General features: G+C 38.4%; 1 protein-coding gene and 1 pseudogene across 1 annotated transcript; both read left to right on the forward strand.

Annotated features, from left to right (window-relative positions):
• Positions 1-5,415: 5,415 nt before the first annotated feature.
• Positions 5,416-13,300, forward strand: LOC129657399 (eukaryotic translation initiation factor 4 gamma 2-like). Its single transcript, XM_055587567.1, is given in 6 exon segments — positions 5,416-5,446; positions 9,694-9,908; positions 9,910-10,022; positions 10,024-10,906; positions 10,908-11,028; positions 11,031-13,300. Coding segments are annotated over 6 exon segments (2,856 nt in total). The 3' UTR covers positions 12,524-13,300.
• A 28,839-nt stretch (positions 13,301-42,139) lies between these two features.
• On the forward strand, positions 42,140-42,453 carry LOC129657182 (pterin-4-alpha-carbinolamine dehydratase-like; annotated as a pseudogene).
• Positions 42,454-72,089: the final 29,636 nt, after the last annotated feature.

Consider the following 72,089-nt stretch of genomic DNA (forward strand, 5'->3'; position numbering starts at 1 on the left):
CATAAAGAAAATATACAAAATGCAATCTCTGGTTAGCTTTCTGAGGCACTTAGGAAAATGGTATTTAAAATAAGTTCTGATTAGTTATAGTAGGACAAACATTTTGAAACTACCTCTTTTAGAGTATGAGGGAAATTATGTAGAATTCTTCAGTGACACTTAGGAAAGCAATAAAATATTTAGCAATCCACTTGTGTTGGGGTACCTACAGCATTCATATAATTTGCATCTCTTGCTGATAGTGGTCTATTCAGTTTAGGTATCTAGTTTAAGGATCAGAAGACAATTAACATTTAATTACAAGCTCACATGGCTTACCTGATATTGCTTCTATGCTATTAACTGCTTGTTTCAACTAAATGCTTTACATCATACTGCTAAATCAGAACAAATGTTGCTAAACAAGTAAAGTATGGCACAAGGGTGCTTTTAAAAAATTTGCAATATTTTTTCTTAACCTATGTAATTCTTTTCAGGGTTATAGAGGGAGCAATTTTTCTTAAAATGTAACAGTTCTATAAATGATATAAATATTTTTTGGACTGAGTCATTTTTAATAAACATAAAGAGAACTTTTATTAAGATATACTAAAACCATCTACCATATAGAGAAACTTATATCCAACACATTTAACTTTTTATTCTCATTTTTACATGCCAAGATCCACTTCAAAATTTTATTTTATAACTTTTCTTGCTTGTTCTAATATGTTTACAAACACTCTGAGGAATGAAAGAGGATATCAATATGTTTAAAATATACCAAAACTTCCCTAGCTTTGTCCCAAATGTTCAATCATCTGTATTTAAGTATTGTATGTTCATTAATGCCATTTCTTCCATTTTCCTGTGCAAGATTTATTGCAATAACCTAAGTCCCAGCTTGCTTTCATTGAATTTTTAATTTCAAAAGGAAGCAAGACACAGCTAATATGAAAATGGAAATGCCATCATATTAAGTTATTAATCTCTTAAAAAAGATGTATTCAAATTCTGTTCCTACTTATCTCTCAAGGTGACAGAAAAAGAGCTCATGCCGGTCTGTCCTGTATGTGAGAACTTTCCCACTGAGCACCATCATTATTGGGATGGGGCTTCCCAGGTGACTCAGTGGGGAAAGAATCCACCTGCAATGTAGGAGATTCAGGAGACATGGGTTCGTTCCCTAGGTTGGGAAGATCCCCTGGAGTAGGGCATGGCAACCCACTCCAACATTCTTGCCTACAGAATCCCATGGACAGTGGAGCCTGGTGGGTTGCAATGAGTCTGACATGACCAAAGAGACAGCATGCACACACATTATTGGGTTGATAATATCTTGAAAATCCAAGAAGTAAAAGATACCCTTTGAGTATGTGAATTTTTGTTATGAGATAAATTAGAGATAATTTTGGCTTAGCTAAAGAGATCTGGCCATAAGAGTGTTTCAGTTTGGTATACTGATAATTTTTCCCCTAGGTACTATAAAAATTTGAAGCAGCAAAAAGAAGCAGCTGCATTTCTGATCAATTCTTAGTAATTAATGTTTTACTGAAAAGTAAGTGGCCTGTTTTGATGCAACAACCTTAAACCCAAATGGAATTTACATCTGCTTCTTATCAAAATGAGAAAATGAGAATCATATAGATCTGAGCCATTCATTTATTTACTTAAAAATTATTGCGTATCTGCTATGTACTTGGCCTTGTTCTTGGTGATAAGCTATAAGTTAGAGAATGTTATAACTTTGCTTTGTAGTAGAGTAACCATTGTTACCTTTTCACTTTGCACCAGCCGGTACAGCTACTGAACACAAGGCTACTCTACCAAATGAAGTAGATTAATACTAGGTATTGGAGAATTTAGTAAAATGCCTACCAAATTCCATGGCTGTGAGTCCATTGCTACATTTCTGGTATAAGTTGGTTTTGTTGTCTGATGAGATATCATGGCAAATGGATGAGGTTTTCTGTAAGTCCACAGATGGTGTTGCTGGCAGAAGGATTGTGGATGGAGATTGCCTATTGACATCCCAGAATCTATGACCATCTCAGTAAAGCCAATTCTCTGTCCTTCCTGTATTAGAAAAGATCCAATACAATCAATTAGTCACCAGAGGTCTAGCTAGTTCCCATGGGGAATATCTCTTTTGTTCAAAGACTGAGTACTTAGCCCTGACTGTAGTCATATCAGTCTTGATGAATGAATGCCTATGTTCTGGAATGCACAAATAGCATCTATGCCACCACAATGTACTTCTTCCCCAAACTTTAGAAGTAGTTATGTTATGAAGTAGTACAGGGTGATTGGGAAAAAGGGATTAACATGCTTAAGATGGTTCATTTTGTCCATTTAATTTGAGATCGTCATACACATGCAATGATCAGAAATCAACTGAAAACTTACATGGGTTTCTCAGCAGGTCTCTGTGGTGTGCTCTGTACTTCCATTTACTCTTCTCCCTCCTTCTAGATGAATGCTAGACGTCTTCTCTCTGTACTCAGACTCCCAGTTTTATCTCTTAGACTGCTGGCATCTCCTCCTGGTTTCCCATTCCCTCTTCTGTAGTACAGAAATTCTTTCCAGTCAGTAACCTAGAATAATCATAGATATGGTATATATTTATAAAAACAGCCTTAATAGTCTTTTAATTGTATTGCCTAAGTTTTTGTGGGTTTTCCACTGAGATTTTTTTTTCTTTCTGGAAGTCATTAATTATTATTCTTGCTTCTTTGCACACTTGTTCATTTTTTATTGTATATGGTGTGACTCTGATTTCTGTCAGGTGAAACTTAATATAACTCCAGCCACTGTGGTGTTGGAGAAGACTCTTGAGAGTCCCTTGGACTGCAAGGAGATCCAACCAGTCCATTCTGAAGGAGATCAGCCCTGGGATTTCTTTGGAAGGAATGATGCTAAAGCTGAAACTCCGGTACTTTGGCCACCTCATGCGAAGAGTTGACTCCTTGGAAAAGACTCTGATGCTGGGAGGGATTGGGGGCAGGAGGAGAAGGGGACGACAGAGGATGAGATGGCTGGATGGCATCACTGACTTGATGGACGTGAGTCTGAGTGAACTCCGGGAGTTGGTGATGGACAGGGAGGCCTGGTGTGCTGCGATTCATGGGGTCACAAAGAGTCAGACACGACTGAGTGACTGAACTGAACTGAACTGATTGTGCCCCAGAAATTAATTGCCTATTGCTTTCTGGTGATTCTTTCTTTGGTCTTTGTAATTTCTTCTTATGAATAGACAAATCAGTACTTAAGCATAGAAAGGAAATCTTTATACAAAGCTCCAGAGCTCTTTTTACAAGACATGTAAAAGGTGCCTTTGACCTTCAACAAATTTAGAATGTTGTGGGAGAGAGTTAAGAGATCTAATTGAATAAATACAATAGATTTATTTCTTTCATTTTCCCCAAATATGCATTCCTGGACAGAGTAGCCTATATACCCAGAGGAATATGAGTGGATCATTCTAAATAAAGAGATGTCAACTGAGTGAATTTTTATTTCAAAATTTTAAATTAACTTTTTACAAGCATCAAAAGAAACTGGTGTTTTTAAATAGAGGATGGATTGATTGATTTACTTATCTGGCCATGCCCCACAGCTTTTGGGGATCTTAGTTCCCCAACCAGTTATGGAACCGAGGCCCCCTGCAATGGAAACACGGAGTCCTACAATGTACCACCAGGGAATTGCCTAAATAGAGAATTTTAAATAGGTACAGTAGATATGATTTAGTTAAGATAACAATAAGAAAATAATAGACACTGTCAAGAAAATCAGTTGGCGATGTTAGATGTGAAAAGTATTAGACACAATAGTCCATATGACATGAAAAACATAATAGATTCAACAAACAGAATGTGTGCTGTGTTGTGCTCAGTCAATACGTTGCATCTGACTCTTTGTGACCCAATGGACTGCAGCCTGCCAGGATCCTCTGTCCGTGGGATTTTCCAGTCAAGAATACTGGAGTGGGTTTCCAAGCCCTCTTTCAGTGGATCTTACAACCAAAGGATTGAACCCATGTCTCCTGAGCCTCTGGCATTGGCGAGCAGATTCTTGTACCACTGAGCCATCTGGAAAGCCCCCCAAAATGCAATGCTGCTAAGTCACTTCAGTCGTGTCCGACTCTGTGCGACCCCATAGATGGCAGCCCACCAGGCTCTGCCGTCGCTGGGATTCTCCAGGCAACAACACTGGAGTGGGTTTCCATTTCCTTCTCCACTGCATGAAAGTGAAAAGTAAAAGTGAAGTTGCTCAGTCATGTCTGACTCTTTGCGACCCCATGGACTGAAGCCTACCAGGCTCCTCCATCCATGGGATTTTCCAGGCAAGAGTACTGGAGTGGGGTGCCATTGCCTTCTACAGACAAAAAAGAAACAAGAAAGCTGGAAAGTCTAATTGGGCAATTCTCCTAGAAGAGAGCAGACAAGGATAAAGGAAATGTTAAAAAATATGGAACCTACATAAAGAAATATAGCATCCATATAATAGGGATCACAAAAAGGAAAAAATAGAAGATAATGTTTTATAATGAAAAGAAATTTCTCACAACTAAAAAAAAAAGTGAAAGGTCTCAGATTAAAAGAATCCACTGTGTACCAAAAGGAAATATTAAGAAAAGCTACATCTCAGTAAAGTAAAAATTAAGAATACTGAAAAATTCTAAAATTTTCATAGAAAAACAGATCACATTTAAAGGAAAAAAAGAAAAAGAAGATAACAATACTCTAAGAAAACAATATATTAATACCATTAAAGTATTAAAAAGAACTTTCAATCTAGAATTTATATGTAGCCAAATTGCCATTTGAAAGTGAGGGTACTGTAAAAACCTTGTTAAGCATACAAGGACTAAGAAGTTTTGCCTCACAAAAATCCACATTAAAACACTTTTAGAGGAAGTACTCAGGATAACTGGGCTTCCCAGGTGCTGCCAGTGGTAAACAACCCTTCTGCCAATGCAGGAGACATAAGACACATGGGTTTGATCCCTGAATTGGGAAAATGCCCTGGAGGATGGCATGGCCATCCACTCCAGTATTCTTGCCTGGAAAATTCCATAGACAGAGGAGCCTGGTGGGTTACAGTCCATGCGGTCGCAAATAGTCAGACATGACTGAGGTGATTTAGCAGGCACATACTCAAGATAAAGGAGAAAAAAGTCTCAGAGGTGCTCTAAGAAATTTGCTAATGAAAATGATTAAATACCTAGACAAAATTCATAATTAAAAAAATTAAGACCCAAAGAAGAGAAACAGTAAGCACTCATTTCACAAGCTAGCAAGATAATACTGAAAATCCTTCACGCTGGTCTCAACAGTAAGTGAACCAAGAACTTTGAGATGTACACGCTGGACTTAGAAAAGGCAGAGGAACCAGAGAACAGCCTTTTTTATGGTCCAACTCTCACATCCGTACATGACTATTGGAAAAGAACATGGCTTTGACTGTAGGGACCTTTGTATGCAAAGTGATGTCTCTGCTTTTTAATACACCATCTAGGTTTGTCATAGTTTTTCTTCCAAGGAGCAAGCGTCTTTTAATTTCATGTCTGCAATCACCATCTGCAGTGATTTTGGAGCCCAGGAAGAGATAATCTGTCCCCATCTAAAGCCAGCTTTTTCATACTCCTTTTTCACCCTCATCATGAGGTTCATTAGTTCCTTTTTGCTTTCTGCTATATAGGGTGGTTCAGTTCAGTTCAGTTCAGTCGCTCTGTTGTGTCCAACTCTTTGCAACCCCATGGACTGTAGCACGCCAAGCTTCCCTGTCCATCACCAAATCCTGGGGCTTGCTCAAGCTCATGTTCATTGAGTTGGTGATGCCATCCAAAATCTCATCCTCTGTCGTCTCCTTCTTGTCCTGCCTTCAATCTTGCCCAGCATCAGGGTTTTTCTAAGGAGTCAGCTCTTTGCATCAGGTGGCCAAAGTATTGAAGTTTCAGCTTCAACATCAGTTCTTCCAATGAATACTCAGGACTGATTTCCTTTACGATGGACTGGTTGGATCTCCATGCAGTTCAAGGACTCTCAAGAGTCTTCTCCAACACCACAGTTCAAAAGCATCAATTCTTTGACACTCAGCTTTCTTTATAGTCCAACTCTCACATCCATACATGACTACTGGAAAAACCATAGCCTTGATTAGACAGACCTTTGTTGGTAAAGTGATGTCTCTGCTTTTTAATATGTTGTCTAGGTTGGCACAACTTTCTTTCCAATGAATAAGCGTCTTTCAATTTCATGGCTGCAGTCATCATCTGCAGTGATTTTGGAGCCCCCCAAAATAAAGTCTGACACTGTTTCCACTGTTTCCCCATCTATTTGCCATGAAGTGATGGGACCAGATGCCATGATCTAAGTTTTCTGAATGCTGAGCTTTAAGCCAACTTTTTCACTTACCTCTTTTACTTTAATCAAGAGGCTCTTTAGTTCTTCTTCACTTTCTGCCATAAGGGTGGTGTCATCTGCATATATGAGGTTATTGATATTTCTCCCTGCAGTCTTGATTCCAGCTTGTGCTTCATCCAGCCTAGCATTTCTCATGATGTACTCTGAAGATTAAGTTAAATAAGCAGGGTGACAATATATAGCCTTGACGTACTCCTTTTCCTATTTGGAACCAGTCTGTTGTTCCATGTCCAGTTCTAACTGTTGCTTCCTGACCTGCATACAAATTTCTCAAGAGGCAGGTCAGGTGGTCTGGTATTCCCATCTCTTTCAGAATTGTCCACAGTTTATTGTGATCCACACAGTCAAAGGCTTTGGCATAGTCAATAAAGCAGAAATAGATGGTTTTCTGGAACTCTCTTGCTTTTTCAATGATCCGGTGGATGTTGGCAATTTGATCTCTGGTTCCTCCAAATCACAAATTGGATTTGTCAGCACTACACCTGGCCTTTTCTGCTACTATGAGTACTAAAGATCACCCTAGTGACTGAAACCAGCTATGTCACCATGACTTAATTGTTTTCTTTGGGGGAAGAGTGGGGCAGGGAAGGACAAGACAAAATCAGTAAATGATTTTACTATTGGCTATAAGAAATTCCTACAAATTCATTTATCAGAGATAGCATTCTGCTCATATAAGGAGATCATTTATTAAACAGTAGTTTACTTATCACTTCAGAACCTTCACCTCCCCGTATGCAACAATCCTAAACTGTTGTATCATAAATGTTGCCCAATCCTTATTATTCCCCTGCCTTCAAAGATCTGCCTAGACCTCAGAACTTCTAGATTTCCTCCTTTTGAGATATTGCCAAGACTCTGACTTTCTCACTACAGTGAGTTAAACTTCATTTGTCTTTATTTACACGGGGTCTGATGGTACTTTCAGGAATTCGATATTAGGCATTTCTTGCCAAAGCCCCAACCATGTTGTCTTATTACTTAAGCCTATGCATTTCCCTAATAAGAAAAGGAGAAAAGACCCCAGACAGATTCCATTTGTGTTGGTACTGGTAGTTATTTTCCTAAAGTGATAAGAAAATTTATTCTCTGTCTGACAAAGGGGGATATCTTCTTTAGAGGTGGGACAAGATGAGGAGCAGGTCTCTGAACTGGTTTGTGTCCACAGAGGAGACATAATGCTGAGGTTAGCTTAGTCCTTGGACTCTGGCAGCAGTCAGATTTAGTATACGGTTTTCGGTGGTGGGGGGGGTGCGGGGGGTTGTTAAAGATTTTTTTTTTTTGATGTGGACAATTTGTTTGACTCTTTATTGGATTTGTTACAGTACTGCTACTGTTTTATGTTGTTTTATTTTTTTGACTGTGCAGCATGTAGGATCTGAGCTCCCTGACTAGGAATCAAACCTATACCCTCTGCCTTGCAAGGGGAAGCCTTAACCACAGAACCGTGAGGGAAGTCCCCTAGAATACGGTTGTACGTGGATTGTCCCGTCTGCTCTAGTTAGGCGTTAATCTCAGATCACGGTCACATCAGGGCTTGCGATGGTGTGGGGAGTCAAGGGGGCAGAGAGTAAAGGGTAGTGTCGTCTCCCCTACATGCTTTGCACTGAGGCCCAGGCAGCAGTAAGGCCACTGCTCCAGGGAAGCTGATCAAAATGCAGTGACCAGAGGCCCATGCAGAGTTAACTGGTGTGAGACACTGTAGCAGTGTGGATGGACTCCAATAAGATGGCAGAGGACTCCTTCCCCTTTCTCGAATATAGTAGGAGCAGTATTTTTGCCAAAGGAAAGGAAGTAGAAATTTGGAATACAGTTGCTGCTGCTGCTGCTAAGTCACTTCAGTCGTGTCCGACTCTGTGCGACCCCATAGATGGCAGCCCACCAGGCTCCCTTGTCCCTGGGATTCTCCAGACAAGAACACTGGAGTGGGTTGCCATTTCCTTCTCCAATGCATGAAAGTGAAAAGTGAAAGTGAAGTCGCTCAGTTGTGCCCGACTCTTAGCGACCCCATGGACTGCAGCCCACCAGGCTCCTCCGTCCATGGGATTTTCCAGGCAAGAGTACTGGAATGGGGTGCCATTGCCTTCTCCTGGAATACAGTTACAGAGTGATAATTAGAGCATTTTGTTTGAAGTTTCCTGTTCCTTTTGTCTGGGAAAGAATAAACAAGGGCCTACTGCAATCCTTGCTCGTATCCTCTGTCTCCCTACAGGTCTGTAGTTGCCTGAAGGAGACATTGCCGTCTCTCCCAAGGTGGAAGACTGGGGAAGGAGGTAGGTGATCAGGATGTCAAAAGGCTGCTAGATCGTTCTAGAGTTGTAATTACTAATGAGAATTCATGAATCAACTCCTCAGCCAGGGGCCCATAGGCAACTTCTATTTTGATCAAACAATTATTTATCCTGACACGGGTGGAACATGTGGAGAACATTTCAGCAACAGAACTTATTTCTTTTTTTCATTTAAAAGCAAGATGATAAATTATCTCAGAGAATTGTTCTCATTTTCCTCTAAGAATATATATGTATATAAAAATAACATGTAAATAGAATACTATACAGTAGATTGAGTATTGGTACAACTCTGCCTAACTGGAAATGACATTGATTTTTAAAATCTATTGCTTAGGGAAGGTATAAATAATCTTTGCTGCCAAATTAATTATGTATTTTGTAATAATCCTTGTTTCAGTAGTCATCTTAAGTGTTGATTTCCTACATGGTGTGTTTTGTAACTAACGTTGGAAATGCAGGAGATCTCAGGAAAAGTTGTATTTCCCCCTATTTTTCAGTTACAAGGTTAACTATATATTTTTAAAAAGAAGGCTGCATGTGATACAGTGAGGAGGGTGTGAATCAAAGTCCCTGCCCTTTCTCACCAATAAATTATCATGACCTTGGGACAATCATTTAACCTCTGTGAACAACAATTCACATTTTTGCAAAACTTGGAAGTCTAATCTAGATCATTGGCGGGCAAACTGTTTCTATAAACAGTAATTAATACTTTAGGCTTTGCAGGGTATCTGGTCTCTACTGCAACGTTTAGCTCTGCTGTCATAGTGTGAAAAGCAATCACAGGCCAGCAGCGAGTCGGAGCTCTATGGAGGTGGCGGCGAGTATCGGGTGGTGGTTGCAGCAGCGACTCTTCTGAGCTGTTTCAAGCCGGTTCCAACTCCTTCCTCCCCCTTCCCTCCCCCTTTTTTGTTTTCCGTTCCCCTTCCCGCTCCCTTCCCCGTCCCCGACGACCGGATCCTGAGGAGGCAGCTGCTGTAGCAGCTGCTGAGTTCTCGGTGAAGGTTTTTCATTTCTCCCATCCTCTTCCCTCCCCACCCCATCCATTAATATTATTCTTTTGAAGATTCTTCGTTGTCAAGCCGCCAAAGTGGAGAGTGCGATCGCAGAAGAGGGTGCTTCTCGTTTCAGTGCTTCTTCGGGCGGAGGAGGAAGTAGGGGTGCACCTCAGCACTATCCCAAGACTTCGGGCAACAGCGAGTTCCTGGGGGAAAACCCCAGGGCAAAACGCTCAGAAATGGATTCCTGCACGAAGCACTAGACGAGATGACAACTCCTTAGCAAACAACTCCGCAAATGAAAAAGAAGGACATGATGCAATCCAGGAAAGTAAGAGGCATATTAAACAAGCTTACTCCTGAGAAGTTTGACAAGCTATGCCTTGAGCTCCTCAATGTGGGTGTAGAGTCTAAACTCATCCTTAAAGGGGTCATACTGCTGATTGGGGACAAAACCCTAGAAGAGCCAAAGTATAGCTCCCTGTATGCTCAGCTATGTCTGCGATTGGCAGAAGATGCACCAAACTTTGATGGCCCAGCAGCAGAGGGTCAACCAGGACAGAAGAAAAGCACAACATTCAGACGCCTCCTAATTTCCAAATTACAAGATGAATTTGAAAACCAAACCAGAAATGTTGATGTCTATGGTAAGGGTGAAAATCCCCTCCTCCCTGAGGAGGAGGAACAGAGAGCTATTGCCAAGATCAAGATGTTGGGGAACATCAAATTCATTGGAGAACTTGGAAAGCTTGATCTTATTCATGAATCTATCCTTCATAAGTGCATCAAAACACTTTTGGAAAAAAAGAAGAGAGTCCAACTCAAAGATATGGGAGAGGATTTGGAGTGCCTCTGTCAGATAATGAGGACAGTGGGGCTTAGATTAGACCATGAACAAGTCAAGTCCTTAATGGATCAGTACTTTGCCCGAATGTGCTCCTTGATGTTAAGTAAGGAATTGCCAGCGAGGATTCGTTTCCTGCTGCAGGATACCTTAGAGTTGCGAGAACACCATTGGGTTCCTCGCAAAGCTTTTCTTGACAATGGACCAAAGACGATCGATCAAATCCATCAAGATGCAGTAAAAGATCTAGGAGTGTTTATTCCTGCTCCTATGGCTCAAGGGATGAGAAGTGACTTCTTTCTGGAGGGACCGTTTATGCCACCCAGGATAAAAATGGATAGGGACCCACTTGGAGGACTTGCATGACAAACCTGGCATGTTTGGACAAATGCCAGGAAGCGGAACTGGTATTGGTCCAGGAGTTATCCAGGATAGATTTTCACCCACCATGGGGCTCCATCGTTCAAATCAGCTCTTCAATGGCCATGGGGACACATCATGCCTCCCACACAGTCGCAGTTTGGGGAGATGGGAGGCAAGTTTATGAAAAGCCAGGGGCTAAGCCAGCTCTACCATAACCAGAGTCAGGGACTCTTATCCCAGCTGCAAGGACAGTCGAAGGGTATGCCACCTCGGTTTTCTAAGAAAGGACAGCTTAATGCAGATGAGATTAGCTTGAGGCCTGCTCAGTCTTTCCTAATGAATAAAAATCAAGTGCCAAAGCTTCAGCCCCAAATAACTATGATTCCTCCTAGTGCACAACCACCACGCACTCAAACGCCACCTCTGGGACAGACACCTCAGCTTGGTCTCAAAACTAATCCACCACTTATCCAGGAAAAGCCTGCCAAGACCAGTGAAAAGCCACCACCATCAAAGGAAGAACTGCTTAAACTAACTGAAACTGTTGTAACTGAATACCTGAATAGTGGGAATGCAAATGAAGCTGTCAATGGTGTAAGAGAGTTGAGAGCTCCTAAACACTTCCTTCCTGAGATGTTAAGCAAAGTAATCATTCTGTCACTGGATAGAAGTGATAAAGATAAAGAAAAAGCAAGTTCTTTGATCAGTTTACTCAAACAGAAAGGGATAGCCACAAGTGACAACTTCATGCAGGCTTTCCTGAATGTATTGGACCAGTGCCCCAAACTGGAGGTTGACATCCCCTTGGTGAAATCATATTTAGCACAGTTTGCAGCTCGTGCTATCATTTCAGAGCTGGTGAGCATTTCCGAACTAGCTCAACCACTGGAAAGTGGCACCCATTTTCCTCTCTTCTTACTTTGTCTTCAGCAATTAGCTAAATTACAAGATAGAGAATGGTTAACAGAGCTTTGCCAACAGAGCAAGGTCAATATGCAGAAAATGCTCCAAGAAATTGATCAAAATAAGGACTGCATGCTGGAGATCTCGGAAGGAAAGGGACTGAGTTTCTTATTCCCACTTCTCAAACCGGAGAAGGAACTGTTAAAGCAAATAAAGTTGGATCCATCCCCTCAGACCATATATAAATGGATTAAGGATAACATCTCTCCCAAACTTCATGTAGATAAAGGATTTGTGAACATCTTAATGACCAGCTTCTTACAGTACATTTCTAGTGAAGTAAACCCACCCAGTGATGAAACAGATTCTTCCTCTGCTCCTTCCAAAGAGCAGTTAGAGCAGGAAAAACAACTGCTTATTTTCTTCAAGCCAGTACTGCAGAAATTCCTTCATGATCATGTTGATCTACAAGTCAGTGCCCTCTATGCCCTTTGGGTTCACTGCTACAACAGCAGCTTTCCAAAAGGCAGGTTACTCCGCTTTTTTGTTCACTTCTATGACATGGAAATTATTGAAGAAGAAGCTTTCTTGGCTTGGAAAGAAGATATAACCCAAGAGTTTCCAGGGAAAGGCAAGGCTTTGTTCCAGGTGAATCAGTGGCTAACCTGGCTAGAAACTGCTGAAGAAGAAGAATCAGAGGAAGAAGCCGACTAAAAGAACCAGCCAAAGCCTTAAATTGTGCAAAACATACTGTTGCTATGATGTAACTGCATTTGACCTAACCACTGCGAAAATTCATTCCGCTGTAATGTTTTCACAGTATTTAAAAACAGAAGCACGTCAGTTAGGATTTCCTTCTGCATAAGGTTTTTTTGTAGTGTAATGTCTAAATCATAGTCTACCATCAAATATTTTAGGAGTATCTTTAATGTTTAGATAGTATATTAGCAGCATGCAATAATTACATCATAAGTTCTCAAGCAGAGGCAGTCTATTGCAAGGACCTTCTTTGCTACCAGTTATCATAGGCTGTTTTAAGTTAGAAAACGGAATAGCAACACTGCATACTGTAGAAATGCACTTTGCTCAGTAAGACTTGAGTTGTTGCAATATTTGATTATCCATTTGGTTGTTACAGAAAAATTCTTAACTGTAATTGATGGTTGTTGCCGTAATAGTATATTGCCTGTATTTCTACCTCTAGTAATGGGCTTTATGTGCTAGATTTTAATATCCTTGAGCCTGGGCAAGTGCACAAGTCTTTTTAAAAGAAACATGGTTTACTTGCACAAAACTGATCAGTTTTGAGAGATCGTAAATGCCCTTGAAGTGGTCTTTGTGGGTGTGAAACAAATGGTGAGAATTTGAATTGGTCCCTCTTATTATAGTATTGAAATTAAGTCTCCTTAATTTATCAAGTCATGTTCATGCCCTTATTTTATATACTTGTATCTATCAATAAACATTGTGATACTTGAAAAAAAAAAAAAAGCAATCACAGACACATGTCTAAATGGGCATGGCTGGATTCCACTATTTATAGACATTGAAATTTGACTTTCATACAATTTTCATGTCATGAACTATTATTTTCTTTCATTTCTCCCCCAACCATTTAAAAATATGAAAAGTATTCCCAGTTCATTCTCATGAACTGTACATAAAACAGGGTATGGACTGGATTTAATTCAGAGGCCCTGATTTCCTAACCCTTGAACTAGATCTCTGCTGAGAACAAAATTCCCTTTGACTTTGGCTTTCTTGGGGCTGAAATGGCAAAGGTGCAGGTCAGTCTTGAGGTAAAGAAGTAAAATGAGAATCAAGATTTTAGAGAAGTTGCAGAAGATATTATAATGGAGTAATGTTTGGGGAATGGTGCAATAAGAAACTAGCTGAGGAAAGGGACAACTCAGGGAAAAGAGTAACTCCGAGTAGTAGAGTTGCCTAACTAATGGCCAGAATGTGTAAGTAAGATATCTCTGGCTTGAACTGAAACAGAAGTAAACCTGGAAAAGAAATAGAGATAGGTAGAGACGACAATAGATATGACATTATATGTTTTTTAATGCATGTTTGCATGTGTTAGCAATCATTAATACCCAGAACTATGCAGAAAACATTGTGAGTGAGTATGGAAAAAATCAGACATGACCAATATGTGCAAGAAAAGAGGAATAAGGATATGAACACAAGATGAATAAAAATCAAAACATTTTAAATGAGTTTATAAATGAGTTGTCTTCTCCTACAGCCATTTATTTATTTATTTTTTAATTTAAATTTATTTATTTTAATTGGAGGCTAATTACAATATTGTAGTGGTTTCGCCATACATCAACATGAATCTGCCACGGGTGTACACGTGTTCCCCATCCCAAACCCCCCTCTCACCTCCCTCCTCGTACCATCCCTCTGGGTCATCCCAGTGTACCAGCCCCAAGCATCCTGTATCCTGCATCGAACCTGGATTGGTGATTCATTTCTTATATGATACTATACATGTTTCAATGCCATTCTCCCAAATCATCCCACCCTCGCCCTTTCCCACCGAGTCCAAAAGACTGTTCTATACATCTGTGTCTCTTTTGCTGTCTCCCATACAGGGTTATCGTTACCATCTTTCTAAATTCCATATATATGCGTTAGTATACTGTATTGGTGTTTTTCTTTCTGGCTTACTTCACTCTGTATAATAGGCTCCAGTTTCATCCACCTCATTAGAACTGATTCAAATGTATTCTTTTTAATGGCTGAGTAATCCATTCTAAAGGAGATAAGCCCTGGGTGTTCTTTGGAAGGAATGATGCTAAAGCTGAAGCTCCAATACTTTGGCCACCTCATGTGAAGAGTTGACTCATTGGAAAAGACCCTGATGCTGGGAGGGATTGGGAGCAGGAGCAGAAGGGGATGACAGAGGATGAGATGGCTGGATGGCATCACCGACTCAATGGACGTGAGTTTGAGTGGACTCTGGGAGTTGTTGATGGACAGGGAGGCCTGGCGTGCTGCAATTCATGGGGTTGCAAAGAGTTGGACATGACTGAGCGACTGAACTGAACTGAACTGAGAAACAAGTTATATGGCAATAAGGCATATGTTAAGAGCAGGTTGGCATATTGGGTAATGACTTTTATGTATGTTAACAAGAGGCAGGAATAAATATTATTTAAATGGTTAACATCAAAGCAGACATTGATTTCATCTACCGGCTATAAAGGAGTTGACTTCTCTTATGCCCATCTGGGCAATGTTCTAGATTATGTGTTCAATATGTTGACTTTTAATAAACTTACTAGAATGTTTTAGGTCTGTGACTTGCCTTACTTATCCTGGCCAATGATTTCCAGGGCTTCAGCTTGATAAGTATGGATATAGATAGATATCTGTCTCTTTTTCTATCCAGCAGTCATCTAATAAGGACATTCCTAAGAGATATCTTGCTCTGGTCATATATAAAGATAAACTATGCTGCAAAGCGGTAAAATAGTTCAGCAAAACTGCATTCACTATGAACTTATGTTAAGGATATAGAAAATGTAGACACAATAGATAGCTTTTTACAAATATATTTCATAAATAAAAGTAATAAAGAACACTAGAGTGAGTACCCTGAGGGAGTTGCTTAAAGTAATAAATAAGTAGGATTTTGCTAAGTGCTCATTTGATGAGGAGATGGTAGTAATCTTTGTAAGAATCATAAACATTAATTTAACTCCTTCTTTACTCATTAAATATATTCAGATGCATAATAAGTATAAGATTTCATGAAGAAAAAAAATCACAACTTTACTGGGAAATATTGTTGACAATAGGTTTGTCTTAAGGTAGGTGCACACAGAAATTCTTAATGGACTCTTAAAAGTATTCCTGGACTTCTTAAAAGTCCATGATGGACTCTTAAAAGTATTCATTGAGCTTCTTTAGTGGAACTCACCTGCCAATGCAGGGGACATGGATTTGATCCTTGGTCCGGGGAGATCCCACATGCCATGGAGCAACTAAGCCCATTGGCCACTACTGAAGCCTGGAAGCCTAGGTGTGCTCTGCAACAACAGAAGCCACCGCATTGAGAAGCCTGCGCACTGCAACAAAGGGTAGCCCCCCACTTGCTGCAACTAGAGAAAGTCCTTGGAGAGCAGCAAAGACTCAGCATGGCCAAAAATAAATAAATAAAAAGAATTTTAAAAAAGTGTTCATCAAGGAGAAGAGTCATCTACTAGACAATAACGGGTACTATATTAAATAAATGCATTGATTTTCCCATTTTAGAACTCAGCTAGTAAGATTTAGTGATATGATATACTGGGTCTCTGATTCTTATTCCTTTTTATTTCCTTTTGAACTTTTTATTTTGTATTGGAATATACTCAATTAATGATGTTGTGATAGTTTCAGGTGAGCAGCGAAGGGACTCAGCCATACATATACATGTATCCATTCTCCCCCAACCCCCTTCCCATCCAGGCTGCCACATAACATTGAGCAGAGTTCCATGTACTATACAATGGGTCCTTGTTGGTTATCCATTTTAAATCTAGCAGTGTGTACATACTCACCTTATCTAGATTTTAAAAGTATGAGAGTTTAATTATGGGAATGTTTGCCAAGGCACACCTTTGTTCTTTAGCATCTGCTGAGTGAAGGAGCACCTATTAAGCTGTTAAGATATTAATGCTCTTGAACCCCTATGGCTGTGTTAAGTTACCGTGTGTATTGAAATCATTAAGTTCTCTGCCTGTGGTTTGTGGTTCAGCAACGCAAGCATCTCTAGAATTCCTGCTTCCCTACAAAATGTTAGTTGTGTATGGCTGACAGACAGAAACTTGTATTTCTCCTCTATTTTTTTCCTCTTTCAGTCTATGAGGAATATGTGTTCTTGGTGTTGATCATTCCTGAGATAGTTGACAAAAAATATTTCATGGCAGAATGATTTATAACATTCCAGTCCTTAAAATATTTGGATATTATAATGCGGTAAATACGGAAGTCATATTCTTCACCTGTCTCAGGGTATGTTCTCATTGTTTGCTGTGGGTTTTAGTCAGTCATTTAATGACTTAGTAAATTATTTTTGTAAATTTTTTTTCGGTAAACTCTTTTTGTCATGTGTGGTGTCTAAAATCTGTTCCTTAAGCTTGTGGTCAGCTACTGTTTTGACAGAAATTTCCTTGAATACTTGGACTTCCTCCTCCCCCGCCCCCCGCTCCCCACCCCCCAAAAAAAGAAGGAACAAAAAGAAAGAACAGGGGGAAAAAATTAAAACAATTCTGCCATTCTCTGCAGGCTGGCTCTGTGTTGTGGCACCCTCTCAGTGCTTAGCCAGGCTAGTTACAACTGTGCCTTAGCCTTAGTTCTTAACTTGTGGTGAGTATAATGGACGGCCAGAGGTAAAAAGCTTGTAGTCTTTTTGGATTTTTCTGACTGTGCATCTTATCCTGTGCAGTATGTGGCTCTCTAAATTCCTTGTATATGCAAGTGCTTTTCAGTGCCTTGCTTTCCAAAAGAAAGCATTGTCTTCCCAGCTTTTCCTCCTATGCATGCCTATTGTTCGCTTCAACTACAGTCTTTTGTCCCAAACAGCAGAGACAGTGAGCTGTTCATTTGCCTTGGTGTTTTCTAGGAACGCCTTCTCTGAAGACACTTTTCTGCCTTTAACTGATTGACAGGGAAAACACAATGCAACAGATATTGTGGGGTGCGGTGAAAGAAACGTTTAAAGGGAAATTTGTAGTTTTAAATTTAAAATAGTTAAAATTTTGTATGAGATAGAAAAATTTTAAAGTCAGTGAAAAACAGGGTGATATCAGCAAATATAGCAGAGACTATTAGGAGACAATTGTTTCCTAGAGACAATATAGGAGACAATTCTTGAGTTGGGAGAAACAAAGACAGGTACCTCCCATCATCCCTTCAGGTAGCGCCAGGGCAGGCAAAAACAGAACACCGTTCTTTCAGAAGTTCTGCTTTGATCACTCCAGAGCCAGGGTGAAGGTCCCAAACTGGGAGCATAGGTTCTTGTCCTTAAGACTGCTATGAGCTAAGGAGCAAGCTGGACAAGGTCACGGAAAATTGCCACGGAGCACTCCTGCTGTTTTAAAGTTGCCTTTTCTTGATCAACATATGCTTCATTGCTGTAAAACCTTTTAGTATTTCCCAGGGTTCTTCCACTTGATTCTGGCAGTTTTCACTCAGCTTTTCTAACTTTTTGTGGAGAAAAACTTGGAGCTAACGTCTCTGCTATATTTGCTGATATCACTCTGTTTTTCACTGACTTTAAAATTTTTCTATCTCATACAAAATTTTAAATTTAAAACTAAAAATTTCCCTTTAAACATTTCTTTCACTGCACCCCACAATATCTGTTGCATTGTGTTTTCCCTGTCAATCAGTTAGAAATATTTTCTAATTTCTCTTGTAACATATTATTTGATCTTCAGGTTATTTAGAAATATACTTTATAATTTCAATATATTTGGTGCTTTCCCAGAAATCTTTTTGCTACTGATTTTTTATTTAATAAGTTTGGGGATATGGGAACATGCTAAGGTTTAAATCCTTTGAAATTTGCTGAGATTAATGCATTATGCAGCCTACTGTCTATATTAGTGAGCATTCCACGAAGAAGTCAAAACAAATGTTTTCCTTCTGACCAAATTAAATCAGTTTAGATCTTGATCCTGCATATAAGGTACTGGTTCTATGTTTTTATTTCCACACCACACCTGAAAAACCATCACTGACTTTCACAGTGAAGAGTAGTTGCTTGATTCAGCAGATTTGCCTAAAGTGAACAAATAAAGCATGGAGATTTAGATGGAACTAACACAAGCACATGTTACTATATTATTAATAAGAAGATTTAAGTCATTGGTCCTGTTCTTCCCCAGGTTTCAAAGTCAATTTGCTTTTTTTCAGTTAAGTGGTAAAAGTAAGGAGCACAATTATTCATTCATAACAGTAGACACCATCCCATTTGTTACACCATCAGCTCTCCGTGTTCTGAATGTGAAGGGGTCAATGAAGATGGACTGAAAAAGGTCACCTTCCGACATGTATTTTAATGAAAATTATTGGGCTGGGATCACTGGAAATAGGACTATACCAGCAGTCTCTTTCATCTGTGAAATACAACTTTTCCAGTTTCATAAGAACTACAAAATACATATTTTTCTGATCTACTATTTTGGATTTTTTACCCCTGTTCCTATAGTCAGAGTTTTAGTTCTATGTAACAATAAAAGGACAGAGAAAGCTCCAGAACATCTTTGGAACTGAGTGGTTATTACAGGGGACAACCAGTGATTCTTTATCTAGCAGAAGTAACTAGTCACCTAGAGTTTGCATTCTGGCAATTGAGTTATCTGCAAATTTGATCTGCTACAGAGAAGTTAAAAGAATGCAACCAGTATTTATAAAGATGGCTAGCTATTATGGGAATAATGTTGCAAGCTAAAACTAATTGGGATAGAAGAGAAAATAATTTCATAAATAGCCCATCACACTCAGTGCAGCTGTTGCACAAAGGAGAGTGCACAGTTAATCTATTATACTCCACTACTTTGTTTCTTCTTGTCAGAAAATTAGTTAAGAGCATGTAAGACCTCAACTAGAATACCAGGTTTTGACAGCCACATGAAAATTGTGAAGATTCATCTGACATATTTCACTGAGCATAATAACCTCCAGATCCATCCATATTGCTCCAAATGGTAAGATGTCATTGTTTGTTTCTTTTTTTAATAGCTGAGTAATCTGCCATTGTGTATATACACTGCATCTTCTTTTTCCATTCATAAATAGATGGACAGTTAGGTTGCCTCCATATCTTGGCTATTGTATTGAGTTGGCCAAAAGGTTCATATGGGTTTTTCTGTAAGATGTTACAGTGCTGTGATGAACCTAGGGGTACATACATATTTTTCAATTTGTATTTTTATTTTCTTTGGCTAAATACTCAGAAGTGGAATTACTGGATCATATGGTAGATCTATTTTTATTTACTTTTTTTTTGAGAACTCTTCATATTGTTTTCCATTGTAACTGTACCAATTTACATTCCCATCAACAGTGCATAAGCGTTTCCTTTTCCCCACATTCTTCCTGACATTTGTTTCTTATCTCTTTGATGATAGCCATTCTGATGGGTATGAGATGGTATCTTATTCTGGTTTTGATTTTACATTTTCCTGATGATTAGTGATGTTAAGCATCTTCTCATGTGCCCATTGGCCATCTAGACATCTGTTTTGGAAAAGATATCTATTCAGGTCTCTGCCTGTTTTTAAATCATGTTTCTTTTTTTTTGATATTAAGTTTTATGAGCTCTTTATATATGTTGGATATCAACCTCTTATTGAATATCATGCATGTCTGTGTGCTCAGTCATGTCCAACTCTTTGCAACCTTATGGACTATAGCCCACCAGGCTCCTCTGTCCATCGAGTTTTCCAGGCAGGAATACTGGAGTGGGTTGCCATTTCCTCCTCTAGGGTATTTTTCCCAAACCAGGGATCCAATCTGTGTCTCCTGAGTCTTTTGCATTGGCAGGTGGATTCTTTACTGCTGCCACCTGGGAATGCCCCTTATTGGATATATCATTTGTAAATATTTTCTCCCAATCAGAGTGTTTGCAAATAAGGGCAATTTTCTCTTTTCCAATCTTTTTAATTTTTTAAAAATAGTTATTTCTTTGTTGCACAGTTAGAATGGCTCATATAATGTTGAAGAATAGGGTGTTGGAAATTTTTACCTCTTCAAACTAGTTTATAGCCATTCATCGTCTTACTGTTCCTCTTGGAAATCTAGTTACACAAATGTTAGAACTTCTCACAGTACCGCCTATTTATCTGATCTTCTCTTTTGTATTTTCCAGTGTTTTGTCACTCCCTGATTCATTTTTAGTGTTTTATTCTAACTATATCAAAAGTTTAACTTGCTCTTCAGTTGTATCTAATCTATTATTAACCCATCCATTGGGTTCTTAATTTCAGTTATTGTATTTTTCAATCCTAGAGTTTCTCCTAGTTCTTTCATAATTCCAGTACTTTTGTCAAAATTCTGCATTTATATATCTATAAATGTATTAAACATAACTATTTGAAAGTATATGTTTGCTAATTCAATTGTCTGGATTCTCTGAAATGTTTTCTATTTTCTGTTCTATCTCTTCAGTTTGGTTTATATCTCTTTGTATGTTCTGCCACTTTAATATATTTTATATTTAATTTATCTTGGCTCAGATGGTAAAGAATCTGCCTGCAATGCAAGAGACCTGGGTTCGATACCTAGGTCAGGAAGATCCCCTGGAGACAGGAATGGCAACCCACTCCAGTATTCTTGCCTGGGAAATCCCATGAACAGAGGAACCTGGCGGGCTACAGTCCATGTGGTTGCAAAGAGTCAGACACGACTGAGCAACTAACACTTTCATATTTAATATCAGATATTTATGTGAAAATTATGGAAATATTTTGAGACTTAAATGATATTAATTTCCTCCAGAAATGATTTATAGTTTCTTTTTCCCATGAGGGTAGGATCAGTCTCAGACCTCCTTAATGTAACTGTGAAATTGAGATGACTGGCAGCTGGACTTTAGCAAAAGAGTCTATTTATTTTTGCTTTGCTTTTCCCTTACTCCTAGGACTTAACTTTTTGGAGCACCTACCAAGACCTGTGAACTTATCAGTACCCTTCTCCCAAATGGTAAGCTCTAACGTCAGTTTTCAGCCTCTGAGTCTATTGAGGTTGTTGATTTATTTGTTCAATTTCTCATCCTCTCAGTTTCCTCTTTCAGAAAAATTGCACTACCAGACTCACCTCTCTGCAATTCCTTCTCACAGATTTTTATTTTCACAATTCCTCTTTGCCTTTTTTCCTTAGCTCTTCCAATGGCTTTACACATATGTTTCTCGCATTAGTCTACTTTTTCTAGTTATTTTCAGTTCAAGGGTAGAGTTTAATTATCTAATCTTCCTGTACTGAAATTTAAAATTTCTTCCCTTAATTTCTCATTTCTTTTCTGTGAAAGAAAATTAGCAGGAGAGAAATCTTTAACAAAAGAGAATATAGATCAATATTTACTAAGCATTGATCACATGCCTAACCGTTAGTATACATTTTCATTAATAATGTTCAAATTCTGTGATGTCATAAAAGTCATCTCTTTTTAAAGATTATAACCAATGCAAAACAAACAAAAACCTCAAAATAGAGTGGTTAGAAGATTTTGCTCCATGAGTGTTTCTCATTTATTAATGCAGATAATTCACATGGGGATACTATTCTATGCAGAGTCTGATTCAGATGCTCTGGGGTTTGGCCTGAGATTCTGTATTACTACTAAGTGCCTGAGGGAGGCTGATATTGCAGGTCCACAGACCACACGTTGAGTAACAAGGCACACCATCATGCCACCAAAGCAGCTTTTTATCTTTGTCTATGCTGCTGCTGCTGCTGCTAAGTCGCTTCAGTTGTGTCCAACTCTGTGCGACCCCATAGACGGCAGCCCACCAGGCTCCCCTGTCCCCGGGATTCTCCAGGCAAGAACAGTGGAGTGGGTTGCCACTTCCTTCTCCAATGCATGAAAAGTGAAAAGTGAAAGTGAGCCGAGTAAATCTTATCAATCCTCACAACCCATTGGAAAGTGCGTCTTATCTCTTTCCCACTCCTATAATTTCTTCCTTTAAATTGTAAAACAATTCCCCTTCACCTATATTTTCTTATAGTCATATTCTAAGTATGTTCCCTTATTCTTCTTTTTAAAACTATCATTTTGAACTCATCCATACTTCAATCCTACTTCTTGCTTTCTACTGTTCATGCAAACTCAATCAATCTGCTTTTCCCCCTGCTGCATGATTATTTTTATTCAAAATTTCCATCAGATATTATGATCACAGTCTTAACTGTAGTTTGATCAATAACTATTTAACTTCATCTTTATAGCTTCCAGCTTTTCAACTTCTGCTTCTCTGTCCATTATTTATTGCTATCTAATATTGGTCAATTAAAGTTGAGTATTAGCATGCAAAACACAAGTGAGGAAGAGCAGTTAGGCTTTCTGAGTGCAGAAATCAAATAGGAGGAATTCTAGATAGCATTTCCCAAAGTTAAGTTTAGAAACTTCTGTGCCACCCCCAGTTAGGTTATGAGAATTGGGGGAAATGTTGAAATAGATGGACATACAACAATTGTGAGTAAAAACAGGCTAAGAAGATTGACACAGAAAAGAGAAGAAAAGACATGCTAGATATGTATGCTATTTAAGAACCACTGTAAGGGGCTTGTGACCAGGGAATTCAGTTACAGTATCATCACCTCTAGACTAAGCATAATGTCTTGGTCTTCTTTCTGTTCTTTCATTCCCAACTAAACACATTATAAAAGCATAATAAATACCTGCCTATTTGAGTTATACAATGATAAGCGAAAAGAAAGAAAATTACATCAGAGGAATAAATTAATTTCATAGGATTTTATAGCAAATGCTATCAGCTTGCATCATCTAACTTTTCTTTGGCATTATAAATAATATCAAGCTCATTCACCTCTGGTAAAGGTTGTGTTTTCATTATTTAATATTAAGAATGCTCATTATTTTGCATTAATTTTAATTCAATGAATATTAACTAAATATATAATTGACTATTAAATTGCCAGGCATCCTTCATTCTGAGATTTTAAAACTTATTTAATGGGTTCTAAACGAAATAGCAGCTGGATTTGAAGTTCTCAAACAAACCCAGGGATAGTTTGTATCAAAGAACACAAAATATTAGTGAAATTTTTGGCCTCCTTAGTTAAAAAATACCAGATGGCAGTCTTGAAGAGATATGTTTTGAGAGACTTAGAGGGTTAGTGTATTAAGGAAAAAGGATGAAAAGTAAAGGTTTAAAAGTTTTAACATTTACTTCTATCCATGTCTTTGTGTTATCTTTCCTGCTAGAAAACTTAGAAATCAGTAAATCATCGAGAGCTTCCCACATGGCTCGGTGGTAAAGAATCCACCTGCCAGTGCAGGAGACACAGGAGACTTGGGTTCGATCCCTGGGTCGTGAAGATCCCCTGGAGGAGGAAATGGCAACTCATTCCAGTATTCTTGCCTGGAAAATGCCATGGACAGAGGAACCTGGTGGGCCATAGTCCATGGGGCTGCAAAGAATCCGACACGACTGAGTGACTGAGCACAGACACTGGGTTTTTGCCCTGCCAGAGTTTAGCAATTGCTAAGTTCTGTATTACAGCCATTTACTCTAAGCAAGAGATTAAACTCCAAAATATGTCCTAAACATTGCCTAGCTGAAATCAAAAGGGAACTCACTATATTAAAGCACAGAGTGATCTATTATTCAAGGTACATAAACAAAATAAAATCATCCTACACAAAGAGGTGCCAGACAGGTCTTGGCGTATCAGATTTTATATGATGTGGATAATGAAAGCAACCCAGGAGTTATACAAAGACTTAACTTGCATTTCCTTTTTCCTCAATAAAATAAGGGGTTTTAAGGGCATCAAAAGCAAAGCCCATTTATTCCCTAAGTCACTTGTTCATTCATTATAACACAATGTTTATGAGTATCTATTATATTATTTGGGGCACCTGATAGTTGGGATTGCCTTGAGATGCATTCACCTTGGAAACAAAATTTTTATGCAGATCAACATAAAATGAAAATGTACAAAATAATATCCAGGAACCAAATTTTTCTTCAAGCTTGCTATATTTTTGTTGAAAGTCTAACAGATTTGAAGAAATGGTATCCATCAAAGAAAAGTTGGTTTGCTGCTGCTAAGTCACTTCAGTCGTGTCCGACTCTGTGCGACCCCATAGACGGCAGCCCACCAGGCTCCCCCGTCCCTGGGATTCTCCAGGCAAGAACACTGGAGTGGGTTGCCATTTCTTTCTCCAATGCATGAAAGTGAAAAGTGAAAATGAAGTCGCTCAGTCGTGTCCGACCCTCAGCGACCCCACGGACTGCAGCCTTCCAGGCTCCTCCGTCCATGGGATTTTCCAGGCAAGAGTACTGGAGTGGGGTGCCATCGCCTTCTCCAAAAGTTGGTTTAGGTGATGGCATTATAGAAGACATGATCACAGAGGTAAACATTAGCTTTTCATATCCAAGAACTGTCCAAAGAAAAGGGATCGCTAATCCAAGAATTTGAGTTATCCAGTCTAATGGCAGATGTGTCTTTTGTGGGAAGAGATCCATTGGCCTGATGCTTTTAAATATTCACTTCAAATAATCAATTTTTCCTGTTGCAATTTTTCAACATGCAGAAATTCTCTATAATGCTACTTTCCCTATGACTTACTTATAGGAGTAGAATCCACTTAAAGAAGAACTTAAAGTGTTTAATTCTTTTAGCATTTATACTTACCATTGATGAAATTTGCATTCTAGCTTCTCTCTATTTGTCTTCTGAGCCTTATTTGAAGTACTGGTACTTCTAAAGTCTGATCAACTCTGGAACACCTAAAACAATATTTTTAGACTCTTCTAGAGAATACAGCAGGCTTCCCTGCTGGCTCAGATGGTAAAGAATCCACCTGCAATGCAGGACACCTGGGTTCTATCCCTGGCATGGGAAGATCCCCTAGAGAAGGACATGGCAACCCACTCCAGTATTCTTGCCTGGAGAATTCAATGGACAGAGGAGCCTGGTGGGCTACAGTCCATGGGGTCACAAAGAGTCGGACAAGACTAAGTGACTAAGCACAGCACAGAGAATATAGCTGTCTCAAGAATTATAAAGAGGTGTTTCTGAAGTTTGTATTCCATTCTCAAATAAATTTAGAACTTGATTTTAATTCATACGCTCTGCCTACTGATTAGCTATATGACCTGCACTAAATACCTTTCACAATCAGAACAAAGTCTACATTTTAATAATTATGTATGTTTACATATATAAGAATTATGAAAACTAAATAATAATACAAAATAAAGCACTTAGCTAGCATGTGGTGCTTAGTAGTGAAAAAAAAGAGAGAAATGGCTTCCCTGGTAGCTCAGATGGTAAAGAATCTGCCTGCAATGCAGGAGACTGGGTTCAGTCCCTGGGTTGGGAAGATTGCCTAGAGAAGGGAATGGCTATCTATGCCAGTATTCTTGCATGGAGAATCCCATGGACAGAGGAGCCAGGCAGGCTAAGTCCATGGGGTCACAAAGCACATAGCACTTAGTAATTAAGTGCTCAGTAGATGGTAGCTAGTAGCCATAATGGCAGTAGCAGGAAATAGCCCTTAAGTTTCTTATGTCATAAGTCACTGATATCATCATCACTTTGTGCAATATTTTATTCTTTATACATATAGTCTATCAGGTAAGCTGGAAAATAATATTAAGCTTATTTCTAGAAAATTGTTTCTAGAGATTTCAATTCACCATATAAAATCGTTCAAGCAGTTAATCAGAGGCATGAATGGTGGTTAGCATGAGCTTGTAAAGAGTATTAATAAATGTATGAAGAAAACATGACTCATTGAGAAAAGTAAATACAGCTCTATTGACTAAATTATAGTGATAAAACATTATGTGGAGTCATATGCTATCATTTATTAGGGCGACTATACATATAACCATGATGATAAAAGCAAAATATTAACAGAAAATATGGGCAAGGATTAAAGTTTCTGAAGATTGGGATTAGAAAAGCTCTTAAACACCCCATCAAAATATCTACTTCAAGTTAAAGTGCTCTTTAATAAAAAATTAGTTTGCCTTTCAAACAATTATTGATCAATCAAGATTTCTCCATTAGTAGGCCCTGTGATTCATTACATGAATCATAAATATAGTTACATGGTCAAAATAAGAGTGCTGAGTACAAGAGCAATCTCCTCACATCTTATAATATTGCCACTTATTTCATTAATACCCTTGATTTTGTCACTTCAGTAAATATAAAGGTAAAATGCACTGTATTAAATCAATTTGAATTTTTAACTCATATAACCAAAGTTTAAAAATGTAAATTTTCATTAAATAAACATTACCAAAAACTAATAATTTTTCTATACCTTCATCTACAGATTCTGTAGGTTAGTAAGAAAATCATCAAAACCACAGCAGTTACAAATGATTAAACACAAGAGCAAGTAATTGTTCCATTAAGAAATACAATTAGTAAAGAGAAAAAAATTTCAACCTTGTTTGATATCAAAAAAACCCTGAAAATACATGAAGGTATTAAACTTGATCATTAAATCAGCAAAAATAGTAGAAACTTCTAGAGTAATAATACTTAGTGATGCCCAGATTTGGCTCAAAAGGACATAGGCTTTCATGTCTGACAGTTCAGATTTGAATCCTAGAGCCCTAGATCTTTTAATTGCTGTGTGATTTTTTAATACATTCTTATCCTGTATGAACTACTTTTTTCTTTTCTGAAAATCTGCAGATAAAATATTTTCTTCCTGGGATTCAGATAAGTTACGAAGAAAAGGATCATTTCTGTTTTTTCTCATCAGTGACTATCAGTATCTGGCATATTATTGATACTCATTCAGTATTTGTTAAATGAATAAATGGATAAACAAACATGAAAATTAAAAGCAGTAGACAAAGAGATCCCATAAATATTTATCACTATACTTTTTTTGGTAAATGTTGCAATAGAACTTTATTTTGCTGATGGCAATGTAAACTGATTCAAATCATTTTGAAAATTAATTTGAAAACTTGTGATAAGTGACACAGTTTTTCAAATGTAATAGTGATTCCTCTGGGAATTTACATTCAAAATTTATCAAAATAAGACAAATGCTTTATGTAAAGACATTTTCAATATAGTTCTAATTAGACTAGTGAAAAAATTTAAGCAACTTGTATGTTTATTGGCTAAGAACTTATTGATGAAAATCTAGTATATTCAATCACTTGAATATTTTACAGACCATTTAAAAGATTTCTAAGAAGGTCTTATGTCAAAGTGGAACATATATTTTGTTTAGTTCTGTTTTCTTGGTAGCACTTTTAGAGCTTACTGTGTTATATCTTACTTTTTTACCAGAAAAATATAGAAAATGTAAAACAAAGAAGTAAACATAATCTATTAATTTATAAAATTATCATATAAAGTATAAAATGAAAGATTTTTCCACTATTTAATATCCAGTGAGACTTCTGCAGAGGTGATCACAATTAACAGTTTGTGATGTTCCTCCTGAAGTTTAAGATAATATGATATGTATTGGTTGGAATCATCAAAGCACAGAATTGCGTATTTTCCAGCTACATGACTATGGATAAACTTTTATATATGTAGATATCAGATCAGATCAGATCAGATCAGTCGCTCAGTCATGTCCGACTCTTTGCAACCCCATGAATCGCAGCACGCCAGGCCTCCCTGTCCATCACCAACTCCCGCAGTTCACTCAGACTCACGTCCATTGAGTCAGTGATGCCATCCAGCCATCTCATCCTCGGTCATCCTCTTCTCCTCTTGCCCCCAATCCCTCCCAGCATCAGAGTCTTTTCCAATGAGTCAACTCTTCACATGAGGTGGCCAAAGTACTGGAGTTTCAGCTTTAGCATCATTCCTTCCAAAGAAATCCCAGGGCTGATCTCCTTCAGAATGGACTGGTTGGATCTCCTTGCAGTCCAAGGGACTCTCAAGAGTCTTCTCCAACACCACAATTCAAAAGCATCAATTCTTCAGTGCTCAGCCTTCTTCAAAGTCTAACTCTCACATCCATACATGACCATAGGAAAAACCATAGCCTTGACTAGACAAACCTTTGTTGGCAAAGTAATGTCTCTGCTTTTGAATATGCTATCTAGGTTGGTCATAACTTTCCTTCCAAGGAGTAAGCATCTTTTAATTTCATGGCTGCAGTCACCATCTGCAGTGATTTTGTGTAGATATAGGCATATATGTATGTGTAGATATAGGCATATGAAAAAGTGAATGAGTAAAATATCTGCCATGAGTACTGGGATTACATCAATTTCTAAATTTTCTTCAGTGTAATTCTAATGACTCTATGAACCTAAATACAATGAGACAATTGCCTACAGCAGATATGGGCAAAGACTGATACAAGAAGTAAAGCAATATTATTCAACTAATTAGAATTTGGGGGAGGGGGACTTTTGTTATGTAATACAAAAAGGGAGAAAGAAGATTAGAACATTTTTAAGGATCTGATAGATGAAAAATGGTGCCACTATAGCTTTAATCTCTTGGCTAATTTATGTTAGCCAGGGAAGTATTTGTGTTCAAACTGTGCACATTATGAGCATTATCATTTATGAGTGACTGCTTAGTGATTCTGAATATGACTGTTAAGATGGGCACACCAACACTGACTCATATAACTGTCGAGTTATTATTTAAATATAAACTAAACTTGAATAGAATAATAATGCCATTATTATTTGAATAAATTTGAGTCACTATAATTAAGAAGAAATGTTTTCCAAGAAAGGTGAAGTCTAACTGTGCAATGTTGGAAAACAAGAACAGATGGACAAATTGTGATATTAATTTTAGGTGATTTATTCAGACCATTTATAGATATCCGACCATATAAAATTAAAAAAAAAACTTGGTCAACCAAATAGCCAAAGCAATTTTGAGAAAAAAGAACAAAGCTGGAGGTATCACACTTCCTGACTTCTGACAATTCTACAAAGCTACAGTAATCAAAACAGTATGGTACTGTCACAAACCCAGACATATAGATAAATGCAACAGAATAAAGAGTCCAGAAATAAACCCATACACTTATGGTCAATTTATCTATGATAAAACATGCAAAACAATGGGGGAAAAGACAGTTTCTTCAATAAAGTGGTGCTGGGAAAACTGCACAGCTGCATGTAAATAATGAAATTAGAAATTTCCTTACATCATATACAAAATAAACTCAAAATAGATTATGTAAGGCTAGAAACCATAAATCTCCTATAAGAAAACAAAGCAGAGCACTCCTTGATATAAGCCATAGCAATATTTATAAGGATCTATGTCCTAAGGCAAAGAAAACAAAAGCAAACGTAAACAAATGAGACCTAATTAAATTTAATTTAAAAGCTTTTGCACAGTAAAGGGAACCATCAAAAGAATGAAAAGATAACCCAGTGAATGGGAGAAATTAATATTTACAAATGACGTGACCATCAAGGGGTTAGTATCCAAAACATAAATAGCTCATACAGCTCAATATCAAAAAAATAACTCAATTGAAAGTGAACAGAATATCTGAATGGAAATTTTTCCAAAGAAGACAGACACATGAAAAATATGCTCAATATCGCTAACCATCTGAAATGCAGATTCGAACCACAATGAGTGGTCATCTCATACCTGTCAGAATGGCTATCAGCAAAAAACCGCAAATAATAAATGTTGGTGAGGACATGGAGAAAATGGAACCCTGGTACACTGTTGGTGGGAATGTAAATTGAAATGGCCACTATGGGAAAGAGCATTGAGTTTCCTCAAAAAAACTAAAAAATAGAGCTACTAGAAATTACATTCCTGGTAATTTCAGAAGAAAATGAAGACACTAATTCAAAAAAATCATGCACCCTAATGTTCATTGTTTTTTGTATATTATTTCTCATAAAAATAATGTCCAGCATTATTTATAATAGCTAAGATATGAAGCAACTTGTGTTCATTAACAGATGAATAGGCAAAGAAGATGTGGTGTATATAAACAATGGAATATTACTCTGCCATAGAACACAATGAGATTTTGTTTCATTTGCAACACAGAAGGACCTGGAGGGGATTATGCTTAGTGAAATATGTCAAAGAAAGAAAGACAAATACTATATGTTATCACTTACACATGAACTCTAAAAAATGAAACAACTGAGTGAATATAATAAAAGCAGACTTACAGATATAGAGAACAAAATAGTGGATACCAGTGGAGAGAGGCAAGGGGGAGGAAGAAAAAAGAATTAGGGGACTGAGATATACAAACCACTATATATAATATAAAGTACATTATACAGCACAGGAAATATAGCTAATATTTTATGACTTTAGAGTTAATTGAATCACCATGTTACATACCTGAAACTAATATAATATCATAAATCAACTATGCTTCAATATAAAATTAAAAAGTGGGGTCAATAATATTGATGGGTCCAACCAACAAACATTATTGACTAAATTGCTAAAGCATTTCTTATATATCCCTGTTTGGAAAAGTTTACTTGTCACATGTCGCATACCTCAACGAGGTTTACACAGTAGGTTTTATGACCATAAGTGTTGCCTAGGATGATTTCAGTTCAGTTCAGTCGCTCAGTTGTGTCCAACTCTTTGCAACCCCATGAATCGCAGCATGCCAGGCCTTGCTGTCCATCACCAACTCGCAGAGTTTACTCAAACTCATGTCCATCGAGTCAGTGATGCCATCCAGCCATCTCATCCTCTGTTGTCCCTTTCTCCTCCTGCCCCCATCCCTCCCAGCATCAGAGTCTTTTCCAATGAGTCAACTCTTCACATGAGGTGGCCGAAGTATTGGAGTTTCAGCTTTAGCATCAGTCCTTCCAAAGAACACCCAGGACTGATCTCCTTTAGAAGGGACTGGTTGGATCTCCCTGCAGTCCAAGGGACTCCCAAGAGTCTTCTCCAATACCACAGTTCAAAAGCATCAATTCTTCGATGCTCAGCTTTCTTCACAGTCCAACTCTCACATCCATACATGACCACTGGAAAAACCATAGCCTTGACTAGATGAACCTTTGTTGGCAAAGTAATGTCTCTGCTTTTGAATATGCTATCTAGGTTGGTCATAACTTTCCTTCCAAGGAGTAAGCGTCTTTTAATTTCATGGCTGCAATCACCATCTGCAGTGATTTTGGAGCCAACAAAAATAAAGTCTGACACTGTTTCCACTGTTTCCTCATCTATTTCCCATGAAGTGATGGGACTGGTTGCCATGATCTTCGTTTTATGAATGTTGAGCTTTAAGCCAACTTTTTCACTCTGCTCTTTCACTTTCATCAAGAGGCTTTTTAGTTCCTCTTCACTTTCTGCCATAAGGCTGGTGTCATCTGCATATCTGAGGTTATTGATATTTCTCCCGGCAATCTTGATTCTAGCTTGTGCTTCTTCCAGCCCAGCGTTCCTCATGATGTACTCTGCATAGAAGTTAAATAAGCAGGGTGACAATATACAGCATTGACGTACTCCTTTTCCTATTTGGAACCAGTCTGTTGTTCCTTGTCCAGTTCTAACTGTTGCTTCCTGACTTGCATACAGATTTCTCAAGAGGCAGATCAGGTGGTCTGGTATTCCCATCTCTTTCAGAATTTTCCAGTTTATTGTGATCCACACAGTCAAAGGCTTTGGCATAGTCAATAAAGCAGAAATAGATGTTTTTCTGGAACTCTCTTGCTTTTTCCATGATTCAGCAGATGCTGGCAATTTGATCTCTGGTTCCTCTACCTTTTCTAAAACCAGCTTGAACATCTGGAAGTTCATGGTTCACGTATTGCTGAAGCCTGGCTTGGAGAATGTTGAGCATTACTTTATTAGCGTGTGAGATGAGTGCTATTGTGCTATAGTTTGAGCATTCTTTGGCATTGCCTTTCTTTGGGAATGGAATGAAAACTGACCTTTGGGCATAATTAAATAAAAAAAAAAGTAAACAAAAAACCAGTTGAGGCTGGATTACATGGTAGGAAAATGTGTTGACAAATGAAATTAAAAATTCAAAGAGAAACAGGCTTTGAGTTCGGTAGTTCTAGCACTCTAAGAATTATCTCAAGCTTCAGGCTCATTGTATCTCTCTGTCATGATCTTCATCATTCTTCTAATATACCTTTTAATATTAATTCCTTACCTGGTTCTAGAACGGCTGACAGTTGCCACAGAAGATACATGCATATTGATTCATATCAGATGTAAGAGAGGGTGGCTTCCAGAGTTCTTTCAGAGTAATGAAGAAGATCTTTTCCACAAGCTTCATGCAAATCACTATAAGAATCTCAGTATTCTGACTGTTGCCCTTGGCTGTTTCTGAGCCAAAAACTAAAAATGGGAGTGGAAGGAGCATTAGAACCACCAGACCCAACTTTCTAAGAGGCACTTAGGCTGAGAGGCAGGTAACTAAATAGTATCAGGGTGCACTATGGAAGGTGAAGGAGATAATGAATTCTGACTACTGAACAACATGTCTACTGTAACATCTCCCAAAAGAAAATGTTCCCGTGTTTTTAAGGTCAGTGTACATACAAGGAAAAGAGCTATTAGTCAAAGGATACTTTCCAGTGACATAAACTGTTGTCAGGAGTCGTTGCCAAGTGGTAGGATTTAGAGAGATGGAAGATGTGCTTGTAAATGGGGATTTACTGCCTGGCATGTCTTGGTGGAACAGTCAGAACCTCATTAGCTGTCCTTCAAGCTCCGCCTCCTTCGCCGCCTGGTTCTTTGGAAGCCTGTTTGTTCTCTCTGAATACAGCTTGCTCTCTAATGGCATGACCCAGACACTTTCAAACTTTCAAATGACTAAGTCATTTGAATCAGGGAGCACAATGATTGTGTCAGCTTAGCTCAATATTTGCCGCACCAAAAAAATACTCCCTTAGTGAAGAAAGCTGAGTACCGAAGAATTGATGCTTTTGAACTGTGGTGTTGGAGAAGACTCTTGAGAGTCCCTTGGAATGCAAGGAGATCCAACCAGTCCATCCTAAAGATCAGTCCTGAGTGTTCATTGGAAGGATTGATGGTGAGGCTGAAACTCCAATACTTTGGCCACCTCATGGGAAGAGTTGACTCATTGGAAAAGACCCTGATGCTGGGAGGGATTGGGGGCAGGAGGAGAAGGGGACGACAGAGGATGAGATGGCTGGATGGCATCACCGACTTGATGGACATGAGTTTGAGTGAACTCTGGGAGTTGGTGATGGACAGGGAGGCCTGGCATGCTGCAATTCATGGGGTCGCAAAGAGTTGGACATGATTGAGCGATTGAACTGAACTGAACTGAGTCTTACGTTGCAGGGGGCTTCACTGGTGGCTCAGACAGTAAAGAATCCACCTGCAATGCAGGAGACCTGGGTTCAATTCCTGTGTTGTGAAGATCCCCTGGAGAAGGGAATGGCTACCCACTCCAATGTTCTTACTTGGGGAGTTCCAGAGACAGGATGCTGGCAGGTTGCAGTCTGTGGGTTACAGAGAGTCGGACACGACTGAGGGACTAACATTTTCACTTCACGGTGTAGTTGGAGTGCTTTGAGCCCTTCAGCTGTTCAACACTGACCAAGTGCTTATTAGATGAGAACTTTCTCCAGTTTCCTATAAATTCTGGCCATAATTAAATGGACATTGGTTTCTAGATCATTCAAGAATTTTTATAATTTCATTACTCTGTTATGCTATAATACAGTAGTTGAAGACCTAAGAACCCACATATTGTAAAAAATTAATTCTAAAAATTGTTTTAATAGGCAAGAATGGTATTAATGTCTAGAGAATTTAAGAATAGATACAATAAGTTTATTTACCCTATAGATGATTTCTACTGTAAAGCCGTTTTATTGCTCTTAGAAACATGATTGTAAAGTTCAACCATCACGGATCAGGTCCAATTCAATTACATTGCTCCTTATATACATCACTCTTAAAACACATTTACACATTAAACAAAGCAGAAAGCCCTAAGTTAACAACTGTATAGTCTACTCAACTTATTTTTTTTTATACCGATGCAATGACTTTTCCTAATAACTGCTCATTCTTGATCTTGCTTGTTTATAATCAGCAATTTTAGCATGAACTGATAAATATATATGTAGATTATGTCTCCCTCTATTTAATCACTTGAATCATATCTAGTTCTAGTAATGAAATGTCCTGCTTTAGGGGAAAAAAATGCCTCATGAATTTATATTCGTTCTCCTTTGATGTTAGTTTATGGTGAAGACTATGTAGCAAAGAGGTACAAAAAATGCAATGGCTCCAGTAGAGATAGTTTATTATTTTCTTCTATGTAAAAGTCAAGGAAGGGTAGTTGGGCTTTATGACATCTCCCAGAGGCAATGGCTGCTTTAGCATTCACCAAGGCATTGCCCTCATCTGCCTCAGTGTCTGTCCAATCAGACACTGAAGTCTGATTGCCACGATGTCCAGTTTCTCCCAGTGGAAACCAAGGAGGGTACAAAGGAGCACTCGTGGTGTGGTAAGACCCAGCCTTGGAATGGCACAAGTCCCTTCTGCTCACATTCCATCAGTGAGAACTCTCTCACGTGTTTACTCTGGCTGTAAGAAAAGGTGACTGAGTAGCTCTGAATGACCAAGTATGGTTTTAATTCTTTGTTCCTATGGATGGAGAATAGAACAGATTCCAGAGGACAACTGGTCTCTAACACTTTTAATAAACATTGACGTTTTGCATTTATTTTGTCATGTATCTGAAAGTGAGAAACAGAACAACTTAGATTTCGTAAGTTTGAATGAAAAAATGAATTTAATATTGGATTATTTTTGTTAACTGATCATTTCTTTTTAGCTGTGATAATATTCTTTGATGAATATGAGTTCTGAGGAAGAAAACTGCTACTATTTATCAAGAAATCACTCAAAATTTCCTTTGAGTTTAAAAATGGACATGCTCTTAGCTTATAAGCAGAACTGAATGAATAAGTTTTCTAATTGCTCAAAAGATACCCACTGCTAGTCCCGTCATGATTGTGGGTTTAGTCAGGAGTGGTGATAGCTTCAAGGCAAATACTTTGGATGCACAAACCATTTCAATTTCCCTGTTTTACCAACTTACTGGTTTATAACTCCCTGCTCCTTAGATGTAATTTACTTTAGAAATGTATTTATTTTATTCTTAGCACTTTTTAAAGTTAATTTTTATTGGAGTATAGTTGATTTACAATGTTGTATTAATTAATTTCTGCTGTACAGCAAAGTGAATCAGTTATAAATATATATGACTCTGTCCTTTTTTTTTAGATTCTGTTCCCATATAGGTCATTACAAATGATTGAATAGAGTTCCCTGTGCTACATGGTAGGTTCTAATTAGTTATCTATTTTATATACAGTAGTGTGTATATGTCAATCCCAATCTCCCAATTTATCCCTTCCTCACCTTCCCCCATAAGTTTGTTTTCTACATGTGTGACTGTATTTTTGTTTTGTAAATAGATTAACTTGTACCAAATTTTTAGATTCCACATGTAATGTAATATGGCATTTTATATTTATAATATGTGTGACTGTATTTCTGTTTTGTAAATAGATTAACTTGTACCAAATTTTTAGATTCCACATGTAATGTAATATGGCATTACATTACATTTTAATATGTAATGTACTGTAATATGGCATTTGTCTTTCTCTGTCTGACTTACTTCACTTGGTATGACAATCCCTAGGTTTTCCATGTTGCTGCAAATGGCATTATTACATTCTTCTTAATGGCTAAATAATATTCTGTTGTATACATGTACCACAACTTGTTCATCCATTCACCTGTTGATGGGCATCTAGGTTGCTTCCATGTCCTGCCTATTGTAAATAGTGCTGCAGTTTTCTTTCAGGGTGCATATATCTTTTCAAATTATGATTTTCTCTGGATATATGCCCAGAAGTGGGATTGCTGGATCATATGGTAGCTCTATATTTCATTTTTCAAGGAATCTCCATACTGTTTTCCATAATGGCTGTATAAATTTACATTCCCTGCATCATGTAAGAGGGTTCCCTTTTCCCCACACCCTCTCTAGAGTTTATTGTTTGTAGATTTTTTTTTTTGGATGATGGCCATTCTCACCAGTGTAGGGTGATACCACATTGTAGTTTTGATTTGCATTTCTCTAATAATTAGTAATGTTGAGTGATACTTAGTGATATTCAATTTCCCTGTTTCTCCCAACTCACTGCTTTATAATTCCCTGTTCCTCATATAAATTTAGTTTATAAATTTAAATTATTACATCTGTGTAATATTTTATTGAATTTTTAGTTCAAAAGTAAACTAGAGCAAATGCTTTTCCACCATAAAAAGATGAAATAAAGAAAAAGGATAAAATAGAAAGCAAAGCATATTGAATTGAAAATTCTGAAGAGAAATTTCATTTGAATTAAAATTTGATTAGGAGAAGGGATACATGTATTCAGGAAGGCATGGGGAGAATCAGAGAGGATAATCATCCTACCACTGGGAAATAATAATATATCTTTCTAAGTAACACACAAGTAACAGTAAATTGAGGTTCTTACACCATTATAGTTAGCTGGAACACTTTTAAACTTAGAACAAAACTATATGTGAAATTAGAAGGAAGAGTGATGGGGTTCTCCTAGCGTAGAACTTCTAGAGTTCTACAGATCCAGAAATTATCTAAGGGAATATATTAGGCCTCTATCAGCAACTCCACTTTTATATATTTAGCTTGAAGATGTGCAAAAGTTAAACACATACAGTTTTTTTTTTTAATAATCTTTTACCTCACTATACTTTGCTAACATCATGTTGGTGAAAAAATAGGCTGTGCTGTGCTTAGTCATATCTAACTCTTTGCAACCCCGTTGACTGTAGCCTGGCAGGCTCCTCTGTCCATGGGATTAAGACTGGAGTGGGTTGCCATGCCCTCCTCCAGGGAATCTTCCCAACCCAGGGAGCGAATCCAGGTCTCCCACACTGCAGGTGGATTCTTTACCATCTGAGCCACCAGAAATGCCCAAGAATACTGTAGTAGGTAGCCTATCCCTTCTCCAGGGAATCTTCCTGACCAAGCAATTGAACTGGTGTTTCCTACATTGCAGGTGGATTCTTTAACCAGCTAAGCTACCAGGGAAGCCTGAAAAAAATAGGCTATTTTATTACAAAATACTAGGAAACAATTCTTATCTTTGCAGTTAGAAGCTTAATGATAATTAAAATAAAAGTTAGTGAACTACCTTTACAAATTACTCAGTATCATCCTTTGAAAAATATTGTCAAACCACAACAAGAAAAGGGAGCTGCAGCCAAGCCCTACCACTAGTGAAACATTCTCCTTTACATTTCACATACTTCCTATACTTTGAATCTACTTCTTTCTATTATAACTAACTACAGCACAATAGTGATCAGCTGGCAGTTTTCACCTTTATAATGTACCAAGTCACTGTTATTAAGCTGCTCAACTTTGCTCAGGCTGAACAAAGTCCTTTCATTGTGAGATGCCCTTTTTGTCCAGTTCATTTGAGCCATATATATAAGCTGTGTGAAATCTGTAAGAACCCACTGTATCTTAACTGGGCTTCAGAGAGCACATATTTATTTAAAAAAACTTTTAAGAGAAAAAACATGTTATGGTTTCTTTGGACTGGGTTGACAAAGGGCAAGAGTCTGGCATGATTTGGATTGGCATGACTTCTGAGAATTCAGGATCTTCCTGTCTGGGGACCCACAATGTGTGCCCAAGGACATGACCATAGTTAGGTTTCAGGTTCTGCGGGGAACACTTACATCTTGGCTGTGCTCCAAGATGTTCCAGAAACCCCGAGAAACACAGCTAATCCTAAGCAAAGTTTCAAGCTGAGAATTATCTGATAACTTTTTATTTCTTATTTATTCTGTCTTCCATCATATTTTATACCCCAGGAACCCCATACTCTCATCATAGTTCTCATTTATCTCCGCTTTTACTATGTCACCTGTCAGAAGCTATTTTGGATTATTATAGTGAAAAGGACAAGTGACAAAGGGTAGCTAAGAGCAGTGACTGCATCCTTTACTATCATGTATTCTAACGGCACATGTGATGAGCACAGATCTATTACTTTGCTCGAGAATAATCAAACTTAGAGGTTAGATTTCAGACAGAAATGCAAGCAGGTGAATAAACATCCTAGACAAGAAGAAGATCTTATCTTCTGAGCCATGTCTTAAAGATGGGCTGCAGTTTCATTAAAGCATGCATTTGGATCTGCTGGGAAAATGAAGTAACTTATTTTAGGTGTGGATGGTATTTCATGTTATTGCTTTGTAACTCAAATTTAAGTCAGCTGCCTGGATGCAGGGACTCTATAATGTCTGGAACATCCTCCTGAAGCTCAGAGAAAGGAACCTGTTGCTCAAAAGAGTTCTTTTGGTAAGTCGGTGGAAATAGTGAATTTGAGTCGTGTTGAAATAGGCAGTTGCCCAAGTGGTCAAAGCAATCTATTTATGGCTTTCTTATTATGGTGTGTATTTAGGCAACCATCCGAGGCTAAGGTATACATTCAGGCATAGGGGAATGTGATAGATGCCTTCTTTGGAAATCTATCTTCTTTGGAAAGTGGAAAGATGTTTCACAGATTAAATTCAGAAACAGCCAACAAAAGGACTTAGGGAGATATGGCTTGTCCAAGTAAAAGTGATTTATTCAAAAAGTGATTTAATAAAACTGGAATAAGCACTGCAGGGAGGTTTATGTAAACCAGCAGATATGGTCATTATCTGTAAGATAAAAATTTGGTGAGATAGGACACATGATATGAGACAAAGATATGTGCAAAACTATCATCAGATCTAAACTGAGAAGTTCTCAGAGATGGCGCCTAAAAGAATACTCATTGAAGTTACAAGAGTTGGGAAGTTTAACTGTTAGATGTTATGTGATGGATAACAGGTTATTGATATGAGAGAGAGTACCAGGTTTTTAAAAAATGCTATACTGCCATCTGACAATTCAAGTGGTCTAAGACTCTGTGATAACTCATTACTCTTTACATTTGTAAGTTGTCAAAATTCCAAGACAATGAGGTATAATGGTAAAACATGGACATGGGAACTGGAGGGCTTTCCATCATAAGGTGGTAGCTATTCAGTCTCTCTGAATGTTAGGCACAGGACTAGATTGTGTGAGAACCTTTCAGCTGTATATTTCTGTGATTTTGTGAATATGATGTACATGAAAACACCACCAAAAAATACTGGCATAAAATCATAGAATTTTAAAGGAATGCTATGGTATAATGAATGGAAAATTTTTAAATATTTTATTTGTGGGTTTATTCTCAAGTTTCTAGTAGTAATTAGTATTTAATTGTCTATCTTTTGTCAAAAGAAACCCGTATATGTGTTGTTACAGAGCTAAAAAAAAAATGCAAGCAGTGAATGGATATTTAGGGTAATCTGAGTCTTAATGCCATTCTTGGGGTTGAGTTGCCTGCCAGAGACCTAAATCTCTAACATCAGAAAGAGAAACGCCTTCATCTATGTGAGCACAATAAGTCCTCTGTCGGAGTTTTGGGGAACGTGGACAAACAGAGATATGATCCATTTCATTTTTCTGTGTAGAGACGCTTATGCCTCCTCTGGCTTGCTTTTACTGGGACAGAGAGATTTGGAGGCTGGAGAGTGCCAGCATCTCAAGAGGACCACAGTTGCCCACAGGATGGAAGTGGTGGAGGAGAAGGTCACTGTTGCCAGAGCAAACTCTGCCTCCCCTCGGCAGGTCATGATAACAGTCGATTGTTAGCAACAACAGGAAGGAACTGGCAGATACCTTAGGGATGAAGTAACTTCTACATGCTTTACATCATTCCAAGAACATCACTCTTTAAAACAGTGTTGAGTTTTTAAGGAATTCTTTTTGGATCTACTTTAAGATAATTTTTAATCAATGTATTATAGTCTAATGGATATGAGTTCAACTCTGATTGGGAATTAGACTGCCCTGTCTCAAAACACACTTTACCATTTACTTTGAGCAAATTTTTTAACCTTTGGAGAAGGCAATGGCACCCCACTCCAGCACTCTTGCCTGGAAAATCCCATGGATGGAGGAGCCTGGAAGGCTGCAGTCCATGGGGTCGCTGAGGGTCAGACACGACTGAGCGACTTCACTTTCACTTTTCACTTTCATGCATTGGAGAAGGAAATGGCAACTCACTCCAGTGTTCTTGCCTGGAGAATCCCAGGGACGGGGGAGCCTGGTGGGCTGCCGTCTGTGGGGTCGCACAGAGTCGGACACGACTGAAGCAACTTAGCAGCAGCAGTAGCAGCAGTATGTTATTTTCCTTATTAATAAACTGCCAATAAAAAGAATATGTACCTCAGGATAACGGAGATGATAAAAGAGGTACTTAGCAAGTGTTTATCAATAGAATGGCCAATGTTTATTAGTTATTAATATTGTTTCTATGTAAAACAAACAGATTTCTGTAACTAAAACCTCAGATAGCTGATAAATGTGGTTATTAAACCTGAACTTCACTAGCATTTCATTCTTTTTAATTTCTATTATATTCAGATGTACTTGTCAGAATCTTTCAAGATTCTAATTGCTCTCAGGGCCATCCACCTTTGTTCTTGTCATTCAATTATTATTATTATTATTATTATTTTTTACTTTACAATATTGTATTGGTTTTGCCATACATCAACATGCATCCACCACGGGTGTACATGTGTTCCCCATCCTGAACCCCCCTCCCACCTCCCTCCCATACCATCTCTCTGGGTCATCCCAGTGCACCAGCCCCAAGCTTCCTGTATCCTGCATCGAACCTGGACTGGTGATTCATTTCTTATATGCTATTATACATGTTTTAATGCCATTCTCCCAAATCATCCCCCCTCCTCCCTCTCCCACAGAGTCCAAAAGACTGTTCTATACGTCTGTGTCTCTTTTGCTGTCTCGCATACAGGGTTGTTGTTACCATCTTTCTAAATTCCATATATATGCATTAGTATACTGTATTGGTGTTTTTCTTTCTGGCTTACTTCACTCTGTATAATAGGCTCCAGTTTCATCCACCTCATTTTCTATAATTCCCCATTTTCTCTTACCAGCTTTAAACAAAGCTGTAAAAGGTATGAGATCAGTAATCACTAACCCTAATGCCATTGTCTCACAGTCTGAATTATTAGCTTTAAGTATTTTTCCTTGCCTGTCTTGGTTCTTTGTTAAGCATCTCCCTAGGAAGGCATAAATTGGAAGACTGCGATTGACATATACACACCATATATATAAAATGGATAACTAACAAGGACCTACTGTATAGCATGGGAGCTCTACTCAGTACTCTGTAACAACCTATATGGAAAAAGAATCTAAAAAAGAGTGTATGTATAACTGATTTACTTTGCTGAACACCTCAAACTAACAGAAACTTGTAAATCAACTATACCCCAATAAAAATTAATTACAAAAGAAGGAAAGATTGAGAGTTTATGTACAAAAAAAGGCATGCCACTCAAAAGCCTTCTAATGATATGGTATGGACCTTTCATTTTATTCTCTCAATTATTATAAAAATTTAGATGGTAAGTATCTCTTAGAAGTACGGAACTGTAAGTCATACTCCTCCACTCCACTGCTATCACAGATGCCCGTGTCCATGCCCCCGCCTCCTTCCCCACTTCATGACTGGCTAAGCCCGCAAACTAAGAGCTGAGGAGGAGGACCAGCTGCTGCCAAACCCACCTGCCATGAGGTGGAGGGAGCCAGATGGGCAGGATGCCATCTGCAGGCAGTTCCATTTCAAAGACTTCAGTAGGGCTCTTGGCCTCCTGATGACGGTGGCCTGCAGAGTGAAAAGCTGGACCAGCATCCTGAATGGTTTAACCTGTGCACCAAGGTCCACACCATCCTGAGTACCCACAAGTGTGCGGGTTTTTCAGAAAGGGACATACACATGGCCAGCTTCAGGGAGCAAGTGGCAGGGTCCATGACATAGACCCCACCCTTCATCTCTAAGTTTTTCAGGGGATCCAGGGAACTGGGGAGCCCTGAGATGTTGCTGCAGTCAAAACTGCCAAGTCAGTACTGCTGCCTCTGATTAGAGGCAAGTTATTTCCCTGGAAGGAGAGGGCCATATCTCCTGCCAAGATGAGGAAATTAGACCATTTTTCCCACACCACTCTCCTCCTCCTTGGACCTCTGAAACATGTACACTGATCTGAGTAAGTTCTTCTCTTGCTTCACTACTTCCCAGCAACAGTAATGATTTCTTTTCAGGCCATGTCTTGCTTGCTCCTTTTCTGACTCATTTCCCAAGAAGCTTGATGGAAACTGTGTCTAAGACAAAGTTTTATCTTAGAAACCAGGACCCTCAAGTTGTCCTCATCCTATGTGACAGAAATGCATTCACTTTTATGCCTCAAATAAAATCATTGTTTCACTTGGGGGAAAAAAAAACAAAACAAAAGAAATATGGTACTATAAATCTCAAAATTTCCACTCCTTTATTTTATAGATGACCAGGAAAAGCCCCCCTGAACTGAGAATGTCTTTTAAAGTCCCACAAATATTTTCTAGCTAGCACTGTTATAAGATAAATGTTGGATTCTGTGGTTTTACAAATTTCTCTTCTTAATGCACAACCTGTCTTCAGCTCCTATTCTTGCAAATTGTTCTTAGAAAGCAGTGAGTAGAAAGCTCTTCTTGGCATCAACAAGTGAGAAATGACAACATTCTAGTGTTATCTCCCCTAATAGATAAAACATTAGCCTAAATACTTCATGATGATTTCAACATGACCATAGGCAGAGGAAATGACAGGTTTGGATGCTGGCAGCTTCTCAGGACCATAAAATTAGCATATGTAGGCACTTGATTGGAGAAGGAAATGGCAACCCACTCCAGTATTCTTGCCTGGAAAATCCGCATGGACAGAGGAGCCTGGTTGTCTGCAGTTCATGGGGTCACAAAGAATCCAACATGACTGAGTGACTAAGCACAGCACAGCACAGGCACTAAATTATTCTATCAGTGTCTAAGTAAATTATTTCTGAAGATAAAACATGTTCCTTGTTTGGGTCAATTCTGCCTGAAATGGTATTTTATACAAGCTTTGTAAAAGAACTTGCTAAGAAAGCTAGTTTTATCTGCAATAGTTTTTCACTATAACTCTTATAAGTGACATTACTAACACAGACTATGTGTTGATTAAAGACAACGGATCACTTTTTATCACTTAAGAATCATTTCCACTTTTGCAAGTGGAAACTATAAAGCCATAGTACCTGGATTTTTATTTCTCTTCACCTAGAACATCTTCTAACAGTTGGAAAAATTACCTGAATGGGGCAAAAAAAAAAAAAAAAGGGAATGAGAAATATCATCCCTCTGTTCTTCCAAAGGAAGAACAGAAAGCATTTCTAGAGTGACTATCACTCTCCCAGGAAGTGTGTTTGGCACTAGAAACATATATGCACTTTAATGAGATATTTTCCTTGTCAAGTAGTTTATAATTTTTAAGAGAAATTTAGAAGGATAAAAAAGGACTAATCATATAAGAATAGAAGTGTATGCAAGTTACTATAAGAGTTCAAACGAGGGGCATTTTCATTTAGACTACAGAAGTTTTTCAGGCAGGTGACTTTCACTGAAGTGTGTGTGTGTGTATGTGTGTGTGTGTGTGTTAAAATTGCCTAGGCACAAAACATGGGTTCTCATTCCAGGAGCGAGAAAAACAACATTAGCATTGTCCATGAGAACATAATTAGGCCCAGTGGTTCCAGTATCCCATTAGATGCTCTGATGTGGGCGGGAAGATGGAGAGAGCAGAATGGAGACCGGAGGCTGCTTAGGTGTGCAGTGAGCCACAGGCTGACCATGTAAGAGTGTAAGATGAAATGAGGACTGTCATGGACACTTCTTAACTGCCATTGCAGCCACTGCTCCCACTTCTGCCTGTGCCTCCCTTGTCTCTACTTCTAGGAGCCTGACTATCTCCACTACTCTACTCAAATGCCATTCCTGCAAAAATGTCTGCCTTTTGCACCATCACTGGCATTTTGGAATTACCTCAAGCTATGAAGAGAACCAGAATCAACTTATAGGTGACGCAAATCCCCATAATTATTATCATTTTGCTTCCATTCTCTGCTATGTACATTCTTTATACATGCAAAGTTCTTTCCCATCACGGTGGAAATGTGAGCCCATTGTGACTAAGGTCACATTGAATACAGACCCAGCGTTTGTTGCCGCTTTCTAAATGTTGAATAGTAATGAGAAGAGATTAGTAGTAGGAGGAACAAGAAAGTATTTAAAATAGATCCCAACTGGTTCCAGCTGCAATAGAATGTTATCAAAATATAAAACTGAAAATATTTCTAGGAAATTATAGGCCATTTAAAATCATTAGATAGTTTTAACTGAAATCCTTTAAATCTACACAGCAAAAAAGTATTTTCCAGATGTCCTTTATACTGATACAGAGAATGTAAAATATGCTTCCCTTAAAATTTGGATTTTTAAACATTTATTTATGCTTATATTAAAATGTGACGTTTCATTCGTTGTTTTAGCTATTTAGTCAGGTGAATTTCTGCCTAATGAATAGCAGATGGTACAGGAAAATATATATATACATTTTAATTTTAGCTTTATCTGAAGTCCATTGTTCATTTCAGGCTGCCTTACTGAGAGTCCTTGCACTAAACGCCTCTGGTTGCATTCCATTCAAGACAAAGGCATGTTTTAGGGATGTACCTCTCACAAAGAGGTATTGATGGACCAGGAATCAGAGTTTGGACAAATGAACATTTCATTATAACACAGCCTAATTGTTAAAGCTCTTCTTATTGAAAAGAATAAAAATTTCATTAGTCATCACAGTAGCTCACCACGAACTCCTCCTCTTTTTCTGACAATGCAGAGAAACAATGGCAGTTTTAAGCTTATCATTGAACATTTTGGAACAGTTGGTTCTTCCTTCCTTTTGCTCTAAATACACTAAGAAGTATTTTAGTAACAATTATGAAAAAACCTTTGGTAATAATTTTAAGCTAAATTGTAATACATGGAATTGTGAAAAAAAAAAATCTCACGGATCACAGGCAAATGCAATTTAAGATAAGAGCAGCCTGATTTTTCATTTTAGGGCCTGAGGATTGTTTTATGGGTTTATTAAAGATTCATAGGGCCATCCTAAAGCTCAAAGAAGGGATAAAGACAAAAGTGCTTTAGAAGCGGTAAAGGTTTTATAGGTCTAAGGGAGTAAAATTTGCATTGGCAATTCTCATCTCTATTCAGCTTTCAATTTCAGTATCTTTTCAGCTTCTTCAGAAAAGATACATACTGATCATTGCCCTAAGTGTAAAACCTGAAACAAGGAAGGGCCAAGATACAATGAAGATCACAATCTGGCACTCAGAATTCCTGTCATTAATTAGATGGTAATGTTGAGGATGCCATGTAAATTGTTGAGAACTCAGGGTGTCCTAGAGGTGAAATGTTGTGGGCAGACTAGATGAAGAACACAAATGTAGAACAACCACTACCCTCACCCCTGAACACATATTGCTAATTGATCATATAAGTGATTCTGGCTAAGACAGAATGCGGTCTTAGAGTGGTACTCAACAGTATGCCAATCAAAGCTGGCTTTCTGAGTTGAAGCCTATTGGACAGGCAAGAACTAGAGAATCTCTTGGGGTTTCCTTCTGCAGGTCTAAGAGCCTATGATTGTCACCGTGATTGTAGATCAATCATGTTATCCATTCTCATCTTTATTGCTCCTCCTCCTTCATCTCCTGCCTCTCTCTCTCACTCAGCTTGCTCTGGCACACTGGAGGCATGTCTTTGTCTCACAAACTCTGCAGTGACTGTACCCTCTGCCTAGAATACTCTACTCTTACCTGTCCCCATGCTCACTCTGTTATCTTCCCCACGTCTTCACTAATCTCAGCTTTTCAGTGGTGTACAAAGGGTTGGCAAACTATCATCCGTGGGCCAAATCTGGCCTCCTGCCTGTGTGTGTGTGGCCCACAAAGTAAGAATAGCACTTAGATTTTTATTTAAAAACACATAAGTCAGAAGAAGAATTATGTTCTGTGGCACATGGAAATCACATGATATTCAAATTTCAGGGCTCATGAATAAAGTTTTATTGAAACACAGGCTGCTTTTGTGCTAAAATGGTCAAGTTAGATGGTTATGGCAGCGACCATGTGGCCCTAAAAGTCTAAAGTATTTAATAACTGCTCATTTACAGAACAAGTTTGCCCACCCCTGAGGATAAGCTTAACATTTTGTTAATTACTGGAAGCACTCACTGGCAATCCTGATGCCTTCGCCTTCTCAATTTTTAAAAATAACATTTATCACATTGTACCATACACTGTCTTTGTAAATTATGTATATTGTCTCTCTATAAGAGCACAAATTCCACTAAGCCAGAGAATTTTGTCCACTTTATTTTCTGATATATCCCCAGTGCCCTGAACAATGTCTGGTACACAGCAAATATTCAATACAAATATTTCTGGAATGAATGAATTATATGGAAGATACCTGCAATTAAGCAGAAACATATTAAATGGAGTAGTCACAGAAGATTTCAGGGAAAGATGATATTTCAGGATTGTTCATTGCTAAATTGTGTCCAATTCCTTGCACACCTGGCTTCCCTGTCCATCACCAACTCCCTGAGTTTGCTGAAACTCATGTCCATTGTGTCAATGATGCCATCCAACCATCTCATCCTCTGTCACCCCATTTTCCTCCTGCCCTCAATCTTTCCCAGCATCAGGGTCTTTTCCAATGAGCCAACTTTATTTTAGTGTTAAAAGGTACTAAGGATTTGGACAGCATGTCTCCTGAATGAAAGAACTCTGTGTACAGTAGCCTGGATGTAACACAGAGCCCATGAGGTAGAGAGAATCTGGAGAATCCATACAGTCCAGGTTGTGAAAGACTTGGAATGTCTGATTAAGATGCTTGGATATGATCTTATAAAAAATTGGATATTTCAGAAAGATCTATCTGATGATTGCTATATATAGCATGAGTTGGAGTGGATAAGATATATGTGAGAATTGTAATAGCCTGGGCTCAGATTTCTAACACTGGACAGAGGTAGATGGAGTGAAAGAGAAAGGATGCAGAGAGTAAGGGAGGAGGAACCATTGGTACCTTCAATAACATGAGTCTTGATGAAAACATGTCATTGTCAAAAGTTGAAAGGCAGCAGAAAAGAGAAAGCATTAAAAAACAAAAACCAGTCTGCTTCAGTTCTTTGTAGTTTATTGAACAAATATGTATAGAGTTCCCAGTTTAAGACTTCTGTAGATTTTCTGCCTCAGAGAAGGCATATGTGATGGTAAACCTGACAAACTAAACCAATTAGACTGAGCGACTTCACATTCACTTTTCACTTTCATGCACTGGAGAAGGCAATGGCACCCCACTCCAGTACTCTTGCCTGGAAAATCCCATGGATGGAGGAGCCTGGTGGGCTCCAATCCACGGGGTCGCTAAGAGTCGGACACGACTGAGTGACTTTACTTGCACTTTTCACTTTCATGCATTGGAGAAGGAAATGGCAACCCACTCCAGCGTTCTTACCTGGAGGATCCCAGGGACGGGGGAGCCTGGTGGGCTGCCATCTATGGAGTTGCACAGAGTTGGACACGATGGAAGCGACTTAGCAGCAGCAGCAGCAGAGTTAGATTAGTAGAACTACTTCAGAAGTCAGAATAGGTTTCACTCAGCTAGATTTTAAGTCACCTGTGCCATCTATGTTGAATAGAGACAATAAATCCAAATGTCCATGATAGTGCCTAAACGTTTTTTTGTGAAAGTAGTAACATGATATAATTCTAAGTGAAAGACAAGAAAAAAAATCATATACAATTTGATTCTATTTACATAAAATTTTATACATATTTAAGATGGACTTTCCCAGGTGGCTCAGTGGTAAAAGAATCTGCTTGCCAATGCAGAAGAATCAGGTTTGATCCCTGGGTTGGGAAGATCCCTTGGTGTAGGAAATGGCAACTCACTCCAGTATTCTTGCTTGGAAAATTCCATGGATGCAGGAGCCTGGGCTATATTAGGAATGGGCTACAGTCAGTCCATGGGTCAAAAAGAGTCAAACATGAATGAGCAACTGAGCCCACACAAGATGGGATTTTAGTCTGTATATTCTTCTCCATATTTTCTGTATTATTTGACTTTTTGCAATGACAATATTATTTTTTACAATCATAACAAAATTATTTTTATGTTAAACTATTAAAAATGACAGGCTAGATGTATAGCAAAAATCTCCATAGATTTGTTTATATATTAAGAACAGATTCATGCTATAAACTACTTATTTGCTGTGAAGACTATTAGGAATTAGTCAGCAAAGTCTGAGATAGTAGTTAATGTTCAAATAAACTGTCAAGTATATTTGAATTTCTTTTAGTCTAATAAGAACAGGCAATTGACTGATTGAACTAAGATTATGAATTTTGGAAACTAGACCTGTGTCCAATGCCAAAGAATCATTTGTTGCTTAAGTTTTAAAAATGGATTATGGTAATCCTTTCTTAAATGGTTATTTAAGTGAATTGATATGATAAAGGATACAAAATACCTATCTAATGAGTAGCTGTTCCAAAAATGATAGTTATTATTCTTGAAAAATGGGTAAGTACTAAGGTAAAATAAGAGTTTGAGAATCAAGCCACATTTACTTAAACTATTACTCAATTTGTTCCACTTAATATCATGAACTGTGTCAAGCACTGGCATAAACATGTAACATCAAGAGCCTGCCTGCTCTCTCTTTAAGGTATGACCAGTAAGGTGTTTAATAAGGTGTTACAGATGCTATGACTCAAGTTCCTACGGAGCAGAAAATTTAAACCAGGCTACCTCCCCAGTGAAAGTTAAGCATATAAAGTCATGTGCTTTTGTGTGCCCCGAGGCTTTTCACTAAAAATATATGTAAAAGCATTTTTATTTGGAAGCTGTTCTTTTATTCATCCATTCATTCAACAGTTACATGTTTAGCATCTTCCATTTTCATACATTCTTCTTGGAGCTGGCCCTATATAAACAAAGACAAACCAGATTTCTTCTCCTATAAAGTTCCAATCTTATGAAGGCAGAAAAATAAACTAGGAAAAAATAGACACAATAAACTCAGTTAATACTAGAAAGAAAATCAAACATGGTGGAATGTTGGACTAGGGTAATTTAGCTTAGATGATTGAGCAAGGCTTCTCTGAGCAAGGGGTATCTGACCTGAGACTTGAAAGATGAAGCTTCCATCATGTAGAGAGAGAATATTTGGCAGAACGGAATTATAGGTTCAGGAAATGGCTAGTACAAATCATGTAAGGCAGGAGCAAATTTAGCCAGTTTTATAAACAGGAGTGTTTAAAACTATGGTTGAAGAAACAGGGGAAGGAGGAGGAAGCTGTGAAGTCAAAGAAGTGATCTCTTCATCACTTGAATATGAGCTTCTCTAAGTAGGAGAAAGGGCTTCCCAGAACACTACTGGTAAAGAACCTACCTGCCAACACAGGAGACATGTGTTCGATCCCTGGGTCAGAGACATCCCGGAGAAGGGAATGGCAACCCACTCCAGTATTTTTGCCTGGAGAATCCCATGAACAAGGGAGCCTGGTAGGCTACAGTCCATAGGGTCCCAAAGAGTTGGACACGACTGAAAAGACTTAGCATGCATGCATGGATGTAGCAGAAAGTTACAGAGAATGCTGATGTCTTGAAATGCAAGGATTTAATTCAATATTCTAGAACACAAGATCATCAACTCTACCTTACTATGTAAATAATTTATTCAATCAACTAATATTTGACTGTGTGGATCACAATAAACTGTGGAAAATTCTTAAAAAGATGGGAATACCAGACCACCTGATCTGCCTCCTGAGAAATCTGTATGCAGGTCAAGAAGCAATAGTTAGAACTGGACATGGAACAACAGACTGGTTCCAAATAGGAAAAGGAGTATGTCAAGGCTGTATATTGTCACCCTGCTTATTTAACTTATATGCAGAGCACATCATGAGAAATGCTGGGCTGGATGAAGCACAAGCTGGAATCAAGATTGCCAAGAGAAATATCAATAACCTCAGATATGCAGATGACACCACCCTTATGGCAGAAAGCAAAGAGGAACTAAAGAGCCTCTTGATGAAAGTGAAAGAGGAGAGTGAAAAAGTTGGCTTAAAGCTCAACATTCAGAAAACTAAGATCATGGCATCTGGTCCCATCACTTTATTGCAAATAGATGGGGAAACAATGTAAACAGTGAGAGACTTTATTTTGGGGGGCTCCAAAATCACTGCAGATGGTGACTGCAGCCATGAAATTAAAAGACACTTGCTCCTTGGAAGAAAAGCTGTGCCCAACCTAGACAACATATTGAAAAGCAGAGACATTATTTTACCAAAAAAGTCTATCTAGTCAAAGCTATGGTTTTTCAAGTTGTCATGTATGGATGTGAGAATTGGTCTATAAAGAAAGATGAGCATAGAAGAATTGATGCTTTTAAACTGTGGCATTGGAAAACACTCTCAAGAGTCCCTTGGACTGCAAGGAGATCCAACTTGTCAATCCTAAAGGAAATGAGTCCTTTATATTTATTGGAAGGACTGATGCTGATGCTGAAACTCCAATAATTTGGCCACCTGATGTGAAGAACCGACTCATTGGAAAAGAACCTGATACTGGGAAAGATTGAAGGCGGGAGGAGAAGGGGACGACAGAGGATGAGATGGTTAGATGGCATCAACGATGCAATGGACATGAGTTTGAGTAAATTCCGAGAGTTGCTGATCGACAGGGAGGCCTGGTGTGCTGCAGTCCATGGGGTCGCAAAGAGTTGGACACGACTGAGTGACTGAACTGAACTGAACCAAATATAAAGCCTTCAAGAAATTTAACCCATACAAAAGCTTTTTCATGGGCTGCTGTAGATAAAATAGTTGATGGTACAACAAGGTCATATTTTTAATAAAGACACACATGTCCTAAGTAATGACTCTTTTAGATCTATCTATTTTTTCAACTTGAAATCATCTAACCTCCTGCAATTGTCAGGCACTTGTCATATATTAGTACAAATAGGGCTGGTGTTTGGGTAAACTGGACAAGAGAAAGATTTTAAGATTTAATCCTAGTTAAAATCCTAAGATTTTTAACATGTAATCCTAATGTACTTTCTGTCAGAAGTTAATGTCTCCTGCAGATAGGGAGGGATCATTTCTTGCTGTGTGAATCTGGGATTTTTATGGTTGGCATTTGAGTGAGGTTAGGTGGGTAGTATTTAGACATAAAATACAATGGTGCTGAGGGACACCAGAAGGCATTCTAGGAAACAACATGGATAAAGGCATAGAGATTTGTTTAGATAATAATAGCATGCTATTTTAAATTCCTCTTATTAAACACCTTGAGTTCTAAAATTCAAGAGATCATTGTGAAACCTTAACTTGACCTTGTCACATTTGTCTCCCACTTTTCTTTGCAAGAAATTATGTGTGTGTGTCAACAGAAATTCTGTGAGCTACACCACAGATCTTCTACATGCATTGAGCAGTAAGGAGAGATGAGGTGGAAGGGCCATTCCTCCTAACTTCACTGTATAGTCATGCCGGGTCTTGTAATAAACAGTAAAATGAAGGAGGAAAGGCCAGAAAGTGACGCTCATCAGCTGTGCAGTTCCACAAGGACGGGGTGATCGCCAAGGCTATGAGTTGTTTGGACAGCCCAGTGCCCACCAGGTCTGGTATAGTGATGTGAAGGATGTAAAGCTGTAAAGTGATGTAAAGGAAATGGAAAGTGGCTGATTTTTAAAAATTTATTTAATCTGTTCTCAACTGGTAATATGATTTACATCAGATGATGTATTTCTGGATTCAGAAAGGAAGTCATTAGGTTATGAATGTCATCGTTTTCTTTTCAGAAAAACTGACCTCACCCATTAGCTCATCTAGGAAGCAGTCTTCCTAAAGCTTTTCAACTATCTCCATAATGCCTCCTCGACTACTCACAAAGATTATTTCACAACCTATGCTTCTCTTGAAGAAGGCAATGGCACCCCACTCCAGTACTCTTGCCTGGAAAATCCCATGGATGGAGGAGCCTGATGGGCTGCAGTCCGTGGAGTCACTAAGAGTCGGACACGACCGAGTGACTTCATTTTCACTTTTCACTTTCATGCATTGGAGAAGGAAATGGCAACCCACTCCTGTGTTCTTGCCTGGAGAATCCCAGGGACGGCGGAGCCTGATGGGCTGCCGTCTATGGGATCGCACAGAGTTGGACACGACTGAAGCGACTTAGCAGCAGCAGCAGCAGCTTCTTCTCTAATATGTCAGGTTGGCAGGGGTTTTATTGCAACATTTCAGGTTGACTAACATAAGAACAAATAAATAAGGATTTAAATTATTGATCCCACAAAGACAGGTGGGGCTGAAGATGGTTGCTGTAGATAAAATAATTGATGGTACAACAAGGTCATATTTTTAATAAAGACACGTATGTCCTAAGTAATGACTCTTTTAGATCTATGTATTTTTTCAACTTGAAATCATCTATCCTCCTGCAATTGTCAGGCACTTGTCATATATTAGTACAAATAGGGCTGGTGTTTGGGTAAATTGGACAAGACGAAAGATTTTAAGATTTAGTCCTAGAGGGCAGTGGTAAAAGGCAGAATTTTCATGAACACTAGTTCCATAGAATTTCTCCAACTCTGTCATTTGCAGTAATACTTCCACTTATTGATCCAGGCAATGTTTATTAAGGGTTTATCTGTAACAACCACTGTGCTAGAAGTTAAAGATCCAGTGTGACTAGAAAACAGAGTCCTTGCATCACTGAATTACAGGAAAGGAAACAACAAGGGCAATTCAGTTAGGAAACTGCAAAGGATGGAGAAGTAGCAAACCCAGGTTTTGAGTCTCAAGGCTACCTTCTGGGAAGAAGTACCATATAGGCTGAGACACCAATGAGCACCTGTTAGTGGACTGATAGCTAAGAGGGTCACATAGATGTGAAAACAGCTCTTTCAGGAAAGCTATGGCTGGAACTTCAGGATTCGGGTCCCTGGATAACTAATATAAATTATGTTATGCGCTAATACTCTTTCAATTGTCCCTTTTCTTTTCCTACATAATACTTAACACTATGTAAAATTCTATATTTATATGGTTTTTAAAATGTCTATTATTTCTCTTCTTATTTTGTTATCTCACTTTTTGGCACACAGTAGGCACTCAATCTTTTTTTTTTTCCTTTGGAGTATAATTGCTTTACATTATTGTGTTTCTGCTGTACAACTATATGTATACATATATCCCTTCCATCTTGAGCCTCCCTCCCACCTGCACCATCCCACCCTTCTTGCTCATCACGGAACACCAGGCTGAGGCTCCTGTGTAATACCACAGCTTCCCACTAGCTATGTGTTTCACACATGGGGTGTGCATACATCAATGCTACTCTCTCAAGGTGTCCCCACTCTTTTTCCCTTCCCCATGACCATGTGTACATCCTCTACATCTGCATCTCTATTCCTGCCATGCAAACAGGCTCAAATGTACCATCTTTCTAGATTCCACATACATGCGTTAATAAATGATATTTATTTTTCTCTATTTGATTTACTTCACTCCGTATGACAGAATCTAGGTCCAGCCCCATTACTACACATGACTCAATTGCCTACCTTTTTCATGGCTGGGTATTATTCCATTGTATATATGTACCACATATTATCTGTCCATTCCTCTGTTGATAGGCATTTAGATTGCCTCTGTAAGGCTATTGTACTCAGTATTTGTTGAGTCAACAAATGGCTGAGAGGTGAAGGAAAGAATAACAGAAAAGGTAGCCAGGAGACTAATTAAGCAGGGCTTTCTTGACCAAATTAAGTTCTTAACTTTCTTCCTGGGGTTTCTCTAGTGGCTCAGCTAGTAAAGAATCCACCTGCAATGCAGGAGTTGTAAGAGATTCAGGTTTGATACCTGGGTTGGGAAGATCCCCTGGAGGAGGGCATGGCAACCCACTGTAGTATTCTTGCCTGGAGAATCCCATGGACAGAGGAGCCTGGAAGGCTATAGTCCATAGGGTTACAAAAAGTCGGACATGCCTGAAGCGACTGAGCAAGAATGGTACCTTCATTCTAAGAGTAGTGGGAGATAAAGAGCTTTAAGTTACTATTGCATTTCAGAAAGATCACTTAGACTACAATGGAACAAAAGAGATTGGAAAAGAGCAGACTCAGCCTGTTAGTTACCTGAACCTACTGAAATTATAATTCTTGGAGTGGACGTTAAAGAGAGTTTGGAAGAGAAATTGATAAAGCTTGGTGATTGGTTAGATAAGAATGGGGATTAGAGTGGAGTCCTCCAAGATGACACACAGGTTTCTGATGCTATGTGAATCGTGAAGTAAAGCAATATTTTGCCTTTGTTTTTGGTGATGAAGAGAGAAATGAGATTCAGTTTTGAGCATATTAAGTTTAAAATGCCTATAATATCATCTAAGAAATATTTGGGAAGAGGTTGGATCCCTATCTTTGAAGTTCATGTGAGAAATTTTGGTAGGAGATAGACATTTGTGAATTATTAGAAAACAAGGTTGTCTTTTGCTGATGTGGCTAAAAGATTCTTGCAAGACCGGCTTCCATAGACACTCTCCTAAAGGTCTCTCTTCTAGGCTGACTCCAGCCAATCCACACACTGAGAAATAAATCACCGAGGATGCTTTATAACTTCGGGGGAAAATGGATGGTCTTTTTCAGACATTGTAAAGGCCAATATGATGGGAGAGCCTACAAAGTGTCATCTGGACTCCATAGATTTCTACACCCCAGTTCAAAGGTTCCCCTTTCATCTCCTTGCTGGGTAGTGATTCTGTATCACTAGTTTTCTTTGTACCTCTTTGAGTAAGAGACACCCACAACAGGAAATCTGTTGGGGCACTGTTAACCTAAAATGCCACAGTGAATTAATGATGTCACTGTATTTACACATGCAATTTCCTTCCACCTGAAACTGAAATTGCTTTTATTTGCTGCTTCTCAATACAGACCTCTCATTTCATAACTGCTATGACCTGTGTAGCAAAAGACTATGTCTTTGGATGTGTTTTGTTTGTTTGGTTATACCAACAATGTTAGAAGAGCAGTTTAACTTGTAGATGTTATACTTAGTTACAAGTACCTTAGCATGAAGTATCTTTCATCCTATCTATTTCTGGCATTTATGTTGAATGCACACCTTCTGCAGGTGTTTGGTTTGTAACCCTTACCCTAAGGGTTGTTGTTAAGATCAACAACAAAAGCACATACATGGTACAAAGGTAGGCTAGCAAAGGAAAAGATGAGCTGTGTGTGTTGGGTACGGGAAGGAGGAGAATTTTATCAAAAACTCCATAGAGAGATTTTACAAAACAAAAAAGCATTTGCCATTTTTCCAGGTAGACCTGGCAGAGGAAAGTGCACAATCAAAGGCATAACATGAATGAATGAAGTGTTTTCAAGGATGTACAGGCAGTAAGGTGTTTAATGGTATGAAATATTTGCAGGCAATAAAGAAGCATCCTAAACACCGTGGTAAGAGTTTAGGGATTATACTGGACACTAAGGAGAAAGTATTTGATGCCACAGAAAAAAATGTCTTACTTTTCATTTTAAAAAGAGTTCCCTGGCAGCATTATTGATCATGAGTTTGAAGGAAGTAAAGCCATTTTCCACGGCATTCATTTCAACACAAATTCAGAATCTACTCCACTACTGAAACCGTGATCTCTGAAATCTTTTACTATAACAAGTTGCTCTTTTAGTCTACCAGTAGACACATCCTCATTATTTTTTTAGGACCAATAACCCTTTAATCTTTTGTCCTGGTACAAGCGTATTCTTCCTTCTTGGCTTCATTCCTATCCCTAATCAGCCTGCAATGCAGGGATCAACATTTCTGACAGTACTCTCCTCCCGTTCCTTTCACCCCTTGACCTGAGCCCAGCCTTTATCTTCCAATCCTCTTACTCCCTCTTAGTTAACTCCCTGTCTCTGTGGTTTCTAGTTTCCCACACCTGGTAGTTATAAAAATCTCTATAGAGGCTTGTTAAAAATTTTAGACTCCCAACCTAGACCCAAAGAAACACTCTCCAATGAAAACTTGCTTTAAAAATAATATTAAGGTTGATCCTTTTAATCTGGTAAATTTAGAGAACAATTCATAGATAAATCTATTAATTCCTCAATAGCAACTCCTCTGAAATTATTTTACAGTCTTAAAACTTCAGCTCAGCCCTCCTCCTTAATTTGCTTAAATTTAACACCCAAACGAGATCAAACCAGTCAATCCTAAAGGAAAGCAAACCTGAATATCCATTGGAAAGACTGATGCTGAAGCTGAAGCTCTAATGTTTTGGCCACCTGAGCCAAAGACGGCCAAAGTGGGCTGATGCAAAGAGCTGACTCATTGGAAAAGACCTTGATACTGGAAAAGATTGAAGGCAAAAAAGAGAATGAGATGCTTAGATAACATCATTGAATCAATGGATATGAGTTTGAGCAAACTCTGGGAGACAATGGAGGGCAGAGGAGCCTTTGCACAAAAAGTGGGTCCAAACCAACAGATTACCAATTACAATAGAGTCTGACTGCCATGGGGTCTATCCTACTGTGTGGTCTGTAATGACTCCATTCTCCCACATTTTTTAACTTAAACTAATGAAAACCTTTCCTTCCTAAAGCATCTTATGCTGTTACCTGGGTTTCATTTGATGAGAACACACCTGTGACACAAACTCAACTGTGAACACTCAAATTACAGATTGTCTTCCAAAAGTTACAGAATGCACTCAAATTAATTTTGATTTCACATAGAGAATTCTAGGACGTCAAAGAGTACATACCAGTTGGAGAAATTCTGACCTAAATGAAAAACAGGCCATTTCCAGGAACACATACCCTGTTCATGCAGTGTTAATATCACAGCGGCTACAGTAGAATTAAGATGAGGGAGACATAAGGAAACAAGGGCCAAAAGAAAATGAAATCTCTTTAAAGGCTACAATACAGTTTAATAAATTGCTCATGTAATTATCTTCCTGACTCAGGCCTTGTTCTTACCCCTAAAAGACTGAAGGGAATGGAAAGATGGAAAATCTAGTGAAAAGTCACTATACAGAGCCTGATTGAATCACAGTCAAAGCTCCATCTTCCTAGGAGAATATTGCTTGTTTTTTACTCCTCAGAGGTGAATGAGGAAGAGTGTTAGATCTCCCCAGATTACTAGAGTTTAGAGTGTTTAATAACAGCTAGTCTAAAGGTGCATGATTTAGAGGAGAATACAGACAGCATCTGGGGCATTTAAGAGTTCTGGGATTCCACTCAGGAGATATGGAAACCAGGCATTAGTGGTGTTGACTCGATGCAAATCAGTTCATTTTTTTGTTCATCATTTTCCTTTCCTTTCAAACAGGGCAGCTAGACTACGCCGAGGTCTCTGCGGTGCAGCTCAGAGTTGAGGTCTTATGGCTCTGTGAGATGGTTGTATAACATGATAGAGGAAACCATAGTCAAGGTTTCATGGACTCGAGCCATGGTGCTACCCTGGTGTCTGTTTTGTAGGATATCATTGAGATATTTTAATAAATAACCTTCTGCCTGGTTGGTTACAGTTTAAGACATACTCTCTGTTCTGCTATACTCAGAGGGACATACATTGTGTTCCAGTTTATGTTTCTGGAAGGTAGGGTGGAACTTTCCTTCTTGGGAACAAGTTGCTCCACTCTGACTTTTAAAAGGATTGATAGAAATCAATGTTAAGTTATCCAGGAAAAGCAATTTCAACACCATACCCTAAAACACATTTAAGGAAATAATATTTCATCACATTAATCAAGAAACAATCAATCTTATTAAGGTCATAACTTGTCATCTGTGTATTTAGTCCTTATTTCACAATATAAGGGTGATAATGCTACAGTGTGTGTATTTAAAGCAGTCATCAACTGCAACTAAAGGCAGGCATGTTAAACTAAGAAATGGCAGAATCAATTCCAAAAAGAAAGACTTTATGTATATTATGAACTATATATTATAAAGTTAGTCATATGTGGATGGCTATTTCTTTAAATAACTTGAAATATATCCTTGTATATCAAATTTAATAACTTCCAAACTTTGTCTTCATAAGAACCACCTGTAGCTTTTGCGAAAAAATACTGATTCTTGGTCACCATCCCTGACTTCTGGGATCATTCTCTAATCACTCCAACCTTGGTTGCACATTGAAATCACTGGAGAGCTTTACAAAATACTCATGCCTGTGAAATAAGCCAGACAGAGGAAGGCAAATACCATCTGATCTCACTTATATGTGGATTCTAAACAAACAAATGAAAAATAACTCATAGATACAAAGAACAGATTGGCAGTTATCTAAGTTCAGAAGTAGGGAGTGAGTTGAAATGGTGAAGCAGGTCAAAAGGTACAAACTTCCAGTTATAAAATCAATAAGTCATGAGGATGGACGGTATGGCATGGTGACTATAGTTAATAATACCATATTGTATTCTTGCCTGGGAAATCACATGGACAGAGGAGCCTGGTGGGCTATAGTCCATGCAGTCACAAAAGAGTTGGATGCAACTTAGCGACTAAACAACAAAACAGCAAATCATATATTAAAATTTTCTGAGACAGTAAACCTTAAAAGTTCTCTTCACAAGGAAACCAGCGTTTGTTAACTATGCACGTTGATGGTTGTTAAGTAGACTTATTGTGGTGATCATTTCACAAGAACAACCACAAATATTGAATCATTGTGTTGTCCACCTGAAATTGACGTCATTTATATTCCAAGAACAAATACTCAGGCTTGGGCGAAGCCCTAGCGATTTTGTGTGACCTGGATATCTGGATTTTAAAATATTCCCCCAGGTGATTCTATGGAGCAGGAGAAATTGGGAACCGCTGCCCTAGGAGATAAAGCCAGGAAGGATCTGCTTCACAAAGTTCCCTAAAGTTCCCTAATCATCAGGTAAGTGTGTAGAACTTCAGATGATCATCTTCCCAAGATGTTTTCAGAACCCATGTGGATTTACTTTACATTGTGTTCCAGATCCTGAATCCATATCACACTTTTCTAGCTTACTCTCATTCCGGTGCACCTAGCTAACATTTGAAGCAATGACTCTTTTGCATCAGCAATTCTCAACTAGTAGTTGTTCTTAAAAATGTAGTGAGCCACACTCCAGACCTTTTTCTTTTTTAAAATTATTTTATTTTAATTGGAGGCTAATTACTTTACAATATTGTGGTCGTTTCTGCCATACATTCACATGAATCATCCATGGGTGTACATGTGTCCTCCGATCCCCAAACCCCTCCCATCTCCCTCCCCATCAAATCCCTCTGGGTTGTCCCAGCGCACCAACTTTGAGAACCTTGTTTCATGCATCAAACTTGGACTGGTCATCTATTTCATATATGGTAATATACATGTTTCAATGCTATTCTCTCAGGTCATCCCACCCTCGCCTTCTCCCACAGAGTCCAAAAGTCTGTTCTTTATATCTGTGTCTCTTTTGTTGTCTCACATATAGGGTCATCTTTACCATCTTTCTAAATTCCATATATATGTGTTAGTATGCTGTATTGGTGTTTTTCTTTCTGACTTACTTACTTCACTTTATATAATAGGCTCCAGTTTTATCCACCTCATTAGAATTGACTCAAATATGTTCTTTTTTAATAGCTGAGTAATATTCATACTGTATATGTACCACAACTTTCTTATCCATTCATCTGTAAATGGACATCTAGGTTGCTTCCATGTCCTAGCTGTTATAAACTGAGCTGTGATGAACATTGGGGTACACGTGTCTCTTTCAGTTCTGGTTTCCTCAGTGTGTATGCCCAGCAGTGAGATTGCTGTGTCATACGGCAATCCTATTTCCAGTTTTTTAAGGAATCTCCACACTGTTCTCCATAGTGGCTGTACTAGTTTGCATTCCCACCAACAGTGTAAGAGGGTTCCCTTTTCTCCACACCCTCTCCAGCATTTATTGCTTGTAGACTTTTGGATAGCAGCTATTCTGATGGGTATTAGATGGTACCTCATTGTGGTTTTGATTTGCATTACTCTGATAATGAGTGATGTTGAACATCTTTTCATGTGTTTGTTAGCCATCTGTATGTCTTCTTTGGAAAAATGTCTATTTAGTTCTTTGGCACATTTCTTTTATTGGGTCATTTATTTTTCTGGTATTGAGCTGCTTATATATTTTTGAGATTAATTCTTTGCCAATTGCTTCATTTGCTATTCAGTTCAGTTCAGTTCAGTCGCTCAGTTGTGTCCGACTCTTTGTGACCCCATGAATCGCAGCACACCAGGCCTCCCTGTCCATCACCAACTCCTGGAGTTCACTCAGACTCACGTCCATCAAGTCAGTGATGCCATCCAGCCAGCTCATCCTCTGTTGTCCCCTTCTCCTCCCGCCCCCAATCCCTCCCAGCATCAGAGTCTTTTCCAATGATTCAACACTTTGCATGAGGTGGCCAAAGTACTGGAGTTTCAGCTTTAGCATCATTCCTTCCAAAGAAATCCCAGGGCTGATCTCCTTCAGAATGGACTGGCTGGATCTCCTTGCAGTCCAAGGGACTCTCAAGAGTCTTCTCCAACACCACAGTTCAAAAGCATCAATTCTTTGGCGCTCAGCCTTCTTCACAGTTCAACTCTCACATCCATACATGACCACTGGAAAAACCATAGCCTTGACTAGACAGACCTTTGTTGGCAAAGTAATCCCATTATGAAGGCTGTCTTTTCACCTTGCTTATAGTTTCCTTTGTCCTGCAAAAGCTTTTAAGTTTAATTAGGTCCCATTTGTTTATTTTTGCTTTTATTTCCGTTACTCTGAGAGGTGGATCATAGAGGATCTTGCTGTGATTTATGTCAGAGTGTCCTGCCTATGTTTTCCTTTAGGAGTTTTATAGTTTCTGGTCTTACATTTAGATATTTAATCCATTCTGTGTTTATTTCTGTGTATGGTGTTAGAAAGTGTTCTAGTTTCATTCTTCTACAGGTGGTTGACCAGTTTTACCAGAGCTACTTGTTAGAGATTGTCTTTTCTCCATTGTATATTCTTGCCTCCTTTGTCAAAGATAAGGTGTCCATAGGTGCGTGGATTTATCTCTGGGCTTTCTATTTTGTTCCATTGATCTCTATTTCTGTCTTTGAACCAGTACTGTACTGTCTTGATGACTGCAGCTTTGTAGTATAGTCTGAAGTCAGGCAGGTTGATTCCTCTGGTTCCATTATTCTTTCTCAAGATTGCTTTGGCTATTCGAGGTTTCTTTGTGATTCCATATGAAGTGTGAAATTATTTGTTCTAGTTCTGTGAAAAGTACCATTGGAAGTTTGATAAGGATTGCATTGAATCTATAGATTGCTTTGGGTAGCATACACATTTTCACTAGATTGATTCTTCTGATCCATGAACATGGTATATTTCTCCATCTGTTTGTGTCATCTTTGATTTCTTTAATCAGTGTTTTATATATAGGTCTTTTGTTTATTTAGTAAATTTATTCCTAAGTATTTTATTCTTTTCATTGCAATGGTGATTGGGATTGTTTCCTTAATTTCTCTTTCTGTTTTCTCATTGTTTTAGTGTATATGAATGCAAGGGATTTCTGTGTATTCATTTTACATCCTGCAACTTTACTATATTTATTGATTAGCTTTAGTAATTTTCTGGTGATGTCTTTAGGGTTTTCTATATAGAGAATCATGTCATCTGCAAACAGCGAGAGCTTTACTTCTTTTTTCCCCAACTTAGATTACTTTTATATCATTTTCTTTTCTGATTGCTGTGGCTAAAACCTCCAAAACTATGTTGAATAGCAGTGATGAGAGTGGGCACCCTTGTCTTGATCCTGACTTTAGAGGAAATGCTTTAAATTTTTCACCATTGAGGATAATGTTTGCTGTGGGTTTATCATATGTGCCTTTTATTATGTTGAGGTATGTTCCTTCTATGCCTGCTTTCTGGAGAACTTTTAGCATAAATGGGTGCTGAATTTCATCAAAGGCTTTCTTTGCATCTATTGAGATAATAATATGGTTTTTAGCTTTCAATTTGTTAATGTGGTGTATCACATTGATTGATTTGTGAATATTGAAGAATCCTTGCAAGCCTAGGATAAAGCCCATTTGGTCATGATGTATGACCAGTTAGACCTAATTGATATCTATAGGACATTTCACCCCCCAAAAATGAATTTCACCTTTTTCTCCAGGGCATGCGGAACATTCTCCAGGAGAGAGAGCATCCTGGGCCATAAATCTAGCCTTGGTAAATTCAAAAAAATTGAAATCATTTCAAGCATCTTTTCTAATCTCAATGCAGTAAGATTAGATGTCAACTACAGGAAAAAAAAAAAAAACAAACAACAAACTATTAAAAATACAAACATATGGAGGCTAAACAACACAGTTCTGAATAACCAACAGATCATGGTAGAAATCAAAACATGCACAGAAATGAATGAAAATGAAGACACGACAACCCAAAACGATGGGACTCAGTGAAAGCAGCGCTCAGGGGAGGGTTCACAGCATTACAGGCCTCCCTCAAGAAACAAGAGAAAAGTCAAATAAATAACCTAACTTTACGCCTAAAGCAACTAGAAAAAGAAGACAGGAAGAACCCCAGTTAGTAGAAGGGAAGAGATCATAAAAATCAGAGCAGAAATAATTGAAACAGAAACAAAGGAGACTACAGCAAAAATCAACAAAACTAAGAGCTGGTTCTTTGAGAAGATAAATAAAACAGACACACCATTAGCCAGACTCATCAAGAAAAAAAGGGAGAAGAATGAAGTTAACAAAATTAGAAATGAAAATGGAGAAATCACAACAGACAACACAGAAATACAAAGGATCATAAGAAACTACTATCAGCAACTATATGCCAATAAAATGGACAACTTGGAAGAAATGGACGAATTCTTAGAAAAGTATAACTTTCTAAAACTGAACCAGGAAGAAATAGAAGATCTTAACAGACCCATAATAAGCACAGAAATCGAAACTGTAATAAAAAATCTTCCAACAAACCAAAGCCCAGGACCAGATGGCTTCATAGGTGAATTCTACCAAAAATTTAGAGAAGAGCTAACACCTAACCTACTCAAACTCTTTCAGAAAATTGCAGAGGAAGATAAACTCCAAAAATCATTCTCTGAGGCCACCATAATACCAAAACCAGACAAAGATGCCACAAAAAAAGAAAACTTTAGGCCAGTATCACTGATGAACATAGATGCAAAAATCCTCAACAAAATTCTAGCAAACAGAATCCAATAACATATTAAAAAGATCATACATCATGACCAAGTGGGCTTTCACCCCAGACCTTTTGAATGAATCTGGGAAGTTGCAGTTCAAAAATCTATACACTAACAACTCAGAAATTTGCATTTCTAAGCCTCCTGGGTGATGTCTGGGTATAGCAAAAGTTGCAGACTATAGGATTAAAACTTGCTTGGCATGGGATAGCAAAGAGTCAGACACAACATAGCAACTGAGCATGCCCACATGCCATGGAGAACAAGAGAAGACAATGAGTTATGGGAGCACAAGAGGCAAATAATACCCTGCTCTCATTTCCTCTAGTCACAGCACCTTTCCCAGAGTCAAACTCAGCCACTCTCTAGTAATACTAAAGAAAGCTTTTCAAAGCATTTGGTGTGTGGGTTGTGAGAACTGTACATATTTACACTGAAAGGTAAATATGACTCAAGAGGCAATGAAATTGCACCTTATAAACAGAGTACATCATGTGAAATCCTGGGCTGGATGAATCACAATCTGGAATCAAGATTGTCTGGAGAAATATCAGCAATCTCACATATGTAGATGATACCAATCTAATGGCAGAAAGTGAAGAGAAACTAAAGAGCCTCTTGATAAGAGCAAAAGACAAAAGTGAAAAATATGACTTTAAACTCAACATACAAAAAACCAGGATCATGGCATCTGGTCCCATCACTTCATGGCAAACAAAAGGGAAAAAGTGGGAGCAGTGACAGATTTTATTTTCTTGGGCGCCAAAATCACTGCAGTGTCTTCAGCCACGAAATTAAAAGACATTTGCTCCTTGGAAGAAAATCTATGACAAACTTAGATACCATATTAAAAAGAAGAGACATCACTTTACTGACAAAGGTCCAAATAGTCAAAGCTAGGGTTTTTTCCAGTAATTATGTATGGATGTGAGAGTTGGACCATGAAGAAGGCAGAGTGCTGAAAGCCAGTACTTTGGCCACCTGACGCAAAGAGCCAACTTTAAAAAGATGCTAATGTTGGGAAAGACTGAGGGGAAAAGGAGAAGTGGGCAGCTAAGGATGAGATGGTTAGCTAGTATCCCCATCACGGTCTCAATGGACATGAATTTGAGCAAAATCAGAGGAGCCTGGTGGGCTACAGCCTAAGGGGTCCCAGAGTCGGACACAACTTAGTGACTGAAAACAACTTGGCAAATATACTTAACCATGTATTTGCTTGGACACTTAGGTTTTGGAACATGGCCTAAAATTAGGGAAAGGATGTCAGTGGGCTTCCCTGGTAAAGTAGGCTTAGCAGTAAAGAATCCGCCTGCCTATGCAGGAGATGCAGGTTTGATCCCTGGAGAAGAAAATGGCATCCCACTTCAGTATTCTTGCCTGAGAAATACCATGGATGGAGGAGCCTGGCAGGCTACAGTCCATGGGGTCATAAAAAGTCAGACAGGACTTAGTTACTAAACAACAGCAAACAAGGGTTATCAATACATTGTCACTTTGTAGCTCCTTAATCTTGCAAAGTTTCTGTGTAACACAAACTTGATTGAGATAATAAATTCATTTCCTAGAAAAAAATCTAAAAGTTTTGATTCTTTACCATCCGGTTGTACATTAAGAGGTATTTTATTATTTCCACCAAAGATCCCCCTCAAAAAACACTCAGAAATAAGCAACCTAAAGTTACATACTTTTCATAGAGTACCCACTTGTTTAACCTCAGTCTACCCTGCCAGAATGTGGGCAGTGCAGGAACTGTATATTCAGTCTAGTTCCTGACCATCACTTAATAACTGTACATATGACCTTGTACAGGTCAAGTTTCAGTCAGGACAGAAGCTTGAATGTTACATAAGTGTAAAGTTGTTATTTAAGTTACAGGAAGTAGAATTCTAAATTTCTTAGAGGTTGAAAGTATTGCAAGCAGCCCTCATCTCTAATATGTACTTGGGAGGAAAAGGGACAAAGTTATTGAAATTTAGAACCATAGATGGAGAAGGCAATGGCAACCCACTCCAGTACTCTTGCCTGGAAAATCCCATGGATGGAGGGGCCTGGTAGGCTGCAGTCCATGGGGTCGCTAGGAGTCAGACACGACTGAGCGACTTCACTTTCACTTTTCATTTTCATGCATTGGAGAAGGAAATGGCAACCCACTCCAGTGTTCTTGCCTGGAGAATCCCAGGGACGGGGAGCCTGGTGGGCTGCCGTCTATGGGGTCGCACAGAGTCGGATATGACTGAAGCGACTTAGCAGCAGCAGCAGCAGCAGCAGCACAACCATAGAAGAAAGGACCTCATGAGCATGGGACCAGGATCTCTGAGAAGAGGGGCTTAATGAATCTAGTTCTACTAGAGTTGGACAATTACAAACTGGATTTTCATGCAGATAGAGAATGTACTTCTGATGGAGTGAGAAACCTTCAAGGCTAAAGCCCAGGGCTAAAGAGCCTCTTAATGAAGTTAAAGACGAGAGAGAAAAAGCTGGCTTAAAACTCAACATTCAGAAAACTAAGATCATGGCATCCGATCTCTTCACTTCATGGCAAATAGATGGGGAAACAATGGAAACACTGATAGACTTTATTTTCTTGGGCTCCAAATCACTGCAGATGGTGACTGCAGCCATGAAATTAAAAAAACTCTTGCTCCTTAGAAGAAAAGCTATGACCACCCTAAACAGCATATTAAAAAGCAGAGACATTACTTTGCTGACAAAGGTCTGTCTAGTCTAAGCTATGGTTTTTCCAATAGTCATTTATGGATGTGAGAGTTGGGCCATAAAGAAAACTGAGTGCCAAAGAACTGATGCTTTTGAACTGTGATGTTGGAGAAGACTCTTGAGAGTCCCTTGGACTGCAAGAAGATCAAATCTGTCAATTCTAATGGAAATCAGTCCTTAATATTCATTGGAAGGACTGATGCTGAAGCTGAAGCTCCAATACTTTGGCCACCTGATGCGAAGGACTGATTCATTTGAAAAGACCCTAATGCTGGGCAAAATTGAAGGGAGGAGGAGCAGAGGATGACAGAGGATGAGATGGTTGGATGGCATCACCGACTCAATGGATATGGGTTTGAGCAAACTCCGAGAGATGGTGATGGACAGGGAGGCCTGGCGTGCTTCAGTCCATGGGGTCACAGAGAGTCGGACACAACTGTGTGACTGAACTGAACTGAAAGTCCATAGCACATACAAGCAGACAAGAAGCCTGTAGGAATCCCACAGAAAACAGGAAAACACATTCCCCTTCCTCCAACCTTCCAGTCACCCTCACACACCCTTCTTGGCAGAGATTAACATAGATCCAGATAGAGATACAAAAACATTCTCAGGTTCTCAGCCTGAGAATCAGAAAGCACAGGGAACAAAGATCAAGAGATAAGTTAATAACTGGTGGAAGAAGCATAATGATAGGCTGTGCTCTCTGGGTAATATATCAACTTCTCACCAGTCATCTGTTTTACACATGGTAGAGTATGTATGTCTATGCTGCTTTCTCCATTCATCCCACTCTCTTCCCCTACTGTGTCCATAAGTTTATTCTCTATATCGATGTCTCCATTCCTTCCCTGCAAATATGACCTAGAGGGGAGGGGTGGGAGGAGGGCAGGGAGGCTCAGGAGAGAAGTGATAAATGTATAATTATGGCTGAATTGCCTTGTTGTATGGCAGAAACCAACACAACATTGTAAAGCAATTTTCCTCCAATTAAAGAATAAATTAAAAAAAAAAAAGCACAACATTAAGTGTTGCATGGTAGACAAGGGGAGACAGGTAGGTTGCCCTAATTTGGTTCCTGGCCCCATCACTTAAAAGCTATGTGATCTTTGGTTCCTTATACTTGATGGATTAATTTGCCCTAGGTATAAAACAGGAACAGTGTTAACATCTAGGAACTGTTGTGAGAAGTGAATTCAATAATGAGGTTAACTGCTTATCATACAAGCACAGATGAGTATGTGACAAATGTTAGCTATTATAAATTTTATTTGTATTATATAGCAAGATATATAATGGTATATTCCAAGTAAAAACTTCTGATGTACACTACAGATTAGTGGTTTTCAATGGTTTATGAGTCTTCAGTACCTGGGAAGGCTTGTGTTTGTAGTAACATACCTGGAAATTGGGCTTCCCTTGTGGCTCAGTACTCTTGCCTGGAAAATCCCATGGACGGAGAAGCCTGGTAGGCTACAGTCCATAGGGTTGCAAAGAGTCGGACACGACTGAGCGACTTCACTTTGACTTTGACTTTCATTTTCACTGTGGCTCAGTGGTAAACAATCTGCTTGCAATGCAGGAGATACAGGATATGCAGATTCTTTCCGTGAGTTGGGAAGATCCCCTGGAGGAGGGCTTGGCAAGCCACTCCAGTATTCTTGCTGGAAAAATTCCATGGACAAAGGAGCCTAGCAGACTACAGTCCATGGGGTCACAAAGAGTTGGGCACAACTGAAGTGACTGAGTATGCATGCATCTGGAAATTAATATGCATATTTCAAGAAGTAAGATTCTGAATATGTATCTACTGTCATCATTAATTTGTAACCTTCCCATTATGTGCCATGTCCCTGTCATTGTAGAATTTATAGTTTAGCAGATGACAGAGACAGCTGAACAATTACAATAAAGTAGTATAAAGGCCAGGAGAGGGGAAGTATAGGGATATGACAGAGATGGGTAATGAACCTCAATAAAGTCTCAGAGGATGTTCTCTAAGGAAGAGAAACCTGAGGCCCGAGTAGGTTAGCTAGGCAAAGTTTGCAGGGAACATGGCACTCCATGTACTTTATAAAGTTAAAAATAAAGAACTTACAAGCAAAAGGTTTCACACCAACGGAAATGCTAGCATTTGGAATATAATGAGATCTTCAGATTGCACAGTGAAAATGTTTAATCCTGTATCTTGAAAGGTTTAAGACAATGCCATATATTTTATTCAGTCTTACTAGAGAATTTAGTGCCGTGCTGAGTAAATAAAGCTCAATATATATTTGTTAGAAAGTACAGTTCTATGGTTTTGTACTGTTATGGCTCAGGGTCTGTCTGGTGAGATTAGTACCCACCCTGATAGCTCGGCTGGTAAATCCGCCTGCAACGGAGGAGACTCTGTTTCAGAGTTGGGAAGGTTCTCTGGAGAAGAGATAGGCTACCCACAACAGTATTCTTAAGTTTCCCTGGTGGCTCAGCTGGTAAAGAATCCACGTGTAATGCAGGAGATCTGGGTTCGATCTCTGGGTTGGGAAGATCTCGTGGAGAAGGGAAAGGCTCCAGTATTCTAGCCTGGAGAATTCCACGGACTGTATAGACATGACTGAGTGACTTGCACTTTTACTTTTCCATTGGGGCCTTGAATTATTAACTGAGTATCTTGACATATTAGAACAGAATTACAAACTGGGGAAGGAAGTGGACTGTATTCTGTTAATCCATTTAATAATAATCCAGTTCATATCTCTGTTATGTATATGCATACATTATTCTTTCAGAATTCTATTATATATGAAAAAGTGAAAGTGTTAGTTGCTCAGTTGTATCTGACTCTTTGTGACCACATGGACCATAGCCCACCAGGCTCCTCTGTCCATGGAATTCTCCAGGCAAGAATACTGGAATGTGTTGCCTTACCCTTCTCCAGGAGATCTTCCCAACCCAGGGATGGAACCCAGGTCTCTTGCATTGCAGGCGGATTCTTTACTGTCCGAGCCATCTATGTATGGATAGCTGTGTATTTCTACATACAACAGTGATACAGTGATGCAGCCAAGGCTGTTGCATCACATTTTTTTTCCTTCTTGGTCCCTGGTTTTGATTGCACATCCATTGTGTGACAGAGATCAAAGAACTATTGCTATGAATATCTTGGTGGAGTTATTGTCTCAATGTGAAATGACCCTAGACATCCTGACTTCTTTTTACAGTCAAAACAACACCTTGATTATAAAAGATAATTTTTTGTTTTTAGTTTTCATATATGATGTTATTTGTTGTACAAGATCATTAGCCAGAAAACCTAGATCTCTTAGTCCCCTTGCAGATACGCCTTTAATGATCTCTTATGCTCTCAGCTAATAAGTCATACCTTGTGCTAGACCATTATTTCTTTACAAAATACATGTGATGTTTATCATCAACTACCTCTAAGAATTCTACAAGTGATTAGTGAAACAATGATTTCAAAGCTGTCTAGTATTCTCTGGTGGAAAAGTACCTTGCATGAAATTAGCATTAAATAGAAGAATGCATCCATATACAAATGAGAAATAATGATAATCCTTACATTTTGTGTACTCAAACTTTATTTAGAGTCATCATACTATTTTTATAATATTCTCTATCAATAGGGAAAGGATAATGAAATATAGATGTCTCTATATATGTGTGTATGTGTGTTTTGAGGAGAAACTCACTCTAGGGAGAATAATTGGAAAACACAGAGATTCTTGATGCCTTAATTTTAGTAGAGAGTACGTCCATACATGCAAAATGACCCTAATTATAGGACACACAAAATAACCATACACTGTTCAATAATCAAATAAGGAAAAAAAGACTGAGAAAGGGAAAGTTATTTTTACAAAGTCACACAAATAGATGGCCAAGAGAACATACTTTTTCCCCTTCCAGATTAAATCAATAAATAATAAGCATGTGCCAAGCATCCTTTTTGAGAAATGTAGGAGTAAAGAACAGTTCCTCAGGAATATACAATTTAGTATGGTTTCCAGCTCTTCATACATTTATATGGTATTAAATGTATTGTGTTAAGCAATTTGAAGAAAGGCATGAACCGGTGGTGGGGGTGGGTGGCGGGGTGGTCCTTGTGATAAAAATACATCATTTTGACACATCCAGAGCAATGTGTTATATATATATACACATACACATACATATATTCCTGCAGATGATACCACTGTAATGTTAGAAAGTGAAGAGAAACTGAAGAGCCTCTTGATAAGGGTGAAAGAGGAGAGTGAAAAACTTGACTTAAAACTCAACATTCAAAAAACTAAGTTCATGGCATCCGGTCCCATCACTTCATGGCAAATAGATAGGGAAAATGTGAAAGAAGTGACAGATATTATTTTCTTGGGCTCTAAAGTCACTGTGGATAGTGATTGCAGCCATGAAATTAAAAGACACTTATCCTTGGAATAAAAGCTATGGCAAACCTAGACAGTGTATTAAAAGCAGCAATATCACTTTGCAGACAAAGTCTGTATGGTCAAAGCTATGGTGTTTCCAGTAGTCATGTATAGATGTGAGAGCTGGACCATAAAGAAGGCTGAGCACTGAAGAATTAATGCTTTTGGACTGTGGTGCTGGAGAAGACTCTTGTCGAGTCCTTTGGACAGCAAGGAGATCAAGCCAGTCAATCCTAAAGGACATAAATTCAGCTTTATACATATGAATAAGGTTTGCCTGGTGGCTCAGCAGTGAAAGAACCTGCCTGCAATGCAGGACATGCAGGTCTGATCCCTCAGTAGAGAAGATCCCCAGGAGAAGGAAATGGCATCTTACTCCGGTATTCTTGCCTGGGAAATCCCATGGACGAGGAGCCTGGAGGGCTACAGTCCACGGGGTCGTGAAGAGTTGGACATGACATCAACTAAACCACCATGACAACATATAATTAAAATGAACATCAGCACAACTTTGTGCAATATACTTAAAGATTATTAGTTTTCACATATGAATATTCTATGTCCATTCTTTCAGATGGACTTTAGAATAATTTTCTTGAGTGCCAACACTCTTAAAAAAAGGATAATATGCATCTGTTGTAATTAGCTACAATTATTATATTGTTACGATTTCATGTTAATTACAGGATTCAAATCAAGGTTAATTCTAAGATATTTCATAGAAACTTGTAATCACAATTTACGATAATTTCAAAGCTTCTATTCTCACTAAAATTACTAGAACTATATAAACGCCTACAATCAAATTGCCTCAGTTTTCTCATCTGTACTATAAAACAGTGAAATAATCAATTAATTCTGAATCTAGCTGGTGATCAAAATAAAATTGGAGGTACTTCCTTGATGGTCCAATGGTTAAGACTTCACCTTCTAATGAAGTGGGTGCAGGTTTGACCCCTAGTCAGCTGGGATCCAATGCCTTGTGGCCAAAAATCCAAAACACAAAACAGAAACAATATTGTAAAAAATTCAATAGAGGCTTTAAAAATGATTCACATCAAAATTAAATCTTTAAAATAATAAAATTGGAATCTTTTTAAGTTT

The sequence above is a fragment of the Bubalus kerabau genome, chromosome 7, assembly GCF_029407905.1.
Source record: "Bubalus kerabau isolate K-KA32 ecotype Philippines breed swamp buffalo chromosome 7, PCC_UOA_SB_1v2, whole genome shotgun sequence".
Lineage (NCBI taxonomy): Eukaryota > Metazoa > Chordata > Mammalia > Artiodactyla > Bovidae > Bubalus > Bubalus kerabau.